The sequence below is a fragment of the Octopus sinensis genome, linkage group LG1 (genome assembly GCF_006345805.1).
Source record: "Octopus sinensis linkage group LG1, ASM634580v1, whole genome shotgun sequence".
NCBI classification, from domain to species: Eukaryota; Metazoa; Mollusca; class Cephalopoda; order Octopoda; family Octopodidae; genus Octopus; species Octopus sinensis.
The window spans coordinates 32,947,618-33,019,706 of NC_042997.1; the positions used below are offsets into that span (position 1 = coordinate 32,947,618).

At 38.0% G+C, this 72,089-nt stretch overlaps 2 protein-coding genes and 1 non-coding gene across 8 annotated transcripts; 2 read left to right on the forward strand and 1 right to left on the reverse strand.

The window, feature by feature from the left end:
- The first annotated feature begins 7,039 nt into the window (after positions 1-7,039).
- LOC115216598 (divergent protein kinase domain 1C-like) lies at positions 7,040-38,151 on the forward strand. Of its 3 annotated transcripts, none has more exons than XM_029786072.2 (5): positions 7,040-7,129; positions 12,567-12,629; positions 30,537-30,701; positions 32,536-33,384; positions 37,656-38,151. In XM_029786072.2, the coding sequence occupies exons 3-5, from the start codon at positions 30,549-30,551 to the stop codon at positions 37,884-37,886; spliced, it is 1,233 nt and encodes a 410-aa protein (XP_029641932.1). In that variant the 5' UTR covers positions 7,040-7,129; positions 12,567-12,629; positions 30,537-30,548; the 3' UTR covers positions 37,887-38,151. The 3 variants fall into 3 exon arrangements, with proteins under 3 accessions (XP_029641932.1, XP_036354819.1, XP_029641940.1); XM_029786080.2 differs by lacking the exon at positions 7,040-7,129 and adding an exon at positions 8,769-8,837; XM_036498926.1 differs by lacking the exon at positions 12,567-12,629.
- On the reverse strand, positions 28,507-28,625 carry LOC115219956. Its single transcript, XR_003882390.1, has one exon. It is a non-coding gene; the product is annotated as a 5S ribosomal RNA (ribosomal RNA).
- A 20,831-nt stretch (positions 38,152-58,982) lies between the features above and the next one.
- Positions 58,983-70,517, forward strand: LOC115208864 (apoptosis-inducing factor 1, mitochondrial). 4 transcript variants are annotated; one of them, XM_036498994.1, is made up of 4 exons: positions 58,983-59,704; positions 59,735-59,797; positions 59,891-60,357; positions 68,604-70,517. In XM_036498994.1, exons 1-4 carry the CDS (start codon positions 59,168-59,170, stop codon positions 69,985-69,987), a joined length of 2,451 nt encoding a protein of 816 aa, XP_036354887.1. In that variant the 5' UTR covers positions 58,983-59,167; the 3' UTR covers positions 69,988-70,517. The 4 variants fall into 4 exon arrangements, with proteins under 4 accessions (XP_036354887.1, XP_036354870.1, XP_036354854.1 ...); XM_036498977.1 differs by having other exon boundaries at positions 58,984-59,797; XM_036498961.1 differs by having other exon boundaries at positions 58,984-59,704; positions 59,735-60,357.
- Positions 70,518-72,089: the final 1,572 nt, after the last annotated feature.

A 72,089-nucleotide genomic window follows, 5' to 3' on the forward strand; every position in this document is an offset into this window, starting at 1 on the left:
ATAATTTCTCTTTTTTTATTACTTTTTTCCCCTTCATTTTATCACTGTTAAAAACCACCACCACCACCACCACCACCAACACCACCACCACCAACACCACCACCACCACACCACCACCAACAACAACACCACCACCACCAACAACAACAACACCACCACTACCACCAACAACACCACCACCACCAACACCACCACCACCACCATCATCTATTCTACCGCCATTGTTGGCAGCATGTTATCATCATTGTTCATATGAATAGCATCCTCACCCATTAACACCATTACTATCATCATTTGCAGTAGCAACAACAGCAACAGTTTGAGTCAGTGCATCCTTACTCTTTTTTCAGTGTCCCATTTTTAGATGATATTTCTGCAGTATCAAGTTTCACCTTCAGTTGTCTCTGCCTTCCAGCAATTCTTTCAGAACCCTATTTTCTCTTGTTTTTTTGGTTGGGGTGTAGTTTAGTATTTAGTCAGTTTCAAATTATATATCTCCTTTCTCTGTCCTAACAAACTATTAAACTGTCACATGTGATAGCTACATCAAAAAAATGACTAGAGAAAACTGTTCAGGGATGCCTGCTGCATGAAACCGTAATAGTATAGTAGGCACTAAGATTCTTGACAAGAAATTTTAATTAAAACCTCTTGGTTCATTAATAACCAAGTTAGTAGTGCTTCTTAATTAAATTAAAGTTTCTTGATTCATTATACAAAATTTGCTAACATTCTTTTAAATCATTTCTGTCACATTACTAAAATACTTCAATCAACTTTCATTCCCTTTCTCTCTCCCTTTATTTCTCTCTTTTATTTGCCCTCTACTACCCTTCTCTGTTCCCCTCCAATTACCCTGTTTATTTTTCTCCCAGTTTTTGTCTCTTCTACATTTTACCCTATTGCTAGCTCTAATGTGTTATTGAAAACATGGTCTTTAGGACATTAGATTTTTTTTAAAAATCATTCCAAGTTTTAAAGAAATTGAACATCATAGGAGATAAAAAAACATAGTTTATTTTCTAATCATGTTTTATTAAATCCTCACAAATGGGAGATAGCAATAGTCTTTACTAACCAACTCCTTAGAGTAGTGGTTCTTAATCTTTTTGCCTTTGTGGGTTACTGGAAACTACAAAATTATTTTGGATGTAAAGTTTAAAAAAACAAATTGTGTCAAAGTTGAAAATTTAGAAAAAATCATCATCATTATCGTTTAACATCCGCTTTCCATGGGTTGGATGATTTTGACTGAGGGCTGGTGAACCAGATGGCTGCACCAGGCTCCAATCTTGATTTGGCAGAGTTTCTACAGCTGGATGCCCTTCGTAATGCCAACCACTCCGAGAGTGGTTATATAGAAGACTATTGTTTACCTATTTTCTTTGATGATATTTGATGTAATAAAATTATGAATAACATGTTTTTCAAGAAACAGGAGCACTGTTATGGATTTTATAAAGCCTTAAAAATATCTTTCAAAATCTGCAGTGCATCTAGATCAGTGGTTCTTAACCTTATTGAAAGTACTGAACTTTGAAGTTTCATCAGGGCATTCACTAAACCCGTTGTAACTGGAAAAATAAAATATGATTTCTTCAAAACATAGGCATATATTTTATTGGTGTACAAAATGAACCATGCATCAGTTGCACACAAAATCACTGTGTTCAAAGAACAAAACCAACAAAACATGAATTTCACACAAAAACATAACTCAATGAATATTTACTGCAAATAAATATGACTTTTGCTGCTGCCTTTCAGATACAAGTTCAGAAATGTATGGCTTCACCTTGGCAAGTGCCTCTCTCATATCATTTTCACAACAAAGTCTGTTCCTTTTCTTAGTTTTCATGTCTACCATCCTCAAAAAGGATTGCTTGCAAAGATATGTTGTAACAAACAGTGTATCTCAAGGGCTTTCTTAGCCATAAGAGGGTTTGGTATGATTTGGTGGCACCAAAATGTTGACAGCATTGTTGTTCTGAAGAGTTGCTGTTGAAGCAGATTCTGCTGAAGTTCAATGATTTCATTAAGGCATTTATCATTGACATTTGCTGTCACAACAATGAACATGAATGGCTGTCTCACCCATGCTGGATTTGTCTCTCTAGTGGGAAAATATCCACTGAGAGACTCTGTGAGCTCATCTAAGTGTATGGCAATTGCTTGTTTCAGCTCCCCAGGCACAGAAATGTTTCCAATTCCAGACACGTCTTTGATCTTACTTATGCAGTCATCCAGCAGAGGAAAGTTTGTGAAGTTATCATTCTCTGTTCATTGATTCCATAAAGGTAACATTTTTAAAAAAATGCCTTCAGGTTTTCTTTGACTCCTCTCTGCCCTGCGTCTGTTGATTGAGATGATTGAGAACATAGAAAAATTGGCCAAAAATATTGCCAAAATGAGAATGAACTCAGAATATTTGAAGTAATTTGCATGATAATGTTGGTACTCTTGCAAAAACAGGGCTAATTCCATATGCCTAACAAAAACACACTTCAGCACCTTTCCCCAGGATAACCACTGGAAGTTAGAATGGTACAGAAGCACCTCGAATTCAGAGTTCATTTCATTACACATAAAAAGCACATTAAAAAGCATGTAAAAAAGCACGTAAAAAGCACCATTCAACCGTGGCTGTTTGCTAGCCCCGTCTGGCACCTGTGCTGGTGGCACGTAAAAAGCACCCACTACACTCACGAAGTGGTTGGCGTTAGGAAGGGCATCCACCCGTAGAAAAAAATTGCCAGATCAGACTGGGCCTGGTGCAGCCTTCTGGCTTCCCAGACCCCAGTTGAACCGTCCAGCCCATGCTAACATGGAAAGCGGACGCTAAATGATGATGATGATGATGATGATGATGATGATGATGATGATGATGATGATCTCTTTGAAGGTGGGGTGCTTCATAGCACTATTTCGAATATAGTTCACACATTCAACTACAATTTTTAATACTTCTGCAAGTTTTGGAGGCAAGGTTTTTGTTGCCAGTGCATGCCTGTGCAGAACACAGTGCATAACAATGATGTGTGGTGCATTGGGTTTCACCAGTACTCCTAAACCAGAGTGTTGTCCCAGTATAGCTGGAGCTCCATCTGAACAAACTGTAAAAACCATATTCCATGAAAGCCCGTTGTCTCTGAAGAAATCAGCCACAAGTTTCTTCACATTGGTTGTCTTGGTTGTTGTTGTAAGAGGCTTACAGAATAAAACATATTCCTTTATCGTGTCGCCTTTCACATAGTGCACGAATGCAACAAGTTGACTTAGATTGGAAACGTTGACAGCCTTGTCAAGTAGGAAGCTGAATTTTACTGGGCTTGAAATCAGATCTGCAAATACTTGAGCAAGAATGTCATCACTCATGGTGCATATTCTGCTGCTTATAGTGACATTTGAAAGAGGAATTTGGGTTAACTAATCTTCAGCAGCTTTTCCCAGTTTGATATTCGCCATCTTCAATACATCAGGTTTTATGAATTTTTCGTTAATGGTGTGTGGTTTACCCTGCTTTGCAATCAGGTACCCAACTTTGTATAATGCTGTGAGGATCATTTTTTTGATAAGTACAAAGCCAAGAACAGGCAGAGTAGCCTTTTCATTGAATCTGGCTCTCTTCAATTTCTTGAATTCAGCAAGTATTGTGTTCTCGTATTTCCCATCTCCATGCAGCTTTAGGAAGTGTTCCCTTAGTTTTGCTGGTGCTAGACTAGAATTTCTCAACTTGGCATTACAAATCATGCATTGAGGACGCTGACTCCCATCCCATTCCTTTATACACTTGAATCTACAGCACAGATATCAAAGCCAAGTGATGTGGTATGATAAGCTGCAGCCAATGATGGTCAAGCAGAGTGATGTCATGAATAATATGCGTAGTCTGAATGAAACGGACACCCACACATAAGACTGGGCAAATTTTCTCCTTTGTTCAAAACGCATTTAAAAGTTTTCTATCTATTTATGAATTAATATTTTAAAATTAAATTTTATATTGTTATCGTAATTTATCTTTTAATAAACTAGTTTATCATGGAAATTTATTTTGTGTCACAAATTTTTACTAAACAACTAAATATTTGTAATCTAACACAGTGAAGGAAAATTGTGTTGCCAAATTGCTGACAGATGATTTTTTGACAGCTGACAAAAATGGCCCGACATTGCTGGTGTGAACTGGGCTATACTATGTGTGTCTTGACCCCAGCTGAACCCCTCAGATTGACTCAATGAACCCCTGGGGTCCAATTGAACGCAGGTTAAGAACCACTGATCTAGATACTCCTTGAGGTAATCAATATTCTGCAATACTTTGATAAATTCTGAATGGATCTTTTATCTTTTACTTGTTTCAGTCCTTAGAATATAGTGTACACTCAAGTGAAATTCCTCTCTCACCCTTATTATATATACGTGCATTCGAATGTAGCAGGTAACAGCTTGCCTTTGGCTGCTATTTGGATCCTGTTGCGTCCACTACTCTGATTGGTTGGTATTGGCACAATTTGTCTCTTAATCTGTCGCGCCAATTTGCTGCATATAACCAATCAGGGCCTTTAAATATGATCATGTGAGACAGCCTGTTTTCAACCCAGTTTTGAGCCTACAGCTCCTTATAAAAACCCAGCTTCTCCTCATCTCAAGGTCTTCCGGTTCTAGACCTTTTTAGGTCTCACCACTGATCACACAAGACAGCCAATTCCAGCAATAATACCACAGCAGCTATGTTGAGACTTACCAACTTCGTCCAGCTGCATTACGGCAACCTCTGTTACCTTGCATCACACGGTCTTTAGAAATGGGTGACCTGACTTCGAACACGCATTCCTTTCCATAGTTCAGTGCCAGCTTTAATTTTACTTAATTACCAACTCTTCTTTCTAATTTCACCGCTTCACTACAGATATATCTTCTTTGTATCATCCATTTTGTCTCCCAGCTTCGTTTCGGGGTCTTTCAGTTCCAGACCTTTTTAGGTCTAGCCAGACCACACAAGACACAGCCAGTTCCAGTGACGACACCACAGCAGCCACATTCAGACTTACCAACTTTGTCCAACAGCATCATGGCAATCTCTCTCTTTGTCCCCACCATCATCTCAATGTCGTCAACTTCATCTCTCTACATACACAGCTCAACAGGCAACTCACCCAAGGTTCCAACACTTCACTGTTTGTGAATTACTTTACCATGGATCAACAGTGAATATACAACCTGCAAGAACTCTTGTATCAAGTGACCTAGGAAGCAGCATCACAGCTACAACCTCATGTACGACATGTACCGGCAACCGGCTCAGCATCATGGTCGCAACTTCTTGATACTGTATTTCAACCACCATGTACAATTGACCACGAATTGGTATTCTCATTTTTGTGTCTATGAACTTCTCCCTTCGATGGCTGTAGACTCTTTCACTGTCTACTTCATTGCCGTTCTTATATGTTCTTCACATGTGCACACATCTATGCTTACACACACTCATACATACATTTGTTCTCATGATGGTCTGTCTATTATTCTGTATACATGACGCACACACATGTTTACATATCAATAAATCTTCTCTTAACCATTCTTCTTGTTTGTGTCTCCTTTTTCTCTCTGGCATTTATATGTACTATTCATTTTATATTTATTGTATCGACTGTGTGATGTACCATGGGATGTAATAACAGTTTCTGATTTAGGCACAAGGTCAGCAGTTTTAAAAGGAGAGTAAAGTCGATATCATTAATTCCAAACGTCCGGACCACTCGTACACTTATGTGCAGCTCATACAATCCTCTCCATACACTTTCTGCAACTTTGTGTACCTCTGAGCAGGTATTGCCATGACAACATTCTCTGTCATGGTCAATACGACGATCACACACTACACACCTTCCTTCCAAGCAGTGCTGTAAACAGCAGAAGTGAGCTAGGACGTTAAAACTTAGTGCGCATGCACAGCAGAGTTCAAGGACAATCTGTGCCAAGCAGCTTTACTTTGCGCGCTTTAGCTTCGTTACTATGGCAACCGTCCGGATACTTATTGATCATACCTCGTATGTATGTGTATGCATGAATGCATGTTTGGGTGTGTGTATGTATGTATGCATGTGTCTACGCATGTATGCGTGCATGTATTTACATGTATAATGGAATGGGCCTCGCCACACATGCATGTGTTTATATGTATGTGTTTGTCTCCCCACCATAGCTTCACAATCGGCGTTAGTTTGTTTACATCCCGTGACCTAACAGCTCCGCAAAAGAGACTAATAGAATATGCACCAGATTTAGAAACAAAAATTAGTAGAAGTCTATTTTTTCTTTTTGGCAGCTTAATGACTGAAACGTTGTAAAAGATAAAAATAAGATATACAAGTACTGTAAAAATAGAAAATTTGGTAATAAATTACAAAACAAGTTGTAATAAAATATCAGCCAGTTCCAGAGGATTAACTTAATAACAGACCTGGAATAGTGCAATTAAATAAAATCTTTGACAGTCGTGAAGATTACATAGATATTACTCTTTTACTTGTTTCAGTCATTTGACTGCGGTAATGCTGGAGCACCGCCTTTAATCGAGCAACTCGACCCCGGGACTTATTCTTTTGTAAGCCCAGTACTTATTCTATCGGTCTCTTTTGCCGAACCGCTAAGTAACGGGGACATAAACACACCAGCATCGGTTGTCAAGCAATGCTAGGGGGACAAACACAGACGCACAAACACACACACACACATATATATATATATATGTATACGACGGGCTTCTTTCAGTTTTCGTCTACCAAATCCACTCACAAGGCATTGGTCAGCCCGAGGCTATAGTAGAAGACACTTGCCCAAGGTGCCACGCAGAAGGACTGAACCCGGAACCATGTGGTTGGTAGACAAGCTACTTACCACACAGCCAATAATAATAATAATGATAAAAAGAATAAATAAAAAAGAAAAAAAAACACCGCAGCGGCTTCTCAAGGCAAAATACTGCGTAAATGCAAACAAAGGGACATAATTCACATTGACTAAGGGGCGTGATTCTCGACATCAAAAATAAAACCATCACACCTCAGCCAAGGATGTTCTCAGCGTATGTTTTACCTGTCACGTAGCGATACCTTAAAACGTAATGCTTTTATTTATATCTCTCATGTCTTTATATATGTTTTAGTTGAAGTTGTTGTAAAATTTCAGATAGCTATATTCGATGATCGTTAATTTTTCTATTATGATTTCTTAAAAAAATATTTGTTTCTTAATTGTTGTTGTTAATTTCTATATGTTATTTCTGATAGTTTCAACGAAGAGGTATTTTGTTAATTACGATCATGAAGAAGATAGTTCAAATGTAAAAAAAAGTCAGTGTTTAGAAAATGTGTTGCACTTTATGCTCCTTCGAGTTACCTGTGCTAAAAAGCATACAAAGCACCTGTTGTTAAGAACTAATTAATATCGAGCCAACAAGGTAGCCTTTGGACGGAAAATTGACCTGCTAGAAATGGCAGCGAAATCTCATAAATCATTTCGCCTTGATAAAATAAAGGACGCATCTGATAATGTAGGCATGCATACTGCCGAAAAGGAGACAGTAGTAGCTGCTACATTTTAATCAATCAAAGGTTAGATCTGACCTGATCGAGCAGACCAACCGAATCGAACTAATCGAAATGTTCTATATGTCTCATTGTTGACAAACGCCAGTTCATTCACACACGCACTGACTCACATTTTTGCGCTTAAAAATAAGTAATATATTTTATCCTCTTTTCTTTTTTTTTTATGCTGGACTATAAATGGTAACCCATGCTTCCAGTGTTGACCCTGATTTTCATACTGAATTAACCTGCGTTATACGCGTGCAAATAAGGTAATGTGTGTGAGTATGCGTGTGTGCACTGGTGCGTGTATTGCTGTTTACATGATATTTTTAATGGGGCAACGATTCTAAGTCTATTTTCGTTCTTTTCAGTTGTTGCTATTGTTTAGCCCCAGGTCAGCCTTGGTCAACCACTCCTTCGTTTTCTTATGTGCAGGGAGCCCAAGATCACATTGTCCCACTCGTTTTCCCTAAGCCGGTTAGGTGTAATTAGAAGGGATTCAACTGCTATCTCTAACAAGATAAACTACCATAGAGAAAGCTCTCTCGTTGGCTTGTTGCCTTCATTTTTGTAAGTTTGGTAGCACAACGAAACATGACTTTTTTTTTTTTCAAACAATAAATTTATTTCTATTTTTACATCTCACGTGTTTACTACTCAATTTTAAAATCTACGACTGTAAACAAAAACTTTTTCCTTATCCACTTAAAATTCAGTCAGTTAAGGAGAATTGTTATCTCGAAAACCAGGCCTCAACTTTCGGTTACAAACTCTCAAATCAACAAAGAAGCAAAGAATATATTCGATTGCTTACGAATTGTATGTTGTATTAACGACAAAAATGAAAAGAAAAACATATTTTTGTTATTTCCACATCTCAGTACTTTTCAAATGCGTTTTTTGAACTTCGTACCTGTTTAGGTTAGAAGATATGAAATATTTGTTTCTTAATTGTTGTTTATTTCTATATGTTATTACTGATATTTTCAACGAAGAGGTATTTTGTTAATTACGATCATGAAGAAGATAGTTCAAATGTAAAAAGTCAGTGTTTAGAAAATGTGTTGCACTTTATGCTCTTTCGAGTTACCTGTGCTATCATTTTTTAGATATTTTTCTTAATATAATTTGCATTCAGGTCCTGGGCAAAAAATAAATAAATAGAAAATAACTCTTTCTACGACATTCATTACACACACACAAAGCTGCGATAATCCTCTTGTGAAAAATAATACTGTGAGTCATACTATCTCTCCATTTAATCATTTGATACATGTAAAATAGTAATTAACTGAATGAAAAGAACAAGCATGTCACTTTTTGCTCAAGTAGAAATTACACAAGCACTAACTTTGTTCGTTTTATCTATCATAACTACTACTACTACCACCACTAAATGTGATGCGCAATGGCCCAGTGGTTAGGGCAGCGGACTCGCGGTCGTAGGATCGCGGTTTCGATCCCTGACCGAGTGTTGTGAGAGTTTATTGAGTCAAAACACCACACTTTCTTCCTGTTTCTGTTGTACCCGTCTGTGGAGTGCTCAGCCACTTGCATGTTAATTTCACGAGCAAGCTGTTCTGTTGATAGGATCAACTGGAAACTTCGCCGAGGTTGACTTCTGCTTTCATATTTCTGAAGGCACGGGCTCTGGCTTGGATTAATATCCCCTCAGTTTTGGAGCCGTCGGGGTTATCTAGAGACCAGATAGTCTTACCCACATCTGGATACTGCAGTTATGGGAGGGTTACTGCTTCCGTAGCTGAACGGGAAAAAAAACCCCTGAAGTATCGGGACCTTACAGTGAACTAACCGCGAAGTTCTTATCATCGTTAGCAGCTCGCCTCACCGAGGTGTCAGGTGATGCCCGTGAGGGCGCTTGGCTTTCCCAACTCCTTAGCCTCGCCCGTGGTAATGCTGCGAGCATGCTGGCTTGCTTCAGGGGTTCCGTTAAACCTTGTGGTGTGCGACAAGTTACTGTTGTAAGAAAAAAAAATCCCACGAATGGTTTCAATACAGTTTTAACTGAGAGATTTGGAAGAGTTAAGTGAAAGTTTCCCATGTAATTTTCTTTCATACAAATAAATTCTTTTATTCTTTTACTTGTTTCAGTCATTTGATTGTGGCCTTCCTGGAGCAACGCCTTTAGTTGAATACATCGACCTAAGGACTTTGTAAGCTTTGTTAAGCTATACTCAAACAAACTAGTGGAAACAAGAATATATTTACGAAAGGTTTATTAATTAACGTATATCAGGGCTTAAGTCGCCAGTTATTTCTGTTTAGTTAATTCAGATTCATTTAACGCTCACTGCTAACATTTTATTTCTCTTCTCCCCACGGAAGTCGAACTCCCTAGCTAGCCCGCAGCGACGTTCCTGTTAACAGTTCGTCTGTCATGAATCTTGCCTACACTGGTACTTATTCTATCGGTGTTTTTTGCCGCATCGCTAAGTTACGGGGACTTAGACACACCAACATCAGCTGTCAAGCGATGGTGGGGAGTATATATGAAAATAAAAAGAATGAAAAGCACATTATGTCAAATTGACAAAGAAAAGAAAGTTGAATCCCCTCTCTCGAAATTTCAGGTCTTGTACCTATAGCAGAAAGAATTATTATTATTAGGGTTAGGGTTAGTGACAGGATGTTGTCTCAGTTTTAGACGCAGCAAATGATTTTAGCTCAATAGAGGCCATAGGATTGGTTAAAATTCGAAAAATTAAACTACGTTAAACTTACAAATTACAATTTTCTCAAGAAAGCCAAGAGAAAAAAAATGTTTTATTTTGACACATTCTACCAGTATACGAAGTTTAAAAGTGTTTAGTTAACTAGAAATTGTGTTGAAAACTGCCATTCAAAAGGAAAAGATCCTGTTTTTCTTTATTAGCTCTCTACAGGTTTGCTTTGTCTTATGTTGCAGTTATTTATCATATACAGCTCTGCTAAGTCTATATATGAATTATATATTTATATAAGAACACATAACCCCCAGATCCTCATTTTATTCGAGATTTTCCTGTGGCTACCTTGCCAACGAATTTCCTTTGGCCATTGAGATTGTTTCCATTAAAAGACAAAAGTTTAGTTTTCAAAATAAAGGTATTTGTATTGTAGTGTTACATATTGTATTTGGTACACACTAGTATAGTTACTGTGTTTTAACTAATTATCTTTTAAAATGTAGATGTTTGTGTTGTGATATTTATGTAAATTCAAAAGAATGAATTTAAATTGAATCAAATATCCCCTGCTGTCAAGCCAGCTTTTCTAACCAAACAACTGATATACAGAAAACGAACATGACTTGAGAATATCTTCTTGATCAAGCTAATTAATTCAATTGGTGACTATTCAAAAGACAGTCAAACAATTGCGGTCAAATTTATACATAGTATGGGAGTTTGGTCATGTGGTAACTTCGTTATTCTAAGATACTAGATGTCTTAGTGTAAGGTGTTTCAATCCTATGTAACCGCATCCCTGACTTTCTCATCTATTCTTCAAATGGCGGTGTCCCAGCATGGCCACAGCTTGTGAGCTGAAACTAGATAAAAAAAAAAATAAATAAATAAATAGCTGCACTACTGTTTTTGTAGGTTTCACATTGAAACCATCCTCATAGCAAGATTAGGTATCTACATGCAATACGTTTATGTCATATGGGAACTTGAGGGTACATTCTGGCACCTCATCAGTACCATCTTTATCTTCCCGCTACTCTCACCCACCATCATATAATTCAGGGTAGCCATATGAGATGTCATCGGGTGTACCACAGGGATCTGTCCTTGGCCCCCTCTTGTTTGTGGCATACATTAACGACATAGATGCCAATTTAAAGAATGCCACAGTATTGAAATATGCAGACGACATCAAGCTGTACCTTGAAATCAGAGGACAGATCCTGATGTCTACAACTCTTTCCTGCAATCAGACCTAGACACAATGCAGCAATGGATCACAGACTGGCAACTGAAACTGGCTGTGGACAAGTGTACCACCATGCATTTTGGGAGAAAAAACCCTGCGTTCACATACTCCCTCCACAACACTGATATCAAGAAATCCTCTTGCGAGCGTGACCTAGGCATCACTGTCAGCAGTGATCTGCGTTGGTCAAAGCATATCTCTAAGATTGTCAGGAAGGCCGAGGGTGTCTTGGCATCACTCAGCAGGTCTTTTGTTAGCCGCTCTCCAGCCATCTATTTAAAACTGTATACAGCTATGGTACGACCACACTTGGAATTCGCATCATCAGTTTGGAACCCCTATCTTGCTCAGAACATTGACCTCCTGGAATCTGTCCAGAGACGTGCAACCAAACGCATACCCTCCATCAGACACCTACCATATTCTGAGCGCCTTGTTTCCCTGGGCATGGATTCACTGAAGCTCCGGCGTTTGGCGACGGACTTGGTAAACACCCACAAAGTTATCAACCACCTCACCAACAACAACACTGAACACCTTTTTGATCTCCATGTGTCTAACACACGTGGACATGCCTACAAAGTCAGAAAACAATACAGCTCCCATGACTTTCAGAAACATTTTTTCATGCTCAGAGTTGCTGAAGCATGGAATAAACTGCCTGCGTCAGTTGTTGACTGCCATGACACTGCATCTTTTAAGGCCCTCATGCTTTCCGAAATCCGCCGAAACTTCACCTGATTATATATACACTTTAGATGAGTTGTAGTGCACCTGAGCACTGTACACAATTATTATTATTATTATTATTATTATTTCCTCTCTAGCGAGACACCTGTGTTTGTCCTATCATATTTTAACCTCCAACACCTAACATAAAACCACATCCTCTTTCTTATATACACTCCTACTTAGGTGAGGCGACTTTTTTCCTTCCTTTTGTTTTCTTTATCTTACAATTTGGTGTCACAAAGAAAAAAAAAACACCCAGTACACATTGTAAAGTGGCTTTTTTATTTTTATTTTCAGAGTCACTTCTCATTTGTATAACAAACTGAAATGGATTTACATGTTCCTGTTGTGTTTATATAGGTTTGTATTTTAATGTATGTGTGTACACTCACACTCATGCATGTAAAACTAATCTATGTATATCTTTGGGCAGTATTCGTTATGATGACAGCTAGGCCAGGTGGTGTTAAATTAGGTGGCAGCTTAAATCTACCACCCAAGCTGATAAACTTAATATGGCTAAGTTATGTCGTTTCCGTCTTAGTATTCAATATCTCCAGATGGCTCTATACTTGTTCACGACCTTAGCATTTCACTTTCAATGGCTTTATCCATGAAAGTATGGAAACACTGTATATTAACAAGTGCTTTTGTCAGCTTTCAAGTGCTCAGTTCAAATCATAGTATGGTCTATGAGTAACTCAGGTAAATCTTTACAGGGTGATTCTGTACCAAAATATCTTCAAAATTTGTAACATGTCATCTTTAATAACTTAGTGGAGGCGCAATGGCCCAGTGGTTAGGGCAGCGGACTCGCGGTCGGAGGATCGCGGTTTCGATTCCCAGACCAGGCATTGTGAGTGTTTATTGAGCGAAAACACCTAAAGCTCCACGAAGCTCCGGCAGGGGGTGGTGGTGAACCCTGCTGTACTCTTTCACCACAACTTTCTCTCGCTCTTTCTTCCTGTTTCTCTTGTACCTGTATTTCAAAGGGCCAGCCCTGTCACATTCTGTGTGTCACGCTGAATCTCCTCGAGAACTATGTTAAGGGTACACGTGTTTGTGGAGTGCTCAGCCACTTGCACGTTAATATCACGAGCAAGCTGTTCCGTTGATCGTATCAGCTGGGATCCTCATCGTCGCAACCGACGGAGTGCTCCTATACCTTTAATAACTTAAACCAGTGAAAGACAATACAAAATAGTATTTACTTTTGATCTTTCAAACTACTGCTTTTCATTTATTTGTGTAAAGAGAGTATCTCTGTAGTAACTGTTTCAAACTTTGGCACAAGGCCAGCAATTTTGAGCGGAGGCTGGCAAATTAATTATGTCAACCCCAGTAATTGATTGGTAGTTATGTTGATTATGAAAAGATGAAAGGCAAAATCAACCTTGCTGAAATTTGAACTCAGAACGTAATGAGCTGGAAGAAATGCTGCTAAGCATTTTGTCTGATGTGTTAATGATTCTGCCAGCTCACTGCTTCAAGTATCTCTGTAATAATGGCATTAGTCCAAAGATTTGATACTCTTTACTCTTTTACTCTTTTACTTGTTTCAGTCATTTGACTGTGGCCATGCTGGAGCACCGCCTTTGTAAGCCCAGTACTTATTTTATCGGTCTCTTTTGCCGAACCGCTAAGTGACGGGGACGTAAACACACCAGCATCAATTGTCAAGCAATGCTAGGGGGACAAACACAGACACACAAACACACACACACACACACACACACACATACATATATATATATATATATATATAAGAAAATAGTAAAGTGTGAAAAAACGACAGAAGGCTTAAATGTTAAAAAATATATATATTTGTGTCAAAATGTCTGGAGAATATTGGAAAAATTTTTTTTCCTTTCCTTAAAATGACATAATTTTTAAAATTTTTAAAGAAATTACCGGTTTCGCGTGTAGCTTTTCAAATTTCTTGTGACGTTATGTTTATATTGCATGGAATTATCGTTGTTCTTATTTCCAGGAGATTTCTAAATAAGGGGAGGTAGTGAGTGATTTTTTCCGGTGTAGGGGAGATAATCGCTTAAAAATTTTTTTTCCTTTTTCCTTGTTAATTTCTCTGTGTCAGTATGTTCGGATGGTTGAGTCTGGGTTTGTACTTTTCAATGAAGAATGTTTCCTTGTTCAGTCTCATTTGTGTTGATGATCCGAAAGCACATTGGTAAAATGGGAAGATTAAAAATTGTGGCAGTAGTTGCTTTGCGCATTTCTCAATGTGCTCACTAAAAGGTATCATTCTATATTCTGGGAATGCAATCTGTTGTCGATGCAGTGTGCATCTTCGCCTGAGTGATAGTCCCGTGGAACCCACGTAGTCTTGGTGGCAGCCCGAGCATTAATAAACATAAATTATGTTTTCAGAGGCACAAGTAAAGTTAGATTTGATCTTAAATTTCTGTCCCTCTTTAAAGAAAAATTCTGATCCTTCCAATAGGTTAGGACATGTTGCACAGTTCGATCTACCACATTTTTTTACTTTTGCATCCGTAATTTTAGAAGACAATTTTGCCTTTGTGAGAATCTTTTTAAGTGATTTAGGCTGTTTGTAGCTTTTAATGATTTGGTGTATGTTTAGAATTTCCTTTAATTTTGGGTTTTTATGAAGTATTGGTAAATTCTGGGTGATGATGGTGAAGGCTTCTTTGTTTCTGGGGTTGTATGTAGATATGTAAGGTAGTATTTTCGGGGAAGGTGTGTTGTTGTGTTGAACTTTTCTTAAGTTTCTATGTTGATTTCTGTTGCACGTCTGATCCCATCCTCTATGAGTTGAGCTGGGTAATGTCTGTCAATTAGGGTGTTTTTGAGTTCTTGCAGTCTAAAGTTCCTGGTATTTTGTTCTGACACTATTGTGCATATCCTTCTTGCAAGGTTGAAGGGGATGTTTGTTTTAGTGTGTCTTGGGTGGCATGAATTAAAAAGAAGGTATTGTTTGGCGTCTGTGGCTTTGTAAAAAATGTCTGTTTCTATTTTAAGGTTAATTTTTTTAATAGTATATCCAAGAACGGGAGCTCCTTTTGGTTGTATTCCATTGTGAACTGTATATTTGGGTTTATGCTGTTCAATAGGTTTTTAAATTTTAGGAGTTTATCTATGTTTTCATTCCAGAGAATGAAACATCGTCTAGGAATCGTTTCCAATTCTCTTTTATGTATTGAGAGAGGGAGTTTCCAAAGATGATAGAGATTCCTGGTAAATGATTATTTCCATGTATCCCATTGTTAAGTTCGCAATGACTGGTGCTGCCCTTGTACCCATAGCAATTCCGGATTTTTGACGGTAAAATGTATTGTCAAACATGAAGTGGTTATTGTGTAGGATGAATTCAATTGATTTAGTAATGAATTCCTTACTGATCCTTTTTGGTATTTCTTCCGGAAATTGGTCTAACCAGAATTGTATTGCCTCCAGTCCATAATTATGAGGAATACTGGTATACAAGTTGACTACATCAAATGAAACCAGGATTGTTTCTTCCTTGGTTTTTTTTGGGAGGTGGTTTAACATATCTAAGTCATCTCTGATATGGCTATCGATATGTTTAAGGAAGGGTTTCAAGAGGATGTCCATAAGTAGACTTAGTCTGTGTGTTTCACAGGTTGGGCCAGCTACAATGGGTCGTAGTTTTAGGTCCCCCGGATTAGGTGTGTGTATGTATGTCTTTGGTGATTTTTAATGGTTTCATTTATAATTTGACTTTTATGAATTTTTGGCAGACCATAGAAAAGGCTAGGTTTGCATTTAAAGTTTGTTAGGAAATCAATCTCTTTGGTTGTCAGTTCTTTTCATGGGTTTTAATTAGTGAAGATAGAGTTTTCATTACTTTTTGTGGGGTGTAGTTGGTAATTTTTTCATAATGTAGGTCTTCATCAAGCAAGGAAATTACAAGATTTCTGTAGTATGATGTATCCATTATTACAACTGCATTTCCCTTGTCCGCTTCCTTAATGGTTATATCTTCATCATTTTGGAGTTCTATCAGTTCTTTCCATTGTGTAGTGTTAAAATTTGGGTTAGCTTTCTGTTTATGTATAGTATGGTAGGGGAAGTTCTCAATGTGGTTACAGAATTCGTCAAGATCTTTATTTCTTCCTCTGTGTGGGATGTGTTCACTTTTGTTCTTGACTAGTGATTCATCTTCAGTATTGAAACTGTTTGATGCTTCTGCTAGTCTTAATTTTCTGCAAAATTCTATTATATTATCCTTGAGTTCATTTAGGTTTGCTCTGCGTGGAGTGGTGTAAATTTGAGCCCTTTTGCGAGGATGTCAATTTTTATGTTAGAAAGAGGTTTGGTTGAAAGATTGATTATCTTCGGTTTTTCCTTATTACTAGGTTCCAGCCTGTGTCCTGGTGTCCCTGGTCCCTGGCTAAAAAATGTTGGGTGTAATTTTGTTTGTATGAGTTGTCTGTGAGGTTGTGTGGTATTTGGTCGGGGGAGTGGTGGTATTGTTGCCTCCGATCGTTGTGTGTGTGGGGGAATCTATGGTTGTTAATGCTTGTGGTGTGTGTAAAATTTCTGTATGGGGAATATTTTTGTTTCGAACTTCTTGTATGTGGGATGTTGCTTGACATAGTGTTTCTTTGCGTTTGTCTTGTGTTTAGGGGGACCAGTAGTTTTGGTTCATGGGGTAGTAGTGATTTGTGTGTGGTGTATTTCTTATCCTAGTGTCGTATTGTGCTGTATGGTGGTTGGGTCTGGTATTAGGATGTTGTTGGTTTGTTCTGTTTTTGGTGTAATTTCTTTCATAGACGCGTCCTCTTTCAGCTAGTTCCCTGTTAGGTCTAGCGTGGTTTGTAAAGGTTGGTTGTGGGTGATTTCTGTTTTTAGTGTATGGAGGATAGTTGGGGGTTGTTCGTGGGTTGTTAGGTTTTTCTTTTTTATTTATTGTAATTTTCTTAAGGAAGCTACAAACAGCCTAAATCACTTAAAAAGATTCTCACAAAGGCAAATTGTCTTCTAAAATTACGGATGCAAAAGTAAAAAAATGTGGTAGATCGAACTGTGCAACATGTCCTAACCTATTGGAAGGATCAGAATTTTTCTTTAAAGAGGGACAGAAATTTAAGATCAAATCTAACTTTACTTGTGCCTCTGAAACACTAATTTATGTTATTAAATGCTCGGGCTGCCACCAGACTACGTGGGTCCACGGGACTATCACTCAGGCGAAGATGCACACTGCATCGACAACAGATTGCATTCCCAGAATATAGAATGATACCTTTTAGTGAGCACATTGAGAAATGCGCAAAGCAACTACTGCCACAATTTTTAATCTTCCCATTTTACCAATGTGCTTTCGGATCATCAACACAAATGAGACTGAACAAGGAAACATTCTTCATTGAAAAGTACAAACCCAGACTCAACCATCCGAACATACTGACACAGAGAAATTAACAAGGAAAAAGGAAAAAAAATTTTTAAGCGATTATCTCCCCTACACCGGAAAAAATCACTCACTACCTCCCCTTATTTAGAATCTCCTGGAAATAAAAAACGATAATTCCATGCAATATAAACATAACGTCACAAGAAATTTGAAAAGCTACACGCGAAACCGGTAATTTCTTTAAAAATTTTAAAAATTATGTCATTTTAAGGAAAGGAAAAAAAATTTTTCCAATATCTCCAGACATTTTGACACAAATATATATATTTTTTAACATTTAAGCCTTCTGTCGTTTTTTCACACTTTACTATTTTCTTATATATTCACCCACGTGCTTTACCAAACAAACTTTCTTATTATATATTATATATATATATATATATATATATACGACAGGCTTCTTTCAGTTTCCGTTTACCAAATCCACTCACAAGGCATTGGTTGGCCCGGGGCTATAGCAGAAAACACTTGCCCAAGATGCCACGCAGTGGGACTGAACCCGGAACCATGTAGTTGGTTAGCAAGCTACTTACCACACAGCCACTCCTGCGCCTATATTATGCTAACATTAACAAAATGCCTCTTCCACTGCTTGTATCGATCTGTTACAACTTGATGAAGTTTGCATTGGTAAATTATTGGCATTAAGTTTGTTATACTATCATCAATTAAATTAATGGTTTTGTAAAGTAAAAAAAAAAAAATGTCTATAGCAAATTCAACCAGGATATTCAAGTAGAACTCGAGCAGTAATGGCGATGCCACTTCAAATTTACTTCCCATTCGAGAATCATGTCATACACAATTGTTGTAGATATAATAGAGAATATTTATCACTATCATAAATATCTCATTAGATAGCTAAACAGCAATTACATAGACATGTACATACATGTTTGCATGTGTATGTATGTGTGTGTGTGTGTGTGTGTACACGTATGTACTTGTTTCAGTCATTAGACTGTGCTCAAGGGTTTAGTTGAGCAATTCAAGCCCAGTACATTTAAAACAAAAATGTATGGTACTTATTCTATTGGTCTCTTTTTGCTGAGCCACTAAGTTATAGGGACATAAGTAAAACAGCAATATGTACATACACACATGTATATACAGGGTGTCTGTAAAGTCTTTTTACAATTTCAAAAATTTATTACAAAAGCAAATAAACAGATAAATCTGTGGAAATTATTACAAAATGAGGAGTAGACACTGAAGTTTTTTTGCCTCATTTAATACATCCCTATACAGGCATCATAAATTGCATGAAGCACATCAAGGCAGTAATCAAATTCTTGCCATTTCACTATGGCATAGCTTTATCAATGGTGACAATGGCATCAGTGATTCTTTGCTTCAAGTCATTGATGTCCTGTATTTTTGTTTGATACATAATGTCTTTAACATTAGCCCCATAGAAAAAGTCCAAGATAGTGATATCCGAGGAATGAGGTGGGCTGAGAATTGAGCCATCCTTTCAAATCCACCGGTCTGGAAATGTTTGATTTAGGAACCCACAAACATGCAGACTCCAATATGGTGGTGCACCATCCTGCTGGAATACGATGGTTGGTTGAAAGTCATCCAGTTGTGGTGCCACATATTCAGTCAGGGTTAAAATTTAAAGAAATTGATCTCCCTATGTAGAAAAACGAACCAATGCACATTGTCCCAAACCAAAACATTCACCTTTGGTCTATCTCGGTGAAGTTCCTTAGTCACATGGGGATGTTCTGATCCCCAAATCCTCACATTATGTGTGTTCAGTTTCCTTGAAGCAAGAAAAGTTGCCTCATCACTAACTTGAGTGAGGAACTCTGCATCCTTAGAAATTTGGTCCAGCATGTTAGCTGCAAACTCATTTTATCTTGGTTTATCATTTGGTTTGAGTGCCTGAAAGAGTTGTACATTGTAAGAGTACAATCACAAGTTCTTGTATAGGACTTTGTACACTGTTAAGTGTGGTGGCTATAACTGTCTGGCAGCAGTATGTATGGACTTTGTAGGAGAACAAGCAAATGCTTGTCTTACATGATTGATGTTTCCCTCAGATAATTTTGGTCGTCTGCTCCTTCCTTTATCTGACATTGTATCTGTTTCCATAAATTTCTTGTGTCATGCACGAATTGATGGTCGTGATGGCGGATGTCTTCCATACTTAATCCTGTAGTTTTGCTGGGTCTGCGTGTCCGATTTTGTTTCAATAAACTACGACACACACTGTGCCTTTTCTTGACGAGTAGCCATTTTTTTAGGGTTTCATTTAACACAACCTTTTTCCATCAACAGGGTCAAGGTACCTGAAAAACTCAAGTGCAAAGTGGTTAAATACATTGATAACCCCTGAGTACATAGAACAAATCTGATAAATATATCCCATCAAATGCTTTTGCAATAAATTTTTGAAATTGCAAAGAGACTTTATGGACACCTTGTATATATAGGCGCAGGAGTGGCTGTGTGGTAAGTAGCTTGCTTACCAACCACATGGTTCCGGGTTCAGTCCCACTGCGTGGCATCTTGGGCAAGTGTCTTCTGCTATAGCCTCGGGTCGACCAATGCCTTGTGAGTGGATTTGGTAGACAGAAACTAAAAGAAGCCCGTCGTATATATGTATGTATATATATATATGTATGTGTATGTATATGTTTGTGTGTCTGTATTTGTCCCCCCACCATCGCTTGACAACCGATGCTGGTGTGTTTATGTCCCCGTCACTTAGCGGTTCGGCAAAAAGAAACCGATAGAATAAGTACTGGGCTTACAAAGAATAAGTCCCGGGGTCGATTTGCTCGACTAAAGGTGGTGCTCCAGCATGGCTGCAGTCAAATGACTGAAACAAATAAAAGAGTATATGCATATATGTCTCTATTATTAATATCTTATTGGATAAGGGAACAACAAACATGTATAAACATATACACAGATGTATATATGTGTGTTTGTGTGTGCATATGTATGAATTATACTAGTATATATGTGTGTGTATGTACACACCTCCACACACATATACATTCAAACACGTTATTTTTAATTTGATTTACATTTTAAAGCAGGAGTTTGAGAACAATGAAAATTTTCAATATAAAGTCACTGTTTTTTATGTCATCACTGTAATTTCATAGAAACCAGACTAATTAATTACATGTTGGTTGATAGGTGGGTGTGTTTTTCAGCTATGCTGATGAATATCTTTTTTTGACCCTTAAATTCTCTTAATCCTTCTTATCTTTTCTATATACTACAGAAAGTAAAGGGCAACAATGGTTAGAAGTCTGTTTGTGTGCGTGTGTGGCGTTTTGTATGTATACTTTTATAGACAATAGATGCAGGCATGCTTATGTGGTTAAAATGTTCACACTGGAATCTCAAGGTTTTAGGGGTCGTTCCCATTTTGAATAGTCAGCTGGTGTCTTCTACTATAATATTGAGTTAACCATTTTTTTGTGAGTGAAATCCAGTTGACGGAAATTGTAAGAAGCTTATTGTGTATGAGTGTTTGTGTGTATGAGTGTTTGTGTGTGTGTGTGCTTCTTGTCTTAATGTCATACACTAATTGTAATCAAAAGTCACTCATAAAATGGTGTCATTTGTTTACAAATATCATCATCACCTTCATCATCATTTAACATCCGTTTTTCCATACTGGCATGAGTTGGACAGTTTGACTGGGGACTGTCAAACCAGGAGGCTGCACCAGGCTCCAATCTGATCTGGCAAGGTTTCTACAGCTGGATGCCCTTCCTAACGCTAACCACACTGAGCGTGTATGGGTGTCTTTTATGTGCCACCAGCACTGGAACCAGAGGGATGGCACTGGCATCGGCCACATTTGGATGATGCCTTTTACGTGCCACCAGCACAGGAGCCAGTTGGGGCAAGGGAGCTGGCATTGACCACGTTCAGATGGTGCCTTTTACATGCCACTGGAATGGGGAGCCAGTCTGGTGGCGCTGGCATCAACCCATGCATGAATGGTGCTTATTGCATGCCAGCAGCATGCAATAAGCACCACAACTACAATTTCCATTTGAATTTGATTTTACTTGACTCAGTGGGTCTCCTCGAGCATGGTGTGTTGCCCAATAATTCAAAGGTACTTTTTAAATGGGGTGGTTATGCAACACTGGTATAGGCTACGGTTGTGATCTCACTTTACTTTGCCCAGTCTTCTCAATCACAGCATATCTCCAGAGGTCTTGGTCTTTTGTCATTGCCTCTGTGAGGCCCAACGTTTGAAGTTTGTGCTTCACCACCTCATCCCATGTCTTCCTGGATCTCTCTCTTCCATGGGCTCCTTCCACTGTTTGGGAGTGACACTTCTTCACACAGCTCTCCTCATCCATATGCAGCACATGACCATAGCAGTGCAGTCATCTCTCTTGCACACCACATCTGATGCTTCTTATGTCCAACATTTCTCTCGGGCACTTACACTTTGTTGTGTGTGCACACTGACATTACACATCCAGCGGATCGTGTTAACTTCATTTCTTTCAAGCCCACATTTCTTTCAAGTCATGGCCCACGTTTCACTGACGTGTAGCATGACAGTTCGCACACATGCATCATACAGTCTACCATTCATTCTGAGCAAGAGGCCCTTTGTCACCTGCAGAAGTAGGAGCTTTCAGAACTTTGCCCAGGCTATTCTTATTCTAGTGGCAATGCTCTCAGAGCATCCACCCCCACTACAGACTTAGTCACCTAGGTAGCAGAGGCTATCAACTACTTCTAGTTCTCCCCTTGGCATGTGATGGAATCTGTTTTCTGAACATCTTCGGTGTTCATTACCCCTGTGCATTTTTCACACACAAACACTGTCATCCTGGTTAACCTTCCTTTGATGTTGTTGCACCTCTTATGCGTCCATAGCTTACTCTGGGTACATCGTATGGAGTTTCTACCTACACCTTTTCTACAGACTGAGCAAGGCCATCTACCTGAAGAGGTTTGTGATTTGTTCGCCATCCTATTTACTAGGACTTTGGATTTTGCGACATAGACTCTTAGGTCCTTTGATTCTAAACCTTGCTTCTACACCTGAAATTTCTTCTAGTTTTTCTCTAATTCACCTATGAGAGCAAGGTCATCAGTATAGTGAAGCTCCCAGGGGCAGCCTGTCTTCAATTTCTCTGTTATTGCCTGGAGGACTATGATGAATAAGAGGGGCTGAGGACTGATCCTCGGTGAACACCTACTTCTATCCAGAATTCTTCACTATACTCACTGCTGACCCTGACCTTACTGACAGCATCCCTGTACATCTTACTAACCACTCATCTATCCCTAGTTTCTGCATAGCCCACCAGATAAGGGATTGGGGGGACCCTGTCAAAGGCTTTCTCCAAGTCAAGAAAAGCCAAGTATAGGGGTTTATCTTTGGCTAGGTATTTCTCCTGCAGTTGCCTTACCAGAAATATAGCATCAGTGGTGCTTCTGCCTGGCACAGAACCAAACTGCATCTCATCTAGGCTGATTCTCTCCCTAATTAGTAGGGCTATGACCATCTACATGACCTTCATCACCTGATCCAGCAGTTTGATACCCCTGTAGTTACTTCTACCTAAAGCATCACCTTTACCTTTATAGCAGTTGACTATGGTGCTGCTACACCAGTCATTGAGTATAACTCCTTCATGAACTACCTAGTTTACAATACAGGTGACTAGACTATAACCCACACCACCAGATATTTTAAGCATCTCAGCAGTGATTCCTGATGGCCCGGGGGCTTTTTCTGACTTCATATCCTTAATTGCTTTATCTACCAGGGTGCTGTCTATTTGGATAGTTGGTCTCTCAACTGGATCAACATTTGGCAGGCTCTCCTCCTCCCATTCATTCTCTACATTCAGCAGCCTTTCATAATGGTATCTCCAAGCCTCTTTCTTTGCAGAATCATTGAAAGCAAGTGCACCATCATCCATGCAGACACATTTCTCGCCTGTAACATCACAATATTCTCTCACACACTGTCTTGCAATCCGAAATACTTTAGCTCTTTGGTCCTCATGTTGCTGAACATTGGCAAACTTCTTCTTTTCTGCTTCTCCCTTGGCTATATATATGTCCCCCAGCCTCCCTTCTAGGTATCTGGTACAGTTCCCTGCTACCCCCACTCTTCCGGGTTTTTCAGGCCTGTATCTTTGCTCTAATGGCTCTTTCTACTATATTATTCCACCACCACGTTATCCTAGGTCTGGAAGGGACTTTGCACCAGTTGCAGATTTGGTCTGTGGCACTCAGTAAGCTGTCATGTAGGAATTTTCAGTTACCCTCTATGTCACAAGTCTGTAGATCCTCCTCCTTCTCATCAAATTTCTCAATGAGGATGTCCCTAAATCCCTGATCATGTGAAGGATTCTTAAGCTTCCAAGTCCTTCTTTTGCGGATTGGTCTGCTTTTTGGCATCCTTCTGGCCTCGAGTCTAAAGTCACTAATGACTAGTCTATGCTGAGGGGTACATTCTTAATCAGGGAGGGTCTTTGTATTTAAGAGCAACCATGCATTCCGCTGTCTGGTGAGGATGAAATCAATCAGGCTAGCGGATTTGCCAGATTGATAGGTTATCAGGTGGCTGTCTGGCTTCCTGAAGTTGGTGTTGCAGATTAATAGGTTATTTGCATCACAGAACTTCAGTAGCCTAGTTCCCTCTTCATTTCAGGAACCAATTCCATGGCCCCCATGAACACCATGGAAGATACCAGATTGCTGTCCGACATGCCTATTAAAATCTCCAGCCACAAAGATGTGGTCATTGCCACTAGTCTTTGAGGTAGCCTGTAGAAGGATATCATAAAAGTGGTCCTTCTGATCGTTTGGTAGGCCCACTTGTGGGGTGTAGGTAGAGATAATTGTAGATATACTATTCTGCAAGACTAGTCTGAGCTTAAACACTCTATTACACACCCTGACTACCTTTATGACCTTATACACCCATTTCTCTGCAAGGAGTATGCTTACAACCCCTACTCCATCACTGTTACCTTCCCAGAAGAACCTCTACAAAGAAATTTAAAAATAGGAAGTATCCAGCCATCCATCAAACTGTTTGTTGATTGAAGGACTAGGAGGAAATATTATATTATTTCACTAGGAAACAGGCAAGAGTTTGTGAGCCAGCCATAGAAATAACTGCCTCTACAAGTTTTGTCTGAAGACCCATACAAGCATGGAAAAGTACAAATTAAAATGATGAAGCAATGAGGATGATAGAGTTGTACCTCCCACGTATATATATATATATATATATATATATGTGTGTGTGTGTGTGTGTGTGTGGTGTGTATGTGTATGTGTGTATATATGAATATATATTTCTTTACTACCCACAAGGGGCTAAACATAGAGGGGACAAACAAGGACAGACAAAAGGATTGAGTCAATTACATCGACCCAGTGTGTAACTGGTACTTTATTTATCGACCCCGAGAGGATGAAAGGCAAAGTCGACCTCGGCGGAATTTGAACTCAGAACGTAACGACAGACGAAATACGGCTACGCATTTCACCCGGCGCGCTAATGTTTCTGCCAGCTCGCCACCTTAATATATGAATATATGCTTCACTGGATGTACAGTGTCAGTGTGCATGTTCAACAGAGTGTAAGCATCTTGAGAGAAAAGTTAAGCATAAGAGGAATCAAATGTGGTGTGCAAGAGAGGTCACTGCACTAATATGGTCATGTGATGCATATGGATGAGGACAGCTGTGTAAAGATGTACTGGTCTCTAACTGTGGAGGGAACCTATGGTAGAGGTAGACCCAAGAAGACATGGGACGAGGTGGTGAAGCATGATCTTTGAGCATCACAGAGGCAATAATGCCTGAGACCTTTGGTAGTGAACTGTGCTTGAGAGGACCTGTCAAGCCAAGTGCACCCATGCTGGTAGCATGTAGAGAACATCTTTTGAACGTTGGGCCTCACGGAAGCAAAGTGGCTGAGTTTCTTTCGAGGGTTGGGCTTCACAGAGGCAATGACCAAGACCTTTGGCATTATGCTGTGCTTGAGAAGAAGACCCATCAAGCCAAGCAAAATCACATTTGTGGAAGATATCGGTGTCATGCAAACTGGTGCCTATGCTGGTAGCATGTAAATGCACCCTGGTGTCACTTAAATGGCACCTGTGCCAGTGACATGTAAAAGCACCCATTACACTCTCAGAGTGGTTGGTGTTAGGAAGGGCATCCAACCGTAGAAAACCATGCCAAATCAGACTGGAATCTGGTGGAGCCTTCCAGCGTGCCACCCCAAACAAACCGTCCAACCCATGCCAGGATGGACAATGGACGTTAAATGATGTTGCTGATGATGATGATGTATGTAAATGAAGACGTAAATGGTTAGTACTGCCTAGTACAAATCCAACCTAATTCGATTCGGTTAAGCTAATTCTCTCTCTCTCTCTCTCTCTCTCTATATATATATATATATATATATATATATATTTAAACTAAATGTGATTTTTTTCCCCCCTTCTTAGTAACTCAGATCTCATATCTACTAAATTTATAATGCAGACTGCATGAGCCACTGATATTTATGTTGATATTTTTATGAAAGAAAGGAGAAAAGTTATGCTCCTTAATGCTGCCACTGGGTGATTTTGTAAATGATACTTTATCTTAAAATATTTTTCTTGGTTTAATTTCACTAATTCTTTTCATGAATTCAACAAGGAAGCAACCAGACTAGTCAAAGAGAAAGAAGTTTAGTGACTCCCTTGAAACAAATTTGGACTATATTTAGTCCTGTGATATGAAATTGTTCATTTTAACATGTTCATATTTAGATTAAAGCTTTATATCATAATTTTATAGGAGAATATTTTGGCCATTTATGTTCTAAACCAACTTGGTAACAACAGACAACAATTATTTTACTTAAATCACTCCAAATTCTTGAGTATTTTCAAAATGATTTTGGGAAAAGCTAGAAATATGACCATGAAAAGTTTAAACTTCTAATTGTTCTGATTATCATGGCAGTAAGAATGGTAATGAATTGGCAGAATACAAGCATGGCACTAAACTATTTTTAGTATTTATCAATATCTAAATTTGACCCTTTTTGACCTCTGTTCAAATTCCATCAGTCAACTTCCAGGGTCAATAGACCAAGTACATTAATATAATGAAGAGAGAAGACTGGGCTACTTAAGTTTATTTTTACTTCCTCTTCATCCACAGTTGGCCCTATATATATATGTATGTGTGTGTGTGTGTGTGTGTGTGCACGTCTCTGTGTATCTATCTATATGTGTGTGTGTGTGTACATTACACATATACACACACACACACACACCTAGTCAGACAACATAAATTATAAGAACAATGTATATAAATTCATGTGTTTTTGAACTTTAGTATATACATTGTGCAGTTTCATGACTTGTTCTTTCAGTTTAATGCCTCCATGGTAACTTCTTTCAAAAGCACTTCCTTTGTCATTGTGTTCATAATACTGCTACTATACAAGTCACCATTGAGGTCAATGTATTCCTGATTAATTATACAAGTAACATGTGGTGTATGTCCTACTTTGTCTTGTATTTTTAGCAGCTTGACTACCTTGATAAGCTTGTTCCTTTCCTTACCTTGTCATTCTTAATGTCTCTTTCTACTATATAACAGTCAATCTCAACAGTTGGTCTCTCTGTTAAGTCCATTTACATTAATTCCTCTTTACTCACAAGCTCTCCTTAACCAGTATCTGCTCATAGTATTGTTTACTCGTAACTTCTCAGCATCTGTGAGGGTGAGTGTGCTGCTATCATTTCATATGTATTGTTCAACAGAACTGTTCTAATATATTTTGATACATTATACATGTCCCTCATCTGATTATATATATCTTTTATCTTCTACTTGTTTCAGCCATTAGACTGTGCTGAAGGCTTTAGTTGAACAATTCAACCCCAACTTATTCTATTGGTCTCTTTTTGCTGAGCCATTAAGTTATGGGGACATAAACAAAACAACACCAGTTGTTAAATGGTTTGGGTGACACACACACACACTCTATCTCTCTCTCTCTCTATATATATATATATATATACTCTCTTTTACTTGTTTCAGTTATTTGACTGCGGCCATGCTGGAGCACCGCCTTTATATATACATTTATATATATATATGATGAGTTTTTTAAGCTACAAATCACAGACCATCTCCAAATACATTCTTTCTTTCTTTCTACTTTCTTTTCCCTTTTCTGTCCTTCTTTATGTCTTCCTCTCTTTCTTTCTCTCTTCCCTACTTTCCTCTTTTCTCTTTCTTCATTTTCTAACCAAAACATCCTTTTTTAGATTTGTATAAAAGGTAAAGAAATTTTTTGTAAAATTTATATTTGAGGAGTCTTCATGACTGAAACAAGAATTATCCAAAATTCTGACTACTACCTTTTTCTTTATATATATATATATATTCGTGGCATTCCATCTGTTATGATGACGAGGGTTCCAGTTGATATGATCAATGAAACAGCCTACTCGTGAAATTAACGTGCAAATGGCTGAGCATTCCACAGACACACGTACCCTTAATGTAGTTATCGGGGAGATTCAACATGACGCAGTGTGATAAGGCTGGCTTTTTGAAATACAGGTACAACAGAAACAGGAAGAAACCGTGAGAGAAAGTTGTGGTGAAAGAATACAGACAGGTTTGCTACCACCCCCTGCTGGAGCCTCGTGGAGCTGTAGGTGTTTTCACTCAATAAACACTCACAACGCCTGGTCTGGGAATCAAAACCGCAATCCTATGACTGCGAGTCCATTGCCCTAACCAATGGGCCATTGTATCACCACAAGTGTGAGATGCTTACAGCACCTAGGTTTCCCAAGTGGTCACCCATCTAAGTACTCACTAGGCTCAACGTTGCTTAACTTCGGTGATCGTATGAGAACCAGTGCTTTCAATGTGTTATGGCCATAAGCATATATATATATGCACATATATATATGTATAGGTATGTATATATACACTCAAAGAAGGCGGCGAGCTGGCAGAAACGTTAACGCGCCGGGCGAAATGCCTAGCGGTATTTCGTCTGTCGTTATGTTCTGAGTTCAAATTCCACCAAGGTCAACTTTGCCTTTCATCCTTTTGGGGTCTATAAATAAAGTACAAATTTCGCACTGGGGTCAATGTAATCGACTTAATCCCTTTGTCTGTCCTTGTTTGTCCCCTCTATGTTTAGCCCCTTGTGGGTAGTAAAGAAATATATACACTCAAAGATACCTTCAGGGAATTGGACCTACTTGTTATGGAGAAAAAATCTTGGGAGAAACTCCATAAGGTGTATCCAATGCAAGCTGTGGACATAAGAGGTGCAGCAGTATCACTAGAAGACTAACAGAGAAAGTAGTTTTTACATGTGGCAGATGTGCAGGTACATTAAACATCAGGAATGTATAAAAGATAGGTTCGCTTAAATGTTAGTGGGGATCCTTCGAAGTAGTTGACAGTTTTTGTTACTCAAGTGACTAAGTAGTGTGGGAGTTGGGTTCCAAAAGTGTAGCTGCTAGAATAAGAATTGGCTGGGCAAAGTTCAGAGAGTTATTACCTCTGTTGGTAACGAAGGGCCTCTCTTTCAGAGTGAAAGTCAGATGTATGATGCCTGTGTATGAACAGCTATGCTACATGGCAGTGAAGCATGGGCTGTGACTACTGAGGATATGCGAAGGCTTGAAAGAAATGAAGCCAATATGCTCTGCTGGATGGGTACTGTTAGTGTGCATATATGACAAAGTGAAAGTGATTTGAGAGAAATATTGGGTATACAAGGTATCAGATGTGGTGTGCAAGAAGGCTGCTCTGGGAAAAACCATGTAATGCATATGAAGGAAGACAATTGCATCAAGAGGTGCTGATTTCTAATTGTAGAGGGAACATGTGGGAAGGGTGGAACGAAGTGGTGAGATAAGGATCTATAGATGTTGGGACACAGAGACTCCTGGCAGTTTGGTGTGCTTGGAAAGACACATCAAGTGAAGTAACAGTGTGGTTGTCCTTGCACACAGGCTGTCCCTTGCATCTCTCCAGCTGAGCATTCCTAACCTTGTGGGTTCATGGGTGCTGGTGCCCCATAAAAAGCACCCTTACCTGTGCTATGTAAACGTACCTATGCTGGTGCTGTGTAAAGGCACCCAGTGCACTCTGTAAAGTGGTTGGCATTAGGAAGGGCATCCAGCCATAGAAACCATGTCAAAACAGACATGGAGCCTGGGCAGCTCTTCAGCTTGCTAGTTCCCGTCAAACTGTCCAACTCATACCAGCATGGAAAATGGATGTTAAATGATGATGACATCTCCATCATCATCATCGTCGTTTAACATCCGCTTTCCATGCTGGCATGGGTTGGATAGTTTGACTGATGACTGGCAAACCAGGAGGCTGCACCGGGCTCCAATCTGATTTGGTAAGATTTCCACAGCTTGATGCCCTTCCTAATGCCAACCACTCCAAGAGTGTAGTGGGTGCTTTTTATGTGCCACTGGCACAGGAGGCAGCTCTGGCAGCAGCCATGCTCAAATGGTGCATTTTACATGCCACCGGCATGGGTGCCAGTCAGGCAGCACTGGCATCAGTCAAATTTGAATGGTGCTTTTTACACACCACCAGCACAGGTGCCAGTCAAGCGGCACTGGCATCGACCATGCTTGAATGGTGTTTATTACATGCCAGTCAGGCAGCACTGTCATCGGCCACACTCAAATGGTGCTTTGTATGTGTCACTGGCATGGGTGCCAGTCAGGCTATGTACATATAAGTATATGGATAGCTATAATTAGTAGAATTAATTGTATCTTGTTGTCTTTTTTCTAATCTTTTGTTTATCATTTCAGAAGTAAAGTAAAATGGCTGTAATCCAATTGAAAAAAGGACGTACTTTAGTTTTTGCTGCCTTTATTTTATGTGCGTTTGGCTGTTATTTTGGTGTTAACATCTACATTGCATGGAAGCGTAATACCTGTTCTAATGAAGTTGGTAAAGAATTCCTTCGCGAACTGGTAAGTTGATGAATGTCCAATAAAAAGCAATAAGAGATAAAAATCTAAAATGGATTGAACATCCTCTGCATCTTTTCTTATTTGGTCAGCGCCATATGTTGTATTCCTGCTCATGTACATTTCCTTAACTTGAATATGAAAGAATTTGAACTTAGTATTATATCTCCTCTTTTAAAATGTGTGTAGGACCATTAATAAATATTGCTATGAAAGAGATTGTATATAGTCTAAGATGGTACTTCTGTGATACAGTGATGTAGTTAGAGCATGTGCTACTCAGAGCACCTCTTGAGTTTACCATCCACTTCCCTTCATGCAGGCTTTTATAAGTGGACTAAAAAATGGATGGAAGCACTCCGTCGGTTACGACGACGAGGGTTCCGGTTGATCCAATCAACGGAACAGCCTGCTCGTGAAATTAACGTGTAAGTGGCTGAGCACTCCACAGACACGTGTACCCTTAACGTATCTCTCGGGGATATTCAGCGTGACACAGAGAGTGACAAGGCCGGCCCTTTGAAATACAGGTACAACAGAAACAGGAAGTAAGAGTGAGAGAAAGTTGTGGTGAAAGAGTACAGCAGGGATCACCACCAACCCCTGCCGGAGCCTCGTGGAGCTTTTAGGTGTTTTCGCTCAATAAACACTCACAATGCCCGGTCTGGGAATCGAAACCACGATCCTACGACCGCGAGTCCGCTGCCCTAACCACTGGGCCATTGTGCCTCCACTACTAAAAAAAAAATGACATCCTTGTAAAAGACTGCCTATGGGAGACAGTCCTCATCATCAAAACCCTACTACTACTCTTGTAGGTTTCACATTGAAACAATCCTCACATCAAGATTAGGTATGTACATACAATAATTTATGTCATATAGGAACTTGAGGGTACATTCTGGCACCCCATCACCACCAATTTATCTTCCAGCTGCTCTCACCCACCATCATATAATTCAGGGTAGCCATGTATCTCCTCTCTAGCAAGACACCTGTGTTTGTCCCTCTATCATACTTTAACCTTCAACACCTAGCATAAAACCACCTTCCTCTCTCTTATATGCACTCCTACTTAGGTAAGGGGCTTTTTTCCCCTTTCTTTTGTTTTCTTTATCTTACAACTTACTTGGTGACCTGTAACAAGAACTTATCACCATCATATGATGTCAAGATAAGGAGACAAAAACATACACACACACACACACACACATATATACACATACAAACATGCATACATACATATGATGGGGTTTTTTTTTAGTTTCCATCTAACAAATCTACTCACAAGGTATTGGTGTCATGATAAAAAACAGTCAGTAGACATTGTAAAGTGGCTCATATTAGGAAGAACATCCAGCCATAGGAACTATGCTAAATCCAACATTGGATCCTAACAGAGCCCAATGGCTTCTTGGATCCTATCAAATCATTTAACAAATACCAACCTGGAAAATGAATGTGGTGAGGATGATGATAATTATGATGGTGGTGTATGGTGAAAAGTGTATATATATAGTCACCAAACACTGGTTTTGTATAGTCTTCTTCATTGAAAATAATATTTCTGTGAAATTTGAAATTGTTTATATGGTAATTGAGTTCTAGATTAAATGTTTTATGGGATTTAATTTTGTTCCTCTCAGTTCCAAACTCAAGTCCTGTTTGATTTAATTTTACCTTTTATTGTAACAATTACTAAAAGTAAATAACATATTTATCGGAGTGAATCAATCAACTAAACTCTGTTGTCCTACAAAAATTACTAATTTATCTAAATAACTAATGTTTTTACATCTTGACTGAATTTGTTCTCTTTATTTTTCTCTTATTATAGTGCGATTTATACCAAAAGAAAATAATTGGTGGCAACCTCTGTTCTTCCATATGTGTGACGAAGACAATAAAATTTGACCACTGCACAAACTACCGTGAAGGTAAAGTGGTCATTATAGCAAACACAGAAAAACAAAAGCACCCACTTATTCTGAAGTCTTCCCAGCACGAATATAAAAATTTCAACACAATATCACTCAAAATAGATGGCCACATGGAGTATCCAAACATGGATTTGTTTCGTAGATTAATTCATGAATCAGTTTACCTGAACCTTGGAATAAACCTAACAAAAGGAATAGATGTAATTGAGCAGGTGTGGTCAATGAATCCACTGACATTTATGCAAACTGTGAAAGGATTCCCTACAGCTTCACATATCTTAATGGACAGCGTGTGGTCTCTGATACAACAGGAAGAGTACCTAATGTTGCGAATGAGCCAGCATTTACCTTACATTCCTCGCCTCCATGGTACATGTGGTTACATGTATGCTGTGGAGAGCGCTCCTCCTCCCCAGATTTTTTACTCTTCTGTAGTTAAAGGCGGATGGTCTGCTCGAGTGAAGCTTGCACTTGCCATTCTGGATGTTGTTCGTGCTCTTGACTCTGATTATCATGAACCGCTTCATTTGTGTGATGTAAAACCGGAGAACTTTGGAATCAGTGATGTTAACAACCAAGTTAAATTAATTGATACAGACTGTATATTCAGGGACTCTACCATCAGACAGATATTCCAGAACATATCCTGTAGAAGAGATGAAGACTGTAAATTTTTTGACTGTAAAGGATGGTGTAAAAGAAAGGTAGACAAATGTGCAAATGAACGCATCAACACAAATCTACAGGTAATTTAGTATAAGTTAATTATCTAAAAGCTCTTGTACATTCAATACTGTGGTATAGACATGGCTCTGTGGTTAAGAGGTTTGCTTTCCAACTACTTGGATTTGGGGTTCAGTCCCACTGCGTGGCATCTTGGGAAAGTGTCATCTGTTGTATCCCTGGGTCAACCAATACCTTGTGAGTAGATTTGGTAGATGGAAACTACAAAAAAAACCCCATCGTATGTATGTATGCATGTTTGTATGTGTATATATGTGTGTGTGTGTGTGTATGTTTTTGTCTTCTTTTCTTGACATCATATGATGGTGATAAGTTCTTGTCACTGTCATATAAGTGGTGTCATTCATTTCCAGTTTTAAGGTGGGGAACTGGCAGAAACGTCACCATGCCGGGTGAAATGCTTAGCGGTATTTCGTCAGTCTTTATGTTCTGTGTTCAAATTCCACTGAGGTCGACTTTGCCTTTCACCCTTTCAGGGCCAATAAATCAAGTACCATTTGAGTGCTGCGGTTGATCTAATTGACTGTCCCCATCCCCCAAATTTCAAGCCTTGTGCCTATAATAGAAAGGATTAATTTCCAGTCCTTTGTGAAAATGTCTGGCCAAAGGGGAATATAACCTTACTTGGAAACAGCAGAGGATTGGTAACAGGAAGGCCATCCAATTGTAGAAAATCTGCCCCAACAAAATCTGTCTGACCCATGCAAGCATTGAAAAGTGGATGTTAAAGAAATGATGATGATGCTGATGATGATGGTGATGGCTGTATTGATATTTTCCTTTCCTTAATTCTTAAATGTTTATATATCAATTAGTTTATCTATTTATATCCTGCAATGTATTTTGTCATTTTGAGTTGAATGATTATTCCAAAAAATATTCTATTTGGGTTTGTAATATTGTAGTCTTTATCTTAACCTTGCATTATTGCAATATTGCGACGCAGGACGTATGTCAGGTATCAGTGGCGAGGTGGGGATCGTGGGGTCCGAATTGAACCCGCCTTCCCACTCCATCCGTAATGTCTTCCGGTCTGTCCTACCATTCGAGTTATTTATATTTTTGTAAATTTTTAATGTCATCTTTATGTTATATCCATTTCTTTACTACCTACAAGGGGCTAAACACAGAGAGGACAAACAAGGACAGACAAATGGATTAAGTCGATTATATCGACCCCAGTGCGTAACTGGTACTTATTTGATCGACCCCGAAAGAATGAAAAGCAAAGTCGACCTCGGCGGAATTTGAACTCAGAACGTAGCGGCAGACAAAATACTGATAAGCATTTCGCCCGGCGTGCTAACATTTCTGCCAGTTCACCGCCTTTTATGTTATCGTTATGTTATATCCATCCATCCATCTGACCCCAATCAGATTGTATTGTCCCTTATCTATGTTGTCCCCTTGTGAGAAATAAAAAAAAAAAATCACTCTTCCACTGACACTCTCTTTCCAAGCCACTTTGACTATCCATCAACCAGGCTCCCTCTTCCTACCTAAAATTGCCCCACCCGCATATATGGCTGCTATTCTTTTAGGTCACTCTTTACATCCATCATGCTCTTTTACCACTGACCATTCCTACATCAACTCACCATTTCCTCTTTTCTCTACCTACAAGCAGGTAGATGCCACTTACCCCATGTCACTACTATCACCCTCTTTACATACTTCCATTACCACTCATTACTCCTTTAGTGCTCTCTCTCCCATTTCTCTACCCATTCCACCTGTCTCTTCTGCTAACACCTTCCTCCTTGCCCTAGTTCATCCTTTGCAGTAGACCTCTCTTCTATCCACTGATGGCCACGTTATCCTGAATGAATAGAGACAACACAAAGCAGTAAAGATCCTGAGGCAAGCAACCCTGTAAGCACTCTGATATCATGATAAAATGTATTTTGTGAAGTAGTGAATGAATGAATGGAGGTGTCACAGGAACATGACAACATCTCCAGTTCTGGAACCATGAAAAAACACACCAAGTACATTCTAATGTGGTTTGGGGATGTATGGGGACATTATAGGGTTCAGAAGGATCCTTTAGTCTTGTCTTAGGCACATGACAATGTCTCTAATGCTGGCACCATAAGAAAAATGCAACAAGTGGCTGTGTGGTAAGTAGCTTGCTAACCAACCACATGGTTCTGGGTTCAGTCCCACTGCGTGGCATCTTGGGCAAGTGTCTTCTGCTATAGCCCCGGGCTGACCAATGCCTTGTGAGTGGATTTGGTAGACAGAAACTGAAAGAAGCCTGTCGTATATATGTACATATATATAAGTGTGTGTGTGTATGTGTTTGTCCCCCTAGCATTGCTTGACAACCGATGCTGGTGTGTTTACGTCCCCGTAACTTAGCGGTTCGACAAAAGAGACCGAATAAGTACTGGGCTTACAAAGAATAAGTCCTGGGGTCAATTTGCTCGACTAAAGGCAGTGCTCCAGCATGGCCGCAGTCAAATGACTGAAACAAGTAAAAGAGTAAAGAGTAAGAGTAAGTAAACTTTGTAAAGTAATTGTTCAATGACTGGTTGTGCTATTCAGTGGCTCACCATGGGATGACAAGCCATTGAATAGTACAACCTGTCACTGAATGATGATGGGAATGTCATAAAAGGGACCTGCCTGTCCTGTCAGTTCACATCTGTCATTCCAGTCTCTGTTTTTGAAGAGGAGATAACCATTCTGAGATCCTGCACCCAATGGTCTGGTTAGGGAGCACTGTGTGCTGACACCTGTTTACCCTTATTCTTTACTCTTTTACTTGTTTCAGTCATTTGACTGTGGCCATGCTGGAGCACCGCCTTTAATCGAGCAACTCGACCCTGGGACTTATTCTTTTTGTAAGCCCAGTACTTATTCTATTGGTCTCTTTTGCCGAACCGCTAGGTAACGGGGACATAAACACACCAGCATCGGTTGTCAAGAAATGCTAGGGGGACAAACACAGACACACAAACACACACACACGCATATATATATATATATATATATATACATATATACGACGGGCTTCTTTTCAGTTTCCGTCTACCAAATCCACTCACAAGGCTTTGGTCGGCCCAAGGCTATAGTAGAAGACACTTGCCCAAGGTGCCATGCAGTGGGACTGAACCCGGAACCATGTGGTTGGTAAACAAGTTACTTACCACACAGCCACTCCTGTGCCTATATATATAGATGTGCACACACACACACATATATGTACACACAGGGTGATAGTACTAAGTAGTGATGTGTATAAACTTGTTACCAGTTCAAATATGAACTCATAAGGAAGTCATTCACTGTATTTTGTCATGGAGAAAATTTTTTGCTATCGACAAACAGGCATAGGAGTGGCTGTGTGGTAAGTAGCTTGCTTACGAACCACATGGTTCCGGGTTCAGTCCCACTGCGTGGCACCTTGTGCAAGTGTCTTCTACTATAGGTGGTGGTGGTGTTGGTGGTGATGATGATGATGCTGATGCTGCTGCTGTTGTTATCATCATCATCATTATTATTCAGGTCACTGACTGGAATCAAACTCGGAATCTTGGGGTTACTAGCCCGTGCTCTTAACCACTGGGGGGTATATCAGCCGAAACATTGTGTTAACAACAAACAAGATGAGGACGAATATCCGTCAAATGTAAATTAAAATGTGTTAAGGTGTTGTTCTATTCTTTTTACTTGTTTCAGTCATTGGACTGCAGCCATGCTGGAGCACCACTTTGAAGGGTTTTAGTCAAACTAATCGACTCCAAGATTTATTTGTTTTAAAGCCTAGTACTTACTCTATTGGTCTTTTTTGCTGAACCACTAAGTTACAGGGATGTAAACAGACCAGCACCGGTTGTCAAGTGGCGATGAGGGAACCAACACAGACACACAAATAGATATCTGTCTCCCTACCTACCTACCTAACTACCTACCTACCTACCTCCCCCCCACACACACATGAGCTTCTTTCAGTTTCCTTCTACCAAATTCACTCACAGAGCTTTGGTTGGCCTGACGCTATAGTAGAAGATACATGACCAAGGTACCACGCAGTGGGATTGAACCCGGAACCATGTGGTTAGGAAGCAAGCTTCTTACACACAGCCACACCTGCACCTATGTGCAAAATATTTGACTTGTTTGATTTTTTCAATGAATATTGAATTAACTTTGATTTTTACATAGGTAACAAATATAATTGTTTCTCAAAGATATGTTTTGAATTTATTTAGAAACAGTACGAACAAAATTTCATTTATATATGTATACTTTTTTTTTCTTTTGCCAGGTTGTTTGTGAACACATTTTCATGGGCAAGTATTTCTTTATTGGACTTCTTAAGAAACCACCTATGAGACTGAAAGAACAACTTAACAACATTCTTAGAAGATGTGCCTTTCCTGTAACTTATAATAATAACTCACTTGTGAAGTACTACAAAAGAAAAGTCTATTGGGAACTCTATCGTTTGCTTCAGCGAAGTATCGGAATTGGTGTACCAATGCCAACAGATCCTTAGTAAATGAAGTCGTTAGCTAAACACTAATTTCCGAATAGCTTTATTTAATTTACATTTTATTATTAATATTATTATTATTATTATTATTATGGTGGTAAGCTGTTAGCATGGCAGGCAAAATGAATGCTTAGCGGCATTTTGTCTGCCCCTACATTCTGAGTTCAAATCCTGCTGAGGTTGACTTCGCCTTTCATCCTTTCGGGGGTCAATAAAATAAGCACCAGTTACGCAACTGGGGTTGATGTAATCAACTAGCCTCTTCCCCCAAATTTCAGGCCTTGTGCCTATAATAGAAAGGATTATTATTATTATTATTATTATTATTATTATTATTATCATTATTATTATTATTAAGGTGGTGAGCCGACAGAATTGTTAGCATGCCAGGCAAAATGCTCAGCAGCGTTTCATCTGCCTTGATGTTCTGAGTTCACTTTCTGCTGAGGTCAACTTTGCCTTTCATCCTTTCAGGGTCGATAAATTAAGTAGCAGTGACACACTGGGGTTGATGTAATCGACCAGTACCTTTTCCACCAAATTTCAGGCCTTGTGCCTCGAGTAGAAAAGATTATTATTGTGACTATTATTATTATTATTATTAGTATCAAGAAGGCAGCAGGCTGGTAGAATTGTTAGCACACCAGGCAGAGTGCTTAACGGTATTTCATCTGTCTTCACATTCCAAGTTCAAATTCTGCCATGGTCAGCTTTACCCTTCATCCTATCAGGGTTGATAAAATAAGTACCAGTTGAGCACTGGGTTGATATAATCAGCTTAACTCCTCTCCAAACCTTGTACCAGAATTTAAAATAATAAGGCAGCAAGCTGGCAGAATTGTTAGCACCCTGGGAAAAATGCTTAGTGGCATTTCAGCCATCCTTACATTCTAAGTTCAAATTCTGCTGAGGTCGACTTTGCCTTTCATCCTTTCGGGGTCGTAAAATAAGTACCAGTTGATTACTGGGGGTTGATGTAATCAACTTACCCACTCCACAAACCTGCTGCCCTTGTGCCAAATTTTGAAACCATTATTATTATTATTATTATTATTATTATTATTATTATTATTATTATTATCATTATTATTATTATTAAGGTGGTGAGCCGACAGAATTGTTAGCATGCCAGGCAAAATGCTCAGCAGCGTTTCATCTGCCTTGATGTTCTGAGTTCACTTTCTGCTGAGGTCAACTTTGCCTTTCATCCTTTCAGGGTCGATAAATTAAGTAGCAGTGACACACTGGGGTTGATGTAATCGACCAGTACCTTTTCCACCAAATTTCAGGCCTTGTGCCTCGAGTAGAAAAGATTATTATTGTGACTATTATTATTATTATTATTAGTATCAAGAAGGCAGCAGGCTGGTAGAATTGTTAGCACACCAGGCAGAGTGCTTAACGGTATTTCATCTGTCTTCACATTCCAAGTTCAAATTCTGCCATGGTCAGCTTTACCCTTCATCCTATCAGGGTTGATAAAATAAGTACCAGTTGAGCACTGGGTTGATATAATCAGCTTAACTCCTCTCCAACCTTGTACCAGAATTTAAAATAATAAGGCAGCAAGCTGGCAGAATTGTTAGCACTCTGGGAAAAATGCTTAGTGGCATTTCAGCCATCCTTACATTCTAAGTTCAAATTCTGCTGAGGTCGACTTTGCCTTTCATCCTATCGGGGTCGTAAAATAAGTACCAGTTGATTACTGGGGGTTGATGTAATCAACTTACCCACTCCACAAACCTGCTGCCCTTGTGCCAAATTTTGAAACCATTATTATTATTATTATTATTATTATTATTATTATTATTATTATTATCATTATTATTATTATTAAGGTGGTGAGCCGACAGAATTGTTAGCATGCCAGGCAAAATGCTCAGCAGCGTTTCATCTGCCTTGATGTTCTGAGTTCACTTTCTGCTGAGGTCAACTTTGCCTTTCATCCTTTCAGGGTCGATAAATTAAGTAGCAGTGACACACTGGGGTTGATGTAATCGACCAGTACCTTTTCCACCAAATTTCAGGCCTTGTGCCTCGAGTAGAAAAGATTATTATTGTGACTATTATTATTATTATTATTAGTATCAAGAAGGCAGCAGGCTGGTAGAATTGTTAGCACACCAGGCAGAGTGCTTAACGGTATTTCATCTGTCTTCACATTCCAAGTTCAAATTCTGCCATGGTCAGCTTTACCCTTCATCCTATCAGGGTTGATAAAATAAGTACCAGTTGAGCACTGGGTTGATATAATCAGCTTAACTCCTCTCCAAACCTTGTACCAGAATTTAAAATAATAAGGCAGCAAGCTGGCAGAATTGTTAGCACTCTGGGAAAAATGCTTAGTGGCATTTCAGCCATCCTTACATTCTAAGTTCAAATTCTGCTGAGGTCGACTTTGCCTTTCATCCTTTCGGGGTCGTAAAATAAGTACCAGTTGATTACTGGGGGTTGATGTAATCAACTTACCCACTCCACAAACCTGCTGCCCTTGTGCCAAATTTTGAAACCATTATTATTATATTATTATTATTATTATTATTATTATTATTATTATTATTATTATTGTTATTATTAAGGCAGCAAACTGGCAGAACCGTGAGCATGTTGGGCAAAAGGCTTCACAGCATTTAGTCCATCTCTACGTTCTGAGTTCAAATTTCACCAAAGTCGACTTTACCTTTCATGTTGTTTTTGGGGTTGATAAATTAATTATCAGTGAAACACTGGGGTCGATGTAATTGACTACTAGTCCTGTCCCTCAAAATTTCAGGCCTTTTGCCTTTATTAGAAAGGATTATTATCATTATTATTATTATTATCATTATTATTATTATTATTATATTTTCTTTACAGTGTCTCACTATTTTATTCTAACTTTGGAAGTCTGCACATGAGTAATTATTTATATGATTGACTACCCGACTACCTTTCTTATCACTAACCACTCTTTAAATTAGTAGTGATGTGCTGTAGGGCTATGTCAAACAGAGTTATGTACCTTAGTAATCTATTAAGTATATGTAAACATACTTAGTCTTTGAAAATAGTGTTGGGTTAAAGTCGTAAAGCTCAAGCTGATATGTACACGATACCAGGAAGGGAATATCTTTCTAGACTCTTATCAGGTTTATTATACACAAATCGGATCTTTTCGGTTTGAACGGCAGTTTTTTCTAGCGGTGTCATATGAAATTGTCACCAATAATTATGACCCTAGTATCGATCTATTGCATTTCAATATGTTTTAGGGTTACAGTTAGGGGTGGGGGAAGGGTACCTTTTTTTCTTCAGAAATGTAAATAAACCCAATCTGTTTCTTAAACGAGGGACATATTCATACGGCACAGAATGTTTTCACCTCAATAGACGTCATTGATTGGTTGAAATTGCAGAAATTGAAGAAAAAAAACAACAAATATCTTACAATCTTACAAACTATAGAATTTTCTCAATAAAGCCAAGAGAAAAAGATGTTTTATAAACACATTCTACCAGTATACGAAGTTTAAAAGTGTTTAGTTATGTGGAAATTATTTTAAAAAACTGCCGGTCAAACCGAAAAGATCCTAAATCTGTCCATATTAGCACATTTCCATTAGTTCTTCCAATCTACATTATACATTAATTAATGAATCACTTCTCTGATATCATCCACAAAACCTTGGGAGTTGTGGGAATTGCCTAGGACTTGGCAGGCTGAGTTAGTATTATGTGGCTTCTACTAAAGGCCCAGTATATTTGGCTGCAAATAAAGTTAATATTGTTATGAAGGAGAGAATAAAGTTCTCACTAGTGTGACAATAAGCTGTTCAATATTATAGTTTGGCAGGTAATCATGGGCAGCAAATGGAAGAATTAATCTGATAAATATAATTTAAAATGATACTATTTGAAATACTATGATCTAGTTCTACCCTCATGCTTTCCGAAATCCGCCGAAACTACACAAATATACACATGTTCTTTGGGTTATTTCTTTATATTTGAAAGGAAGAACATTATCTGAATTTAATCAAACATGATTGTATTTATATCTCTAATTATTATCATTAAGGTGGCAAGCTGACAGAATCATTAGCACACTGGGCAAAATGCTTAGTGACAGTTCATCTATTGTTATGTTCTGAGTTCAAATTCCACTGAGGTCGATTTTGCCTTTCATCCTTCTGGGGTTAATAAAAACAAGTATCAGTTGAGCACTGGGGTCGATGTAATTGACTTATCCCTCCTCCAAAATTACTGGCCTTGTTTCAAAATTTTGAACCATTATTATTACTATTACTATTATTATTACTATTATTATTACTGATTATTATTACTATTACCATTATTATTACTGATAGAATCTTTAGCACACTGGACAAAAATCACTGAGCAGCTTTTCATCCATCTTTACATCCTGTGTTCAAATTCTGTTAAGGTCAACTTTGCCTTTAACCCTTTTGTTACCGTACTTATTTTGAGATGCAGTGTTTCTTCAATTATTTTAAATATAACAAAGAATTTAGTAAAATAACTTAATTATCATTCACCTAGTGTTAGGAACATAAATTGTGACAAAGGTTTGGTGGAAGATTTTAATTCAAAACTTACGAAAACAAGACATTTGTACTACAGAGCTAGAGGTAGTTTCAGCCAGGTTGGTATCAAAAGGGTTAATCCTTTTAGGGTTGAATTGACTTACCCCTTCCCTCAAAATTTTAGGCCTCATGTTTGTCATAGACAGTATTATTATTACTATTAAGGCAGCAAGCTGGTAGAATTGTTAACACACCTGACAAAATTCTTAGTGGCATTTCATCTGTGAAAATGGACTGATAGAATAAGTACCAGACTTTACAAAAATTAGTACTGGGGTCGATAATTTTGACTAAAATACTTCTAGGCAGTGCCCCAGCATGGCCACAGTTTAATGATTGAAACAAGTAAAAGATATTAATGATTATAGCAGGAAAGTGAAGCTTACAGATATCTTAAAAATCATGGCCTGGGATGGATCTAAAGAAATTCTTGGTCACATGCTTCCATGACCTTGTATTGTAATACAAACTAGTCTTTATGGCAAAACTAAGTATGTTTACATATACATCATAAGCTCTGTTGTATAAAGTTTAATTGATTGAACTTTAGAGTATAACCAATGGTTATCATTTCAGGAGAAATGTAGAATTCAGTGATCTGAAACACATTTTATCATATCATATATGGTTTCTTTTGAAATTTCTAATACATTTGAATTTCTAATAAATTATGCATTTATATTTATACGTTTGTGCATATACGTGTGTGTGTGTGTAAAAGATTTCTTTTAAAATTATCTATGAAACACTTTAAAACCTCCCAAATTGATTTAATTCTAAGGGTAAATATGAAGAAGAGTTTCATGTAAGTATTTTTGATTGATTGGTTCCTCAGATATTTGTCTGAAGAGCTAACCTCATATGAAAGTGCTTACACAAAAGTGTTCTACATATCTTGTTTTTGAGATTGATTTTTAGATAATTTTAAATTTTCATGTGATTTTCAAATATTGTACTTGTACCAAGATCTCATATATTATATATATATATATATATACACACACACACGTGTGTATGTATATGAGTGTGTGTGTATATATATATATGTATGTATGTACAAACCTGTGTATGTTTGTGTATCTTATTTATTAATGACTGGATTTCCATTCAAATTGTAAAGTGTCCTGTTTTCTATGTAAATAAATAAAAATATCATGAACGTTGATTTAAAAGAAAAGAAGTTCAGTATTTAATATTTACACAAAACAGCTTTGTTGTCTTCTTTTTTATTTTTATGTTAAGCCTTAAATTTATTCATATATCCGTCATTGTCCGAGAATGTGTGCACTCATGTGCATGTTTGTGTTGGGAGATTGTGTATGCAGAATAGCTCATTACATAGTACATAAGTTGAATAAAAAAAATTGAATAAAATACATGTGAAAATATGTACAAACCATTTATTAAAGCAGATATAAGCTCTTAAATTTTTTAAAATATTTTTTCATTTTATGCCATTTTTCAAGTTAAGTTGCATATCTTGGAATCCATTACCAATGTAAATGTTCTTTATTTCCTGTTTAGTTATAAAACTGTGTTGCTCAAGACAATTACTAACCATGTTTTCAACAAAAAAAAGTTGATTTGTTTGACTAAAACTCTTTCACTGTCAGCAGTGATTTGCGTTGGACAAAGCATATCTCTAAAATTGTCAAGAAGGCCGAGGGTGTCTTGGCATCACTCAGCAAGACTTTTGTTAGCCACTCTCCAGCCATCTATTTAAAACTGTATACAGCTATGGTACGACCACACTTGGAATTCGCATCATCAGTTTGGAACCCCTATCTTGCTCAGAACATTGACCTCCTGGAATCTGTTCAGAGACGTGCAACCAAACGCATACCCTCCATCAGACACCTACCATATTCTGAGCGACTTGTTTCCCTGGGCATAGATTCACTGAAGCTCCGGCGTCTGGCGACGGACTTGGTAAACGCCCACAAAGTTGTCAACCACCTCACCAATAACAACACTGAACACCTTTTTGATCTCCATGTGTCTAACACACGTGGACATGCCTACAAAGTCAGAAAACAACAAAGCTCCCATGACTTTCGGAAACATTTTTTCACACTCAGAGTTGCTGAAGCATGGAATAAACTGCCTGCGTCAGTTGTTGACTGCCATGACACTGCATCCTTTAAGGCCCTCATGCTTTCCGAAATCCGTCGAAACTACACCTGATTATATATACACTTTCGATGAGTTGTAGTGCACCTGAGCACTGTACACAATGTTTATTATTATTATTATTATTAAGATGGTGCTCAGCATGGCCACATGAAACACAAAAAAGATGAAAGATAGGTGCAGTTGTGGCTGTGTTGTAAAAAATTTGCAGGAGTGGCTGTGTGGTAAGTAGCTTGCTTACGAACCACATGGTTCCGGGTTCAGTCCTATTGTGTGGCACCTTGGGCAAGTGTCTTCTACTATAGCCTCGGGCTGACCAAAGCCTTGTGAGTGGATTTGGTAGACGGAAACTGAAAGAAGCCTGTCGTATATATGTATATATATATGTGTGTGTGTTTGTGTGTCTGTGTTTGAACCCCCAACATCGCTCGACAACCGATGCTGGTGTGTTTACGTCCCTGTAATGTAGCGGTTCGGCAAAAGAGACCAATAGAATAAGTACTAGGCTTACAAAGAATAAGTCCTGGGGTAGATTTGCTCGACTAAAGGTGGTGCTCCAGTATGGCCACAGTCAAATGACTGAAACAAGTAAAAGAGTATCCCAACCACATGGTTCAAGGTTCAGTCCCACTGCATGGCACCTTGGGTGAGTGCCTTCTATAGCCTTGGGCCACTGCAGAGCCTTCCTGTGTGTCTGTTTTGTCCCCACCCTCAACCCCACTGACAACTGGTGTTGGTGTGGTTACATCCCTGTTTGGCAAAAGGAACTGATTGAATAAGTACCATGCTTTAAAATCATAAGTCCTGGGATCAATTCATTCCATCAAAATTCTTCAAGGTGGTGCTTCAGTATGGCTGCAGTCTAATGATTGAAACAAGAAAGAGAATAAAAGTATATATTTCTTTATTGCCCACAAGGGGCTAAACACAGAGAGGACAAATAAGGACAGACAAACAGATTAAGTCGATTACATCGACCCCAGTGCATTACTGGTACTTAATTTATCGACCCCGAAAGGATGAAAGGCAAAGTCGACCTCAGCGGAATTTGAACTCAGAACGTAATGGCAGATGAAATATGGCTACGCATTTCGCCCGGTGTGCTAACGATTCTGCCAGCTCGCTGCCTTAAGAGAATAAAAGTATAGTTTTCAAGATGCTGCTCCTGGAGGAACAGGAAAAACCTTTTAAATGAACCTATTAGCTGCTAAAGTAAGAAAACAGGAAAATTTCAGTGGTAGTTACATCTTTAGGTATTTGTTACCATGTTACTACATACTACATGAAAGCAAAACAGGTCATAGTGCATTCACGCTGTCATTGAACCTCAGCAGTGATGATGTGGTGAAGTATAATGCTAACAAAGGAACAGGAGCAGCGGAAGAGCTAAGATAATGCTGGATAATAATTTGGATTGAGTGCCCTGTGCTTCACAAAGTCAATTTTGAGGTTTTCACCAACAAATGCTCCTTTTGCTGGAGTAACTGTAGTCTTAGCTGGTGACCTTCATTAAATATTCTTGTGGTTCTAAAGAGAAGTGTTGATCAAAACAATAGCTGCATACCACCACACTTGAGGCAACAAACATGAAAGGTAACAATAACAAAGATCAACTCTTTACTGCTTTTAAAACTTGAAGAAAGGGTTGTACCAAATCAAACATTAGTTCTTTGACATCATCATCTCGGCTTGTATTCAAACAGGCGCAGGAGAGGCTGTGTGGTAAGTAGCTTGTGTGGTAAGTAGTGGTTCAGTCCCACTGCGTGGCATCTTGGGCAAGTGTCTTCTGCTATAGCCTCGGGCCGACCAAAGCCTTGTTGGTGTGTTTACGTCCCCGTCACTTAGTGGTTCGGCAAAAGAGACCGATAGAATAAGTACTGGGCTTACAAAGAATAAGTCCTGGGGTCGATTTGCTCGACTAAAGGCGGTGCTCCAGCATGGTCGCAGTCAAATGACTGTAACAAGTAAAAGAGAAAGTAAACCTTTTAGGTTACATACACACACACACACGAACCTCAGGGTTGGCTGTGGTTAAGATGTCTTCCCTTGTTCGGGCACCAGATGATGGTTGTAAATAATGTCACTGTTGTTTACATTCTTCTTTGAAAACATGTCCAGCTGCTGAGAAAATATTAGTTTGTTTGGAGACAAGTGATGGTTGGCAACCAAGTTTAGTTAAGGAAAATTCAGCTTCAATGAATTCTGTCTCAGCCATGCAAGCATGGGTAATGGACATTAAAGCATTCATTTATCAACTGCAGCACAACGAATTGTTAATTAGCTTGGTCCTTTGTCATCTCCAGCATTAAATAAAGCATTTTCATATCAGTTTTCATTACTTCCTTCCAATCTTTTCTAAGTCTCACTCTTCCACAACTTCCATTTCTTTATACAGCTGTCATCTTCCATACGTACCACATGCCCATAACAAAGCAATCGTCTTTCTTGCACATTACATCTGATTCCTCTCAGCTCATCAATTATTAGCTGTTTATATACATACTGAAGTTACACATCCCGAGAAGCATACCTGCATCAATTTTTCTCCCTAGTCTCTTCAAACTATTAGCTTTGAAGGAACATAATGCAAACGGAACAAGGGAGATAACTTCCTAGTCCTATTCTACTGGCTAGTCTTTTTCACACTACTTTGACTACCTGGATAATTTTCCAAACATCAGTATACATACGTACATACATATATTATACTAGCAGTATCGCCCGGCGTTGCTCGGGTTTGTAAGGGAAATAACTATATAAGCATTTTTAGAGAGTTATAGCCAAAAATAGCAAAAAAATGCATTAAAAATGGAAAAAAATGATGGTAAATTTTTTTTAAATCGTTGACTCATCAGACATTTTTAGAGAGTTACTTCCCTTATATAATAGCGAAAAAATGCATTAAAATGGAAAAAAATGATGGTAATTTTTTTTTTAAATCGTAGACTCATCGTAGAGGCGCTCTAATACCCAGAAGGGCTCGATATGAATCACGACTATAAGATACCCGGTTTTGGTTAAACTGCACCGCAAAATGTGGGAGTAGTTAGGAATCTAAATCATAGGAGACAGACACACAACTTCACTTTTATATATAAAGATATGTGTGTGTGTGTTAAACGCATATATCATCATCATTATTTAAGGTTTTTTTTTACCCAGCTGCCATGGGTTAGACAGTTTAACAGGATCCAGCAAGCTTCAGGAATACACTGAGTTCCAGTGCCAGCTTTGGCTAGGTTTCTACAGTTGGATGCCCTTCTCAATGCCAACCACTTTACAGTGTACAGTAGCTGCTTTTTTCATTCCACCAACACTAGTGACACCACCAAGTAACTTGCAAGACAGAAAAGAACAGGAAAAAGCTCCCGTAACTAAGTGGAAAGGGTATTTGAGAGTGGGAAGTGGGTTTATTCTAGGTTTTGAGAGGCTAAAGTATGATGCAGGGACAAGCACTGGTGTCTTGTTATAGAGGAGCTCTATGACTACTCCACATCGTATAAGAGTGGGTGGTAGTACTTGGGAAGCAGATAAAAATGGTAGTGATGGGGTGCCACAGCAAACTCTCAAGGTACAAGGTGAAAATATATATATCATCATCATCATCGTTTAGCATCTGCTTTCCTTGCTAGCATGGGTTGGACGGTTCAACTGGGATCTGGGAAGCCAGAAGGCTGCACCAGGCTCCGGTCTTATCTGGCAATGTTTTTATGGCTGGATGCCCTTCCTAACGCCAACCACTCTGTGAGTGTAGTGGGTGCTTTTTACGTGTCACTGGCACAGGTACCAGATGAGGCTGGCAATGGCCACAATCGGATGGTGCTTTTTACGTGCCACCGGCATGGAGGCCAGTCGGGGTGGCGCTGGCAATGGCCACATTTGGATGGTTCTCTTACGTGCCACCGGCACTGGTATCACAGCTACAATTTCCATTGATGTTGATCGATTTCGATTTTGATTTATATATATATACACATATATACACATATATATATATACATACATATATATATATATACATACATACATATATACATACATACATATATATATATATATATATATATATAATATATATATATATATATATATATATATATATATATATATATATATAATACTTATATGTTTCTATCTTCATCATCATTTGATATACACTTTCAGTACTGACACAAGTTAGATATAGACGGATTATTACAGTCGAAGCCAGCCCTTATTTGGAGATACTGCCTATCTAAACAGATCAAAAGACTGGATCTCTCTTTTTGACTTGGTTTCTATAACTGGATGCCCTTTCGAACACCAACCATTGGACAAGGTGTACAGAGTGTACTTTATTCACAATACCAACACCAGTAAGGTTTTGATATTCTTGACAATGCTAACGTATCCTCTTAATGTCACATTTTGCAGAGTTATTGAGCATGTCTTATCATGGCAGCAGGATTAAAAATGTAGCCATGTCTTTGACAAGACTAAAGAATCCTCTTGATCCCCATGTCCTAGCTCACTTGTTGACCACTTTATGGAATATCCTGAGGGGATTTATTGTCACCAACAATAATGGGTTTGACACATACCTAAAAGATTTGAGAGTTCCAGCCACCTCTATTAAGTATTCATTCACTTAGGGGCTACATAACTGAAGAGATGAATATAAAAGTGACAAAGATGATGGGAGAAGAATTGGGATGCATGGGAGAAGGAACAAGAGAATGTTGGCAGAAACTGAATGAATAGGATAAAAGGATGGTGGAAGAGGGGATAGAGGGATGGATAGATGTGGATAAATGGTAGGTGTGAAGGAGGGATCTCTTACAAGTTAGATGGTGTATAAAGGGGGCGATGATTGAATTGCTTCAGGATGGGTGGTAAAAGTAGAGTGATTGGAATGAAGGGGAGACAGGTAAAGTGTTGGAGCAAAGGGGTCAAATAGGTCCAGTGACATCTCTAGTTACACTGGGAGTATGATGTGGTGAGAAATAGAAATCTACCTTTCTTTGTCTCACCAACAGCTTAGTACAATGTGAGTGAAAAGATGGGGAAGGAATAGAAAAATGACAGAATGACAGGTGATGGAGACATGATCATCAAAGGTATGAGCAATGTAAAGTATGAACAGAAGAGGCACGGAAAATAGAAAAATGAGTGATAGAGGTATGAATGAGAGGAATGAGTGATAGGAACATGGATGACAGAGGAATGAGTGATAGAGGTACGTGTTGTAAAGGCATGAAAGAGAGAAATGAATGAAAGGTGATAAGGGGGATGTATATTAAAGAGGTGAACGACAGGGTTACTCAGTATTTTAAGGTATATACTGCAAGACATGATCAAGAGGATAGAGCAATGACAGAGGAGCCAGGATAAGTGGTTGAAAAGAGAAAAACTATATTTACAAACATTGTAAGAATTGGGTGATGACTTGTGGTATGCAGAATATTAGGAACAATAGGTCAGGTGTAGTCTTTTACACAAAGATCTCAAGCTGGATGAGAGAAGCTGAGAAATGAGGATGGTAGTAGGGGACAAAAAGTGACTGTATCACACATCAACCATCAATATAGGAACAGCACAAATAATAGAGATACGTGTTAGAGATAAGAGTGACAAAGTTATAAGTTATATATGAGGGAAATGAGTGATAGGGAGACAAGACAGTATCAAGCTGTAGAAGCAGCAGTGGTAGACTCAATAGTACATATACATACATACAAATGCATGTATTATGCCACTCAGTCTATACCACTATCATCATATTTGTAACTAGCAGTATCGCCCGGCGTTGCTCGGGTTTGTAAGGGAAATAACTATATAAGCATTTTTAGAGAGTTATAGCCAAAAAATAGCAAAAAAATGCATTAAAAATGGGAAAAAAATGATGGTAAATTTTTTTTTAAATCGTTGACTCATCGTAGACATTTTTAGAGAGTTACTTCCCTTATATTATAGCGAAAAAAAGCATTAAAATGTAAAAAGATTATGGTAAATTTTTTTTTAAATCGTAGACACATCGTAGACGTGCGCTAATACCCAGAAGGGCTCGATATGAATCACGACTATAAAATACCCGGTTTTGGTTAAACTGCACCGCAAAATGTGGGAGTAGTTAGGAATCTAAATCGTAGGAGACAGACACACAACTTCACTTTTATATATAAAGATTTTCAATTCGGCATGCTTGTACTGCTGGTTGGGTCTTTTTCATGGTTGCATCTCCAGCAGAATTGTGAATTACCAACAACAAAATCCTTTGCTATCTCCTTTATGAGATGCAACATTTTGAGATCAGTCTTCCCTACGTTATCCCAAATCTTTCGTGGTGTTTCTCAATCTGGCTCCCTTAAGTGTTCCCTATCTCTCATCTTCCTAACACTCATCCCTTCATCACTCTTCTAAGTATGACACTATTCAGCTGCTGTAATCTTATGTAAGCAGGATTTGCACATATTTCATCCTCTTTAGTGCTACCAGCTACCTCCTTTCAACATCTGTCCCTCATTTTCAATCTCCAGCTCCATCTCTTTCTATCTTTGTCTGTCTCTCTGATTCTATCTCACCTTCCTCTCCTTACTTTTCCTACAGGGGTAGTCAAGTATCTCTTCTATAGTACAACTGAAGGGTCTTTGTCTTTCAAGTTATTTGACAACACCACTGGTGCTGGTGTCACATAAAAGGCACCTAGTACACTCTGTAAAGTGGTTGGCATTAGGAAGGGCATCCAAACATAGAAACCATGGCAGAACAGAAAACAGAGCATGGTGTGGCTCCAAGCATTGCCAGCCTGTACCAGCATGAAAGATGGATGTTAAATAATGATGATCTCTTCCACATTTTTGTTTACTGATTTCTCCCTTTCAGTGCTACTAGTTATCTCTTACTCTCCTTTGAGTTACATCTTAAGACTACCATAACTCATCTTCAATATTCTCCCATATCTGCTACCATTCTAAATAGAAGACACTTGCTCAAGGTGCCACACAGCAGCTGGGAAGCAAACTTCTTACACACAACCACACATGTGCCTTACATATAAAACATCATCATTGAGATTTTATGTTTGCTTTCCATACAGACATTGGTTGGACAGCTTGTCACGGTCCAAGCCAGTGCTTATTTGAAATTATTGCTTACCTAGATGTTTTGTGGACCATGTCTCTTCTGTTTAATTTTTTACTTAGTTTTTATGCTGGATGCATAACACTGACTTTACAGTGTTTATTGAGTGCATTATATCATTGCACAAGATGTAGACGGGTTGTCCCCAGCAAGCCAAAAATTTCCTGGCATTTTTGCATTGTCTCTGTTCAATTATCAACCACTTCACACAACGACAGGCTGTATTTTATCTTGGCACTAGCACTAGTAAGGTTGGCCTGTGTTATGTAAGGCTAGTGTCCTCACTACTCAATGCTAAGTTCACACCTTCAAGGTAAAGACTCCCTTTGGTCATGAATGACCATGGGATTGCACCTAGAAAATTCCCCTCTGAAGCACAAATCCAGGCAAGGTTGTTTGACCCTTTCGTTACTGTATTTATTTTGAAATGCTCTGTTTCTTTCAATTACTTTTATTATAACAAAGAATTTAGTAAAATAACTTAGTTGTCATTCAGCTAGTGTTAGGAACATAAATTGTGACTAAGGTTTGGTGGAAGATTTTAATTCAAAACTTATGAAAACTAGACATTTGTACTCAGAGCCAGAGCCGGGTTGGTAACGAAAGGGTTAAGGAAGACTAGCAGCCTCTCCTGTCCAAACCACTGATGTTATCCAAGGGAAAATAAAAAGCTGATACAGTTTGGTAACAGTGATGTCGCAACTCATTTTTTCTACAGCTGAGTGAATGGGAGCAACATGAAATGAAGTGTGGTGCTTAAGGACACAATGCACAGCCCAGTCCAAAAATCAAACTCACTACCTCATGATTAGGAGCCTGACGCTCTAACCACTGAGCCATGCATGGGTGAAGGTTGCAAGAGTGTGTGAGGAGGAGTGAGTGATTGATGAAAATACCAGGTGAGATGGTCAATGGTAAATAGGTGTGGAAGTAGTCAAAGGTAAGATTCAGAAATGGATGTCAAAAGAAAGCATCTCAGGGGAGATGGAATGATGGCTAGCAATACAAAAAGAAGTTATATGCAGTAATGTGATTTGCCTTCATTAAATACAGGGGCAGAATAAAACAGAAAATAGAGGAGAGAGTGAGAGGGGTGAGGCTGAATGGTGGGTACAACGATGAATGGTTAAGGGATAAGTGATAGGGAGATGAGGAAGTATCAAAGATAGTGATGGTGGGGTAAACATAGACTTCACAGATTCAGATGTGTGCATATATATAAAGACTTAGAGTGAGTTTGGTAGATGGAAACCGAAAAAACCTTTTCATATATATATCATCATCATCATCGTTTAACGTCCGTTTTCTGTGCTAGCATGGGTTGGACGGTTTGACCAGGGTCTGGGAAGCCAGGAGGTTGCACTAGGCTCTAGTCTGATCTGGCAGTGTTTCTACAGCTGGATGCCTTTCCTAACACCAACCACTCTGTGAGTGTAGTGGGGGCCTTTTATGTGCCAGGGGAGGCTGGCAGCTGCCACAATCGGTTGGTGCCTTTTACGTGCCACCGGCACAGAAGCCAGTCGAGGCGGTGCTGGTATTGGCCATGTACGGATGGTGCTTTTTACGTGCCACCGGCATAGGTATCACAACTACAATTTCCATTTGATATTTATTTTGATGTTGATGTACTTGACTCAATATGTCTCCTCAAGCACAGCAGGTCACGTGCCACCGGCACAGAAGCCAGTCAAGGCAGCGCTGGCATCGGCCACGTTCGGATGGTGCTTTTTACGTGATCATCATTATTATTCATCATCTTCAATGTCCACTGTTCCAAGCTTGCATGAGTCACATGAAATTTGTTGATGCAGATTTTCTATGGTTAAATATCATTCCTGTTGCCAACCCTCACCTGTTTTTAGGTAAGGTAATATTTCCCCATGGCCAGATGTGTTTTACATGGGAGACTGGGAACAAATAGCATTGCTTATATGATAGTGATACTCTTTTACAACCATCACATGATGTTAAAACAGGGATACACACGAACACATACATGGATTTCATAATACTAAAATATCCATAAAAACAGCAACAACAATTTGGAAAAGCTACTCCAATCATTTATAATAGATAGATTATATAAAAACAGTAATGTTCATATGTGGAAGATGCACAGGATCAATAAAAACTACATGGACTCAAGAAATTGATTCTCTGAAATACTCTGGTGGCTTATTAGATGTAGTAGGGACCAAATTAGTAGTAGGTGGGGAGGATGCATGGAGAGTGTAAAAGCTAGAATAAGAATAGGATGGAGGAAATCAGTAAAACTTTTACCTCTTTTGGCCACAAAAGGTTTCTCCCACTGAGTGAAAGGCAGATTGTATGATGCAATTATATGATAGCAATTCTACATGGTAGTAAGATATAGGTCTTCAATGCAGAAGACATGAGAAGATTAGAGAAGAATGAGGTTAGTATGCTCTGCTGGATGTGTAATGTAAGTGTACAAATTTGACAGAGTGCTTGGGTAATGACAGAGAAGTTAGGTGTAAGAGGAATTAGATACTGTGTGCAAGAGAGAAGACTGCACTGATTTGGTCGTGTGATGCAGATGGATGCTGACAGTTCTATAAAATGCTGATCTTTTAAAGTAAATGGAACACGTGGAAGAGGGAAACTCAGGAAGACATGGGACAAAGTACTGAAGGACAACCTCAGGACACTGGACCTTTTAGATGAGATGACAAAGGACCGAGTAGCCTGGCGCCTTGATGTACTCAAGAAAACTTGTACTCCACAGCAGAACTGTTAAGGCCGTACCCACTGGTGAAAAGGATTGACTTGCAAGAGTCCTGTGCTGGTGTTACATGGGATGGAAGCACTCCGTCGGTTACGACGACGAGAATTCCGGTTGATCCGAATCAATGGAACAGCCTGCTTGTGAAATTAACGTGTAAGTGGCTGAGCACTCCACAGACACGTGTACCCTTAACGTAGTTCTCGGGGATATTCAGCGTGACACAGAGAGTGACAAGGCCGGCCCTTTGAAATACAGGTACAACAAAAACAGGAAGTAAGAGTGAGAGAAAGTTGTGGTGAAAGAGTGCAGCAGGGATCACCACCATCCCCTGCCGGAGCCTCGTGGAGCTTTTAGGTGTTTTCACTCAATAAACAGAATAAACACTCACAACGCCCGGTCTGGGAATCGAAACCGCGATCCTACGACCACGAGTCCGCTGCCCTAACCACTGGGCCATTGCGCCTCCACTCTGGTGTCACATAAATACACCTAGCACACTCTGTAAAGTGGTTGGCATCAGGAAAGGCATCCAACCATAGAGACCATGCTAAATCAGACTGGTGCAGCTCCTCAGCTGGCCAAACTGTGCAACCCATGCCAGTATGGGCAACAGGTGTTAAATGATGTTATATTTTACTTGAAATTACAAAATGAAATTAGTGTTCTTTATAATGGGTCATGAATTTTTTTTTTTTTTGGTCAACTTGTAATTTTATTCACTAATAAGTGGTTGGGAAACTAGCTAAATATTTTAATATTTCACTTCAAACTGCAAACCTGTTGCAACCAAATCACAGCAATAAAATGAGGTAGATAATGAATTTATAGATCTGGAAATTTCAAAACAGCTGAGGAAACCAAACTTTTGATGAAAATCAAAGAATTTGGTTATTAGCAATTCCAAAAGGAAATGGCTTACAGTAAATCTTCTAAATTTTCAATCATTTATTGAGTTTGATGTTTATTAAATTCCCCATATATATAATCTAGTTGTGTGGTAAGTAGCTTGTTTACCAACCACATGGTTCCGGGTTCAGTCCTACTGCGTGGCACCTTGGGCAAGTGTCTTCTACTATAGCCTTGGGCTGACCAAAGCCTTGTGAGTGGATTTGGTAGACGGAAACTGAAAGAAGCCTGTCGTATATATATATATATGTGTGTGTGTGTGTGTCTGTGTTTGTCCCCCTAGCATTGCTTGACGACCGATGCTGGTGTGTTTATGTCCCCGTAACTTAGCGGTTCGGCAAAAGAGACCGATAGAATAAGTACTGGGCTTACAAAGAATAAGTCCCGGGGTCGATTTGCTCGACTAAAGGCGGTGCTCCAGTATGGCCGCAGTCAAATGACTGAAACAAGTAAAAGAGTAAAGAGTTATAGACATAAATAGTATAACAAAACTGACTCAAGTAACATTTATTATTAAGATGGTATAAAGACCATAGGTAGCTTTCCAAACAGTTGGGGATCTTTATAAATTTACATGAGTTCCAGTTGATGTTGCAAATACTGTGTCAGTATTTCAGTAAGTCATCAATAGAAATAATCTTAAAAGTACCTACACAGCATCATCATTTTAATGTCCACTTTACCATACTTGCATAGGTAAGATAGAGATTTACTACAGCCAGAAGCCATTCCTGTTACTAACATTCAACTATCTCCTCATTGGTAAACTAGGAACAAAGAACACTACTTGTGTGATGGTGACATTTGTCTTATGACCATCACCTGACACCAAGACAGGAGTACACACTTTAAACAGTCGCACCAGATTAAAGTGATAATGTTACATTATTGTAAGGTGGCACGTCTCTGACATTTTCCAGTTCCTTAATTCTAAAAAATAAAATTAAATACATAAATTTATATAGTCAAAAATTAAGTTTATGCAGTTATAGAAATTGCAAGAGAATGGAAATATTTCAAATGAAACATTTAGTGATAGATCAAAGGTTCGATTCATTCAAGTTTGCCATTAAAATATTAAGGCAGGGGAAATCTGATGCTGTCAATCTTCTCCCTTCTCGTACACCATAAAATATAGAGCTGTTTCTAAAAGTCTTGCAGTTAATCATGTGATTGATACTTTTATTTCTTAGAGAAATCGATAGTAAATTTGTAATCAGTGAAGAGTTGTTGATAACTGAACCATTAAAAAAACCACAACTGACCAAAATTTCTAAGACAATGTTAAAGACGGCTTCGATGAATCTGGTTTGTGTTCGAATAAGTTGGTAAGCATTAACAGAAATAGTATCTTCATTTATAAGAAAACATGGTATCCTCATGAAATCAGGACAAAACAGGATTTGAACTCAAAACGCAAAGAACCAGAACAAATACTGCAAAGATACAGTTCGACTTTCTTACAGTGCCCTCTCCCCCAATCCACTGTTTTGGAATGGTGCCTTTTATTTTTGATCGACCAGAAGAGGACTTAAGGCTAATCTTACCTCGGTGACATTTCAATTCAGGGTTTCTGAAGAAATACCACGAAACATTCTATCCGACACTCTAACGACTCTACCAGTGTAAAATTAAATTCTATTTAAGTAATTTAAGTTTATCGTTATTATTTTTCCTTTTTCGATGTTTATGAGCGCGCACATACGTATTAATTATACATTTTTTAACGTTTGGAAATGTATAGATCGGAAATATAGAACTCTTAGCTAAAAAAAAAAAAAAGCGATAAAATACATTTCTCAGGCTTAAGATATTTTCCCGCCAGGGTAAACATTGCACTTCTTGTCAACATGACAATTGTTCGATGTATAGACATAGAATAGACAAAATTAATATATGTAGAGCAGTGCTTTTCAAACTTTTTGCTGGAGCGGAACCCCAAGGAAACATTCCACTCGCTCGAGGAACCCCTGTGCAATAATTTAATAGTCTTATGCACACATATCTGCACAGGAGAATTAAAAATTACTGCCGATTTTAGCAGTTTTGTAACTTCTTGCGGAACCCCTGGACTGTACTGGCGGAACCCTGGTTGAAAACCACTGATGTAGAGTATCCACAGAATGCCAAAAAACCCCCCAAAATAATGCCTTCAAATGTAACAGAAATAATCGAGTTCAGTTTTTTTAATAATATTTAATAATTCAACTAATTCTAATACATTAAAAGGTATCTCTAAGCCTACAATAGTCTTAAAAAACGTTGGAATTCGAAATAAGTAGGTTGCTCAAAATAACTGCGAATAAATTGGATGAGAAGCAAGAAAAATTAAAGGTAACGCAAAATGCCTATGCTTTTATCTTATACCTCCGAAATTCCAAGGAGGTGAATATCAACTAACAGCAAAGTGCGAAGTCTGTTACACCTAATTCTAAGTAATTTCACCAGTATTTAAGCTATAAAAACTTGTTTTCATCGTTAATTGCAAAAATTTGTTCTAAAACCGCGTATAAAGCATATAAATTTAATTCAGCAAGCTATAAATATGTATTCGCAACCTTTGGAGATGACCAGAATAAATAAATAAAAAAATTAACTCTAAAAGTGCAAGAGATTCTGCCAAAGTTCAAGTGCACTTCTAGATAAATATATGCATTAGCGCAAAACTCGTGACGTAGTAAGCAGTCAATGAACGTCACCTTAGAAAAACATAAAAATAAGAAAAATATAATTTAAAATAATGATATAAGAAAGTGTTTTAAATGAGAATAGATTTAAAATAATAATTGAATATAACATCGCAGGAGCTTCAAGGAAGGCAACGATCGCTTGTATCACCCCTGGTGTTTGACTGAATGACATTGGAAAATACATATGCACACATTTGCCATAATATAGGACGGCTTCGTATTAAATTACATGTGCACTGACATAGTTTCATTCGTCTTTTCCCTCTTCTGTTTCCCTCCCTCACTCAACATATATCTTTCTTTCTTTCTCTCTCTTCTGCTTCCCTCCCTCACATAACACATTTCTTTCTTTCTTTTTTCTCTATCTTCTGCTTCCCTCCCTCACTCAACACATATCTTTCTTTCTCTCTCTCTGCTGCTTCCCTCCCTCACTCAACACATATCTTTCTTTCTCTCTCTCTCTCTCTTCTGCTTCCCTCCCTCACATAACACATATCTTTCTTTCTTTCTCTCTCTCCTGCCTCCCTCCCTCACTCAACACATATCTTTCTTTCTTTCTCTCACTTAACACATATCTTTCTCTCTCTCTCTCTCTTCTGCTTCCCTCCCTCACATAACACATATCTTTCTTTCTCTCTCTTCTGCTTCCCTCCCTCACTCAACACATATCTTTCTTTCTTTCTCTCTCTTTTGCTTCCTTCCCTCACTTAACACATATCTTTCTTTCTCTCTCTTCTGCTTCCTTCCCTCACTTAATACATCTTTCTTTCTCTCTCTCTCTCTCCTACTTTCTTCCCTCACTTAACACATACCTTTCTTTTCTCTCTCTCTCTCTTCACATACACAAGCACTTATACACGCATACATATAACTACATAAATACATGCGCACTTTAGTACATACATATACACACGCATTGACCTTCATATCATTCAGAACGAGGCTTGTTCTTTACTAATGTGTTAGATTGTATAATGTCGCTCTTTCGTACACGTGTAGTTCATGTATAATTCGACACAGCGCTGTCTCGGTTTTTACCACTAATTAATAACCGCAGTATATATAAATATATACTTTGTTAAGTATCTCTGATACAAGAAGAAAACAAAGATGTATCGCTGTGTCGTCAGTTCTTGTCAAGGCAGGGTTCCTTTGCGGCGATTTTACGGTACAGGTTGCCATCTTCGACCTTCCCTATCGAAACAACCGTCCTCTACTTTTTTAAGGAATTTACGAAATAATGAACTACTTGGTGTTTGTCCTCAGGAAAATGCTTCTACTGCCAATATGACACTTGCTCGATGTATGTCTGGACATGGACACAAAACGGATAAAGAAATCGATGTGCAACAGAAGAGTAGGATGGATGATCTACCTGTACCTCAGGGATCCTGGCAGGAATCATTCCATAACCTTAACCGCTCAAACAACATCTTCTTAGCCGTAAGTTCCGCTTTTTTCGTGGTTACAGGGTTTACAATGTACAAGATGAATTGTTTCAAATGGAATTCAGGCCCGGACATTAAATCTATTCCAATAAAGCCAGAAGCAATTGGTCTTGGTGCCGGTACTGCAGCCACTGTTGATAGCGCTGAAGCTGTTGTTGAAGAAAGTTCCGTTGGACCAGATTTGGATGTTGTTCCAGCAGAAGAACCGGTTACACCAACCCCTACTGCTGAAGAACCGGTCGCACCCACCCCTGCTGCAGAAGAACCGGTCGCAGAAGAATCGGCTGCACCTGCTGCCGAAGAACCAGCTGCACCTACCCCTGTGGCCGAAGAACCGGCTGCACCTACCCCTGTGGCCGAAGAACCGGCTGCACCTACCCCTGTGGCCGAAGAACCGGCTGCACCTGCTGCCGAAGAACCAGCTGCACCTGCCCCTGTGGCCGAAGAACCGGCTGCACCTGCCCCTGTTGCCGAAGAACCGGCTGCCCCTGCGGCCGAAGAACCGGTTGCACCTGCCCCTGCTGAAGAACCAGCTGCACCACCTCCCCCAGAAGACACACCACCACCACCTCCCCCAGAAGACACACCACCACCACCTCCCCCAGAAGACACACCACCTCCACCTCCCCCTGAAGAGACACCACCTCCACCTGCAGAAGACACTCCATCATCGCCACCAACTACAGCTGCCGAGCCAGAAACTCCGAAAGTTGAGGCTACCACCAGAACAGCCGAAAATGTTGCACCCGAATCGAAAGCGACTTCAATCGATTGGTCTCAAGTGCCCGCTATCCCTGCACACGTCCCTTATTTATTAATTGGGGCTGGTACTGCTTCATTTGCAGCATTTAGGTATGGTTTTGCCTAACTTTGTCTATCGATTGTTTTTGGTCTTATATATATATTATATACATAGATTTGAATTCAATTTTCTTCGTAATCTTACTAATACACACATATTTCTTCAGCGTGATAGTCAATCAAGTATGCTAACACAATTGCGATAATTATATATATATATATATAGACACTAATTTACTATCTCTATCGCTGTTTTGGAACTCTTTACTTTTTATAAGTTTGACCTATAATCGATAAGGGGTGGGTTAGAATATTGAAATTATTATTGTCAATTGCTAATTTATCGAACATCTACAACATGTGGATTCATGTATTAAAATTTTAAACGCTAGTTTGACAGTACTGAAAATATTTCTTTGTCCCCTATAAAATCGTTGGGCGGATACTGACTGCTGAATATTATTATATTGATTAACAAGTCAACCTGGTGTTACTATCCTCACCTGAACTCGTTGCAATGCAAAGAGTAGCATGGAATTGTCGAAGCATTTGCTTGCTGTCACTGCCACTATATTATGTATTACTGGTACATGATCTCAAACGAAATCAACTATTACAGCGTATATTAAGTTTATGAAACAGAATCGGTAATAGGAAATGATTTGTCGAATTGATTCCAACTTACAAGATGCTATATTTTTCTAATTCCATTGAATATCATTTCTTTTTTTTTTTTGTGATATGTTCACATCCCAATGTTGTCGACTTCACCTTTCATCTCCCATAAAACTAAGCAGCCAGTCTATTACTGAAGTCGATTAAACCAGCTACCTCCTTAAGAAAAAAAAAAAAAAGCAAGAAATAAAAATAAAAGTCACCTTGTGACAAAGCTAGAAATCCTTATTGTTAATATTTTGTTGAAATCTTACAAATTGGGTCCATTTTTTTCTGTAAATGTTTAAAAATCTTTTTGATAATTTTGATATTTTAACATATGCACTTTTTGATATCTTTAAAATTTTACATCTGAATACTCTTCAATTACAAAAGAATAAAAAATTAAGAAGAAAATCGTATATTATTTTATCATGATAGAATACATTTGATATGTTATCTATTGTTGCATTGGTCAAATACACTGGCACCAATAGTGCTTGTATGTGGGTGGATGTTACTGGAATTGTCATATTTGACATTGTCACTATAAAATAATTTAGGAACTTTTATGAACTTATAAACTTCAAAAAATTTTTTGTGAAATAGATTAAGGTATGTGACATTGGAATCACAGAAAGAAAAACTGGGAAACATTGTAAGGGAAAAAAAAGCAAAGAACATGAAAATTCTATGTCCAGTTTCTGATCATATGAAAGTGAATATTTCTTGACTATTCAATTATTTAATTTAGGGAAAAATGATCAGGTTTTCCACTCATCCTCTTGTTTTTGCATTTTTCCCCCTAATTTTTGTGATTATTGGGTTTAATTCCCATTCTATTCTAGATTTTGCCACTTTGTAATTAAACGAGGGCACTTAGCTAATAAAGGTCATGAGAGTTGTTCTGTTATAAAATCCTTTAGAAATTGATACTCACCTAACCTGTAGTATGTCCCATCCTGAATTTTAAAATTTCAGATCAACCAACTGGCTTATGACATTCTCTAGATTTGATTGACTACCTCTGTTCCAATCTCTGCACAACTAGAGCTGATCTGGGTAACTCAGTAACATTTAATTCAAAGAGATTTTCTTCTTTAAACTGAACTCGATTTGCTAATTACAGCAACCCACTTTTATACGTTTCTATCATTCTAAATATTTGGGTCAGCAGAAGAGGTTTTAATCATATTACTTACATACAAATGAGATAAATTAAAAGAATAAGTTTGATAGCACAAAAATATTCTCTCCTGAATAAACATTTGTTAAATGTATGTATTTACACTGTTTAATTAGAATTGTGATTAATATCACTTAAATTTCGCATTAAACCCCTTTATATGTTTAATTCCTGTTAGCATGGTAAGTTAGTGAATTGGGAAAGTATATGTCAGTCATGTCCTGGTTGGCAAAACCTATATTTGGTTGGCAATTTATGACAGTTGATAATTCTAATTTACAATGCTTATTCATATTCCAGCAGAAAAAAAATATCTAATATTCACTCCTTGTGCTCCATCTTGCATTAACTGTTCAAGTAAATTCAAAATTCCAGTCTTTGAAACATCAGCATAAACAACAATGATAATGTTTGTGCATAGCATTAATTCATTAACTCCTCAAGGTCAGTCATATGTTTTCAGGAAATTGTTGCAGACAGTGTTTCAAGGCCTGATTTTTTAATCAATATGCCAAACCTATGCAGGCGAGATTGCTACATTCAGAAATGCTGATCAAATTACCCAACTCACTAAAATACCTTTGTCCCATAGATTTTGTCAAGCAGCTGATTAGGATTATTACTTAGCCAGAATCATCCTTCTGGTGATCATTGCTTTACTGTAGTCACAGGCAACCTGCAATTCACAGAGCTCTCTGATTGGTATACCTAATGAAAAATTACCTTTAATTTTTTTTTTTTAGTAGTGTGGCCTTGTCCTTTGTGACCTGCTTCTCGAAAATGGATGCCCTTGCCTGCTTAGATGTATATTTTCTCCTGCTGTTTATTCACTGTTGTCATTTCATCTCTATCTTTTTATAATTGTCAATTATATGAAATATACTATAGCGAAAAAGACAGCTTTTCATTGACATATGCTTTTATTGATTTCAATCAGTAACCAGACTGGGGCACCACTGTAGTTTCAATGTTTCAGGCATGCTTTTGTTTCTATTCTGTTATTACAGCCATTAACTCATGCTTTGGACACAGTTGTTAGCCTAAATTGTTTCATTCATACAGACATATGTAATGAGCAACAATAAAAAAGATAATTAAAAAAACCCTTTATATCAAATAACTATAAAATGACAAAAGATATTGTATCATGATAAAGAATAATTGTATTAGGAATCTGAAGCTACCATATGTGTAAATTTAAAAATATTAAAGAAAGTTTTTATTTGTTAATTTACCTAATTAAATAGGTAGATTTTTAAAGCAAACCTGGAATAACTACCAGCATTATTTATTCTTCAGAATCATCTAAAGCCACTAGTTGCCAAGGGTGATTCTTTGTTTTGATAACTAAAACTAACAGAATGTTATATAGGGTCAACAATTAATGTAGGTTAGTTCAGTAGGTCATTATTATACTTAAGATTCAACTAGAGCTACCTAAGCCAACAATGTTATCAGTTTACTTCCAATGAGGGAGCCTTTATGTAATCACTTTATGTTACTAGAAATAGTGGCTAAATCTCCCTTAAACCATCACCTTACCACCTTAATAAATAACACAAAAAGCATTTGCTGTAGTTGTTAGTGTACAAACAGGTAGGAAAGTACCAGGTAATCATCTCATTGAATTTTCTTGGGATTAAATAACATTAACACCTTTAAAAAAAATGCCTATAAATGCTGGAATTAAAAGGGCATGGATTTGGTACAAATATTTAATTCTTAGTACTACTAAGCGCAGTTAAAATCTTTAAACAATTTTAAGATAATATATTATATATATATATATATATATATGTATGTGTATGTAGACATATTCAAGCAGGCAGGTAATAATAAATAGTTTGTAACAAATTTAAACTATGGGGTAAAATATGTGAATGACCTTGAAATTGTGGAAACTTACATCTTTGGAACTACAGGGTTTAAAGTTATATTCTAAATGTACAGTATTGTTGAGTTAATGTCTACTGCTACAGCTGTAGACTGACAAATTGTAACAAACCTGTTGTACACACATCATCATCATCATCTAACGTCCGCTTTTCATGCTGGCATGGGTTGGACGGTTCAACTGGGGTCTGGGAAGCCAGGAGGCTGCACCAGGCTCCAGTCTGATCTGGCAGTGTTTCTACAGCTGGATGCCCTCTCTAACGCCAACCACTCCATGAGTGTAGTGGGTGCTTTTTACATGCCACCGGCACAGGTGCCAGACGAGACTGGCAGACGGCCATGATCGGATGGTGCTTTTTACGTGCCACCGGCACGGGGACCAGACGAAGCTGGCAACGGCCACGGTCGGATGGTACTTTTTACGTGCCACCGGCACGGAGGCCAGTCGGGGAGGCGCTGGCTACGGCCACATTCTGATGGTTCTCTTACGTGCCACCGGCACTGCTATCACAGCTACAAATTCCATTGATGTTGATAGATTACAATTTTGATTTTCACTTGCCATATATATATATATATATATATATGTATGTATGTGTGTGTGTATTTGTATTTTCCCTTTGACATTTCTACACTGATTAAAAGCTGTCACTATACATATAAATGGTGTCATTACGGTCTTCCATAAAAACTTACCCAGCTTTTGAGTCGGATATGTTTCATGTGACCATTGTTGTTGGAAGGACTCAGGGAAATAATACCTTGTTACCAGTCAAGGGCTGGTAACAGGAAAAGCATAAAAGCATGCAGCTGCAGAATCTGCCTCAAAGAATTTCCTCAGAAAAGTGGATGTTAAAGCTATCATGGAGATGATAACCTTCCTACACTGAGAGGTGTATGTGTGTATGTATTTATGTATGTATGTATAGTTATAATAATACATAAAAATTGAGTATGTTAGTATGCTGTGTCAAAGGAGTTTAATGTTTGGGAAGTCTTATTTTACTGGGGTTTTTACATCTACTTTTTCAAGTTTGTGTCAGTGGTACATACACACACACATATATATATATATATATATATTATTTTACTTGTTTCAGTCATTAAAGAGTTTTTTTAGTTGAAAAAATCAACCCCAGGACTTTTTTTTTTTTAAAGCCTAGTACTTATTCTATCAGCCTCTTTTGCTGAACTGCTAAGTTATGGGGACCTAAACACCAACACTGGTTGTCAAGCAATGATGGGGTGGAGGGCAGGACAAACACAGACATAAAAACATACATACATACATATATATATTTGATGGGCTTCTTTCAGTTTCCATCTACCAAATCCACTCACAAGGCATTGGTCAGTCTGAGGCTATAGTAGAAGGTACTTGCCCAAGGTGCTACACAGTGGGACTGAACCTTGAACCATGTGGTTGGTAAGCAAGCTACTTACCACACAGCCACTCCTGTGCCTATATATATATATATATATGAAATGGTTTACATTTGTGTTGACACACAAGAACTTCCAGTTGTGGTCTTTCATGATACAAACTATTATATTTGTGCCATCAAAAATGATGGAAGTTTTATTAATCTTAGAGAATGCCATATCTATTTAGATGAAATAAAAGAAATTAATCCTTTTCTTACTTTGTAAAATATCATACTATGTGTATGTGTGTAAGACTAAACTTTAAATTCTTTTATTTTTGAAAGCATCTACTATACTCACATACTGTTTAGAACTAAAGTGAAAGTAAAATGAACAACTCGTCCTTTGACTGTTCATTTTCAAACTGTCACTGTGTGTCATTTGACATCCTCCTACTTTAATAGTACCCCAGTAGTATGATAGCAAACAGTCATAGAAGCTATATGTGGATAGATGACCTGACAAAGAAGTCTCTAAGTGATTACTGGGCTTGCTAGAAATAACAGCCAAATCTTTAAATCACATCCTGTTATCTTAAAAAAAAGGAAAGGACATAACAGAAAATGTAGTCCTTGACCTTCAGAACAAGAGGATGATCATAGGTGAACAACCAACCCATCATTTGGATATAGGTCTGCAAAATATGGCTGACCTGTACAGATTGTTTAATTTAGCTCTAACTTTGATTCCATATATCTCACAGAAGGAACATTTATAATAGTTAGCTCATAGTTTACTGCATGATTAGACTTTAATCAGTCTAGTAATCAGTTAATGTTTTTCACAAATGTCTGTCTTGTTTTTAACTAATTAGTTAGCAGACAAGTGTATTTACCCAATTTTAGATTGTAGCATTACACTTGATAGGAGATTCTTAAATATTGTTGTTTTTTAAATTATAGCTACCATCACTTACCATCCCAAAATATTTAGGGAATGATTTCTCTGTGGTACCATGTTCAATGGATTAGAGCTACGTAATTCTTGCTGGTTATTCACTATAGTTATTAACTATAAGTTATGCATATTTAATTTTCCTGAGAGAAAAAAAAAGCACAAAAAAAAAAACACCCTTATGTGCAAAAGTCTGACATAATTTAGTGTCTGTTCATCATTAAATTTCATATATAGTTGCTGCTCCAGTATGGCCTTGACTGTGAAAACTAAAACAAACTACAGAGCATGGGTTGAGATTAGTCTCATGGGCTTTTACTACCTGCTGTTTCAACACTCATCCATTCTGCCACAGAGTAGTAGTAGTCTGCAGGATACTGTGGCCAGTCAATTAAATTTCTTAGTAAACAGTGCAAAACAAATAGCTTTAGCTGTGGTAAGCTTTGACCTTGCTGTTTTGTGCTCAATATTAAGCATAGGTTTGCATCCATTAGCATGTGATCAGTAGAACTGCACTTACCTTATTTAAAAGGACTGAAAATTTGAACAAGCTTTCAGATAATGTTTTAATTTTAAAAGCAGTTGAAGTTTGAAATCTTATAGCTGGATATCTGTTAAATTGAGATTAATTATTTTAACAAAATAATGTTTGCTGCAAGTGTGGGAACTCAGTACTGAGAGTAGAGTCAAATTTATTGTAAGATTCATGTTGACTGGGACTTTGAGTTTCATATACATTTATACTTAGATTCTGCCCTTATCAGATCAGTTTAAAATGTCTTTCAATAGGAGTGTGATTAGTCTATTTATGGTCTGTAGAAGTACCTTAACCCTTTTGTTACTGTATTCATTTTGAGATGCTCTGTGTTTCTTTCAATAATTTTAAATATAACAAAGAATTTAATAAAATAACATTGTTATCATTCAGCTAGTATTAGGAACATAAATTGCGACTAAGATTTGGTGGAAGATTTGAATTAAAAACTTATGAAAACAAAACATTTATATTAAAGAACCAGAGCCAGTTTCAGCCGGGTTGGTAACGAAAGGGTTAACCCTTTCGTTACCAACCCGGCTGAAACCGGCTCTGGCTTTGTAGTACAAATGTCTTGTTTTCATAAGTTTTGAATTAAAATCTTCCACCAAACCTTGGTCACAAATACTGTTCCTAACACCAGCTTAATGATAACTAAGTTATTTTACTAAATTCTTTGTTACATCTAAAATAATTGAAAGAAACACAGAGCATCTCAAAATAAATACAGTAACGAAAGGGTTAAGTACCTTTTCAATAAATACTTATGAATAATTAAAAAGAAACCTTGAATGTTTTTTTTCTAGAGCAAAATGACAATTGTGCATACTATTGAACATTAATCTTCCAATATCGAACAATAATCTTCCAAACTGTGTTTTTCCTTTATTTAATAGTTTTTATAGTATATATATATTTTACTCTGGTTGTCTTTTGATGTTTGGGGTATTTGTATGATTAGGACTGTGGTATAATTCTGAGCTATAATACTCTTCTGTGAATTGAAGGCATGGCCTAGATTCACTTGCTTAAAACTCTTTCTCTGAAATCACTTTTGGGAGGAAAGCCTGAATATCACAACTTCTCATTTTCCTTTCTCTGTGTGTCAAATATCTATGTAATAAATCAGTATTTAATTTTCTTTGTGAAAAGTTTTTAGTTTCTTGGCATGTTCTTTTAACAAAGTTTGACTGCAACTAATTAACTGATCACATTTTAAATGGATTTGTTTTGTGTTTTTTTTTTTTTTTAACATTAACATGTGAAAAACTGCTGGTGGTTTTGTGTTTTTCTTTGTTTATACTGATATATTATTTATAAGTGGATTTTCTGTTAAAATCGATTAGAAAAAGGATGAGTGGAAATATTAATGGGTTTATATCAACAGTGTTCATTTTGTAATGAATATTGCGAAAAGTTATTTATCTTACGTTTATTATAAACTATTCTTGAGTTTATCTGGAAAAAAATTTTTCCAAATCATTATCTGAGTTTACTAATCAGGGTAAAAAAAAGAACTCTTGCTTTTTTTACTTATTTAAACAATGTATTATTTTATGATATTGATTATAATTATATTTTAAAATAAAGAATAAAATGATTTTCTTATTTAAAGATTTAGGTTACAAGTAGAATAATGATGTAAACAATTTAAATTGTTTAAAAATACACCTAAACCTGCCTACATAATATACTCCACTTTAATTGTAGGTCAATCAGATCGGCTGATCCTAAGGCTCAGGTGCTTGTTGTTGGAGAGGAGAATTACATTCCTTATATGCGACCTCCCCTTTCTAAAGAACTCTGGTTCAGTGAGGATAAGTCAGCTGTTAAGAACTTGAAATTCAAGCAGTGGAATGGTAAAGAGAGAAGTATTTTCTTTGAGCCTGAAGCATTTTATGTAGAGCCCAAGAAATTACCATATCAAGAAAATGGTGGTGTTTCTGTTTTGTCTGGACGAAAAGTGGTGAAGCTTGATGCTAGCAAACGCCAAGCATATCTTGACAATGGTACTGTAATAAAATATGACAAATGTTTGATAGCTACAGGAGGAAAGCCCAAAAATTTACCAATATTGTCAAAAGCTGGCTCAGATGTAGCTGAGAAGACCACACTATTTAGAAATATTGATGATTTCCGTAGCTTGGACAAACATCTAGAAGAGGCCAAGTCAGTAGCCATTATTGGTGGGGGGTTCCTTGGCAGTGAGTTAGCCTGTGCTTTAGGGAAGAAATCTCAGTCACATGACTTGAAAGTCTATCAGCTTTTTCCTGAATCTGGAAACATGGGTAAAGTTCTTCCTGAATATCTTAGTTTGTGGACAACTTCAATGGTTAAAAGTGAAGGAGTTGATGTTCAACCTGGTGTGAGTGTCCAAACAGCTGTTCTGAAGGATAATAAAGTGTCTTTAGAATTGAATAATGGCACATCACTTGATGTTGACCATGTTGTTGTTGCTGTTGGTCTTGATCCCAATACTGAATTAGCTAAAACCTCTGGCCTTGAAGTAGATGATAAATTTGGAGGTTTTCGAGTAAACTCCGAGCTAGAAGCCCGATCTAATGTTTGGGTTGCTGGTGATGCTGCTTGCTTTTATGATATCAAACTTGGCCGGCGCCGAGTGGAACATCATGATCACGCTGTTGTTAGCGGACGTTTGGCCGGGCAAAATATGGCTGGTGCTGGAAAAGCTTATTGGCATCAGTCTATGTTCTGGTCAGATCTAGGACCAAATGTGGGTTATGAAGCAATTGGTATTGTAGATTCCAGTTTACCAACAGTTGGAGTTTTTGCTAAGGCCACTGAAAAAGATACTCCACAGGCTGTTGTAGAAGCCACAGGTGAAGGTCTTCGATCGGAAACTGAAGAGTCTGCTAAACCTTCCATGGTGCCAGCTGCTCAGCTTGCTACACCTGATGCTGATGAGAATTTTGGTAAAGGTGTAATTTTCTATTTGCGAGACAAAGTAGTGGTTGGAGTTCTTTTGTGGAATGTTTTCAATAAGATGCCTATTGCTAGGAAAGTTCTAAAAGATGGAGTAGAAAGTGAAGATTTACACGAAGTAGCAAAATTATTCAACATACATGAGACATAACATTTGTGTGAATGGGAAAGTGTGTGGGGGGGAAAATATAGAAGTGACTTTAAAGAAATACCGACTTGAAAAAGTTTTACATGAATATTTTTGATATATTTAAAATGTTTTGTGCATATGAATATGCAACCCTGCATTGAGTAGTGAACAAATCATGTTAAGTGATTTCTGGTGAAAAAAACACACACAAAAAAAAAAAAACAAAAACACAGACCAAACTAGACTGAATTGGTAGTATGAGATCAGATAGAATTCCTGTTTGTTCATACGCTCCTCTAAAATTTGGCAGTCCACATCATTGTAAAATTAGTCCTCTGAACAGCTTTAACATTTAAAAAAAAAAATCATCCAAGTAAATCAATGCTCAAGAAATGAAAGGCACCATGACAGACATCATTATTACAGGTTATGGAGTGAAGTTTGCCTTATTCAAAACTCCTGAACTATTTTTGTAGACTTCTTTTTATAACTAAGTTTTCAATGTCAATGAATGATATGTATAGCTTAAATAAATACCATTTTGTTGAACATGTTCTACTTCAGTCTTTACATTTACCTGGCTGAGAGACTCTATTGTTTGCTTTTTCTTTGGCTCTAATTTTACCAAGGTTACTTCACCTTGAGCTACATCTTGAAATTGTACATTTAAATTTCTGTCTAATAATTGCTGGGACTGGGTAGGTTATAGTGGAATGGTACGTGACTAGATATGAACTATCGAAAGATTACTTACAACCTTCCAGTCCTAACATAAATTAAGTTGTAATAATTTTTTTTTTTTTTTAATGAAAACATGAAAAATTAAATTTGTTACAAAGAAATCCTGAGCAGACCACCTTGTTATTTCTTATTAATGTTAAATTCAAAACTGAATTTTAAAAATTTGAAATGGAATTAAAAAAAAAAACAAAAAACAAAATCTTTTCTGTCGTGAGTTTTTGTATTGCTGTTGTATATATATATATATGTTGTTTTTTTTTTAATAATTTTTTGCATGCATTTTTCTTTTTTAAAGCTTTTCTTTCATATACTAACTAATTTTAGCAGATTTTTGATTTCAGGGATGGGCCAAATGATAACTTGATATTGTATTTATTCTTTTGTGATCCTTGCTATAACAAATACCAAGTTTTAATTTTTCAGGTATTTTTTTAACCCCGCTTTTTATCCAATAAATCCCTAACTTTACTCATTCTAAAACAATCAAACAGATGAAAGGAAATTTAACCTTGGATAGTATACTCTTTTACTCTTTTCAGTCATTTGACTGCGGCCATGCTGGAGCACCGCCTTTAGTCGAGCAAATCGACCCCGGGACTTATTCTTTGTAAGCCCAGTACTTATTCTATCGGTCTCTTTTTGCCGAACCGCTAAGTGACGGGGACGTAAACACACCAGCATCGGTTGTCAAGCAATGCTAGGGGGACAAACACACATACACAAACACACACACATACACATATATATATATACATATATACGACAGGCTTCAGTTTCCATCTACCAAATCCACTCGCAAGGCATTGGTCGGCCCGGGGCTATAGCAGAAGACACTTGCCCAAGATGCCACGCAGTGGGACTGAACCCGGAACCATGTTGTTGGTTAGCAAGCTACTTACCACACAGCCACTCCTGCGCTAGCATTTTAAAGGTTATTTTCCTAGATATGCTTGATGTCTATTCTTAAGCTAGGTACACCGAGGCTTAGTATATAGCAGTATCTTGCAAAGTTAGTATAGCAAGATCAATATATCCAGTTAGTGAAATGGTTTGTCTAGTAACTGCTTTATTTGGACATCATGATGAATATGTGAACATGTCCAGTACAAATATTATGGTGGTTAGTGTGCATTCCATATGAATCCATTTACTGAACTGGTGTTAATTTTTCTTATTGTCTAAATCAAGTTTAACCCTTTTAGCATTCAAATTATTCTGTCAAATGTACAGCATATTCATTCACTTCATTGTGAATTAATCACATTCTGTCTTGTAGCCTTAGAATTTCAGTGATGTAGCTCTCTCCTTTACTCTTTTACTTGTTTCAGTCATTTGACTGTGGCCATGCTGGAGCACCGCCTTTAGTCAAGCAAATCGACCCC

What these genes read in the sequence shown, in the direction of transcription:
- LOC115216598 (XM_029786072.2), top strand. Translation starts at nt 30,549, where the DNA reads ATGGCTGTAATCCAATTGAAAAAAGGACGTACTTTAGTTTTTGCTGCC. An exon ending in AAGAATTCCTTCGCGAACTG is followed by an intron (nt 30,702 to 32,535) that starts GTAAGTTGATGA and finishes CTCTTATTATAG; the next exon opens with TGCGATTTATACCAAAAGAA. An exon ending in GCATCAACACAAATCTACAG is followed by an intron (nt 33,385 to 37,655) that starts GTAATTTAGTAT and finishes TTCTTTTGCCAG; the next exon opens with GTTGTTTGTGAACACATTTT.
- LOC115208864 (XM_029777111.2), top strand. Translation starts at nt 59,168, where the DNA reads ATGTATCGCTGTGTCGTCAGTTCTTGTCAAGGCAGGGTTCCTTTGCGG. An exon ending in GCTTCATTTGCAGCATTTAG is followed by an intron (nt 60,358 to 68,603) that starts GTATGGTTTTGC and finishes CTTTAATTGTAG; the next exon opens with GTCAATCAGATCGGCTGATC.